This window comes from Protopterus annectens, chromosome 10.part0 (assembly GCF_019279795.1).
Source record: "Protopterus annectens isolate FY-2018-M chromosome 10.part0, PAN1.0, whole genome shotgun sequence".
Lineage (NCBI taxonomy): Eukaryota > Metazoa > Chordata > Ceratodontiformes > Protopteridae > Protopterus > Protopterus annectens.
Genome location: NC_056744.1, coordinates 1,246,584,771 through 1,246,656,859, shown reverse-complemented (window position 1 = coordinate 1,246,656,859; position 72,089 = coordinate 1,246,584,771).

Sequence of the window (72,089 nt, the reverse complement as noted above, 5' to 3'; positions counted from 1 at the left end):
CATACAGAAATGGCTCTAAGACCTTTAGTGGATATTAACAAAAGCATATTAAAGGACAGCAAGCAGTTTTTGCTTGATTTATACACTTATATTAGTGATTTGAATGACGAAACACATTACTTGTTAGTCAATTTAGATGTAGTTAGTCTATTTACAGTGATACCCAATGATATAGGGGTTCACTATATACAGACATACCTACGCACCCACTCAGATTTTTCGACAAAAAGAATAGATTTACTCACATTGTACTTGGAAACTATACTTCAAAACAACGTTTTTATTTTTGGGGAGGATGTTTACCTCCAAAGGGATGGCGTAGCTATGGGCACATCTTGTGCCAATAGCTACGCCAACCTTGTAATGGCAGCATGGGAAGATCAATTTCTATCTAATTATGCCCCATTCAAGGAATTTGTTGGGTTGTATCGTAGATTTGTGGATAACCTTTTCTTTATTTGGCTAGGGGATGCGGAAATGCTGAGAAGTTTTGTCGAATATATGAACACTTCCACTGATTTTTTGAAGTTTACTCTGAATTATTCGGATACCAGGATTTCATACTTAGACGTAGAAGTGTTTAAACTTGAAAATGGGCTGCTCAACACCACGATTCATAGGAAGTTATGTCATAGGAATACACTTCTACACAGAGGTAGCATGCACCCCAACCATATCTTTCACAACATCTTGAAAGGACAGTTCATGAGAGCCTCCCGGTACAACCCTTCAGATGATGGCTATGAAAGGGAAGTGGAAGAGTTGAGGCGTAGGTTTATTGATAGGGGCTATGATGCAAGATTAATTGAGACGGTTATTCTGGAGGTGAATGGTTTGCGTACTACTAGAGCTAAACCATACTTTGCAGAGCAAACTTTAATCCAAGAGATATGTACAACCCCCCATATAGGAGGTGTGAGACCGATTATGTCATATACAAGAGACACTAAGGCAGTTAGGGATATGCTCAATAAACATTGGGACATATTATTGTCTGATAGTGCGATAGGTGAAATAGCAGGACCAAGCCCGAGAATTACTTTTAAAAATAAACCTAATCTAAAGAGATTGTTGTGTAAACCAAAGAATTCAAGCCTCAAACAAAAGGAGTTTAAACCAGATAGAAACACCATGCCTTGTGGTAGGTGTAACCATTGTGACTTTATTAATAAAGATTTAACCTTTATACATCCAGTCACTGGATACAAGTTTCATTTTAATACTGATACTAACTGCAACAGTAAAAATGTGATTTATATTGCAAGATGTGGAGCATGTCCTTCCTTTTACATAGGGAAAACTAATAGGTCCCTTAAAGATCGTATCAGGGAGCATAACTATCAGATTAGAATAGGGTCTGAAGTAAATGCCCTAGCTAGACACTGTAGAGTAACAGGCCCAAACCATGCTTTTTATTTCAGTGTTATACAACATTTATCCGTCAGTCACAGAGGGGGTGATATTATTAACCAAACCCTAGAATGTGAGCTTAGATGGATAATAAGAATGAGAGCAGATGAGCCGCCAGGTTTGAACGAAAGGGTGCAAATCAAACCTGTATTAAAAAATAGAAGGATTTTTAGACCTAAATGACCTAGAGGACTATTTATTCTTAACTATCATGAGTATGATAGTATGTGTCTTAAGAAGCTTTCCCTGAACATATGCATGTATATTGTAGTTTTGTTTTAAATTTTATGTAATGAATGTTCAGAGTTTTATATGGCTTTAAGCATTTTTGCATTAGAGCAATTAATTACATCTTTTATTGATAATTGTTTAATTGATGTTTTAGATCAATTATTAGTGGTGTATTTAAGCTGCATTCATGGAGTATGAGCTGTATAGTCTGAAGAAGCCAGTTTGGCGAAAGCGCTCACTCTTGTTTTTATGGAATAAAGCTGTTTTTATTCGTACTTGGATTGGTGACTGCATTTCCTTACTAGAGGAGTAGTATCAGTGGCGTGTGGATTCTGAATACGCTTTACCAGTGTGGAGCTTGATTTGTGAGGCCATTAGGGGACAACGTTTCATGGTGACTGTTCTTAATGACTTCATTATGTTTGATTTCCTAGACTTTATAAATCTTTTTATACAACCTATAGGTCTATAACTATCATTAGCCAATTGGTTGATATGATTAGAAAAAACTCATAGCTGAATCTGCCCATATACCCAGGTCCTTAAATGAGTCTACAGTTTCAATCACTGTGTGTTGTATTAAATATTCACAGTTTATGTCTCCCAAATCTTATATAATTAGTTTTTGATGTATTTATCAACATATTATTCTCGTGTGCCCAAATGGTCAATTTAGTCAAATTATTTTGCAGACATACCTTATCTGTAACAAATTTACCCAATTTCAGGTTGTCAGCATATAGACTGTAGAACACCTCAAATGAAAAAGTAAGGTCTGAAAGATACATTCTAAACAAGTAAAAGCTTAGGACAGAGCCCTGTGCGACACTTTGACGTAACCAAGGATTTAACCTGTCCAGTTGGTGTGTGATACTTGCCATTTCTTATTTGTAAGCCATGCAGCTATCTATCTTATTAACAGTACATCAGTGCATAGTTGTACTAATTTATTTATTAGTTATATGTTTTGTGTATGACCCTGTCAAATGCTGAAGTTAAATCTATATAAATCACATCACAGCACAATTTCTCATACATAGCTGTTATTATATTGTTATAGAACATCATGTTACAGGTGGTAATAGATCTACTTTCAGCATATGCATGCTGATATATGGTTTAAAGTCCCAGCCTATCCAGTTCTGACAATAACTTATCCAGTATTACCTTCTCCATTATTTTTCCACAACATGAAAGTAGACTTAAGGGTCTATATGATTCTGGCTTTGTCCTACTCCCCTTTCTCTTAAAGACAGGTTTAATAAGTGCATGTCTCCATTGTTGATGAATCTCCCCATATTTATATGACCTAGAGAATAATAAATATAATGGTAGTGTAAGTTCTTGCTGAAGTGTTCTCAGGTCATTGTTACTTATTTCATCTCCTCCCTGCACTTTGTTTGGATCCAGTTTGCACAGTTCTTTTTCAATATAATCTAATTTGATTTCAGTAACTGGGGTTACCTGGATGTCACTAGGACAACTTACCATGCCTTTTGTGGAGCTAAACTGTTTTGCATAAGATTTTGTAACTATATCTATAAGTTTATCAATTTGTATATCTTTACTCCTTCCACATCTTATGTATCTATAAAAAGGTTTCCTATTATGTTCAATATCTTTATACAAATTTTCTTCAAATTTTTTTATCTTGTCTCACACTATGCTTAATCTGTTTGTCCAGCTCATTTATTTCAGTTTTCAAAGTTGTAGCTCACCCTCTCTTCTATTTCTTATATGTTTTTGTCTCTCACCTTAATCAGGTATCTTCTTCTTATGGAAATATACCCTGCTGATATTGTATGCCTAGATCCTAATGTTAAACTTTTTTTTTTTTACTTTTTGCACTCAAACGATTTCTCTTTTAAAACTTTCCACATTCCATCTGCAGTTTTTCCACTGAGCACCTCACTCCAGTTAGTTTAATATAGTAACTCTTTCGCTTCCCTATAATCTGTAATTAACCTTCTGTGCATTGGCTTAGATTTCGGTTTGGCAGAATTATCTAGCAAAAAATTAATCTTAATAACCCCATGATCACTGCACATCAATGGTAGTAAAACTTGACTTGAAGTTACAGTAATTTCTTTGGGAACAAAACAATATCTAGTATATTCCATCCCCTGGTAGTTTTTTTTACAATCTGAAACATTTGTTGTTCCTGAATATACTCTGTGAATAATTTCTTTACTAATGTTGTTGAATCAATATTATTCCAGTCTGTTTTTGGTAAATTTAAGTCCCCAGCTAATATTATTCTTCCCTCCTGTGTTTCATGTAAGAAATGTATACATTCCTTTAGGTCATCTGCACTTGACTTTGGTGGTCTATACACTCCAACAATTGTTATATGTTCCAAGGTTGTCTTTATTGTCACAGTTACACAGTCTATAGTATTGGTGCTATCATTGAACATAATAATCACAGATCTCATAGCTATCTTTAATCCCTATCATAACACCTCCATCTGATTTTTGGTTAGAATGTCTGTTACTGTAGAAACATTTATACCCTGTCAAAACTGGTTTCCAGTCATTGTTCTTTAACCATGTTTCATAAACAACAACAACATCAATCTTGTGGGAATGTAGCAAATTTTCTAATAAAAAAACTTTATTATTAATGCAACTAGCATTAACAACCATCAGAGATGCATCAAATGTTGCTATCTGTGAACTGTTACATTTTTGACCTGGCAAAAATCCTGGCTAGTGTTTGCAAGATATCTGCTGCAAAAATTCTCTTCCCTGATCTAGACAAATGCACACCATCCTGTCTAAACACGTGTGCCCAAAAGAAGGCTTGGATGCTCTACACATTTCCATTTTTTAAAGCAGGACATTTTTTCTATGTAGGTGTTTATCCAAAAAAATCTTTTCATTCACAGTGACCTGACTATCCTTTCTGTAGGTGATTTGTGAAAAATATGTCCTAACACCAGTACAAGCTATACTATCTAGGAGGGCTGTCAGTTCCCAACTAACAGTCAGAGAATCTTTGTTGGTGATATCATTTGTACCAACATGAATAAAAACAGATCCACACTTCCTTACATTAAGGTGTTCCAAGGCTTGTTTCACATCTTCTATTTTTGCTCCTGGCAAGCATAACACTACTCGATGTTCATTATCATCTCTGCAAATATAAGCATCAGTTTCTCTAATAACTGAATCTCCAATTACAAGAATATCTTTGCTGACCATCTCTGAAGAATCTTCAGCTTCCTATACAGTCATTTCTGTTCTATCAATTGTTATGAATGATAGATCTTCATCACTATTAGTCTTATTAATTCCACAGTTTTCATTGTGTATTAAATTCTCATCCAGCTGGCATTGTAAATCCACAGCTTGAGCCATGTAGTCAACATCTGTCTTTCTTTTCTTCAGTCCTTCCACGTTCAGTTTTGATTTCTTCCTTTTCACCTGCCCCTTGCTCTTTTTACTACCTTTTCCATTGGATTATTAGGATGAGAGCCACTAGGGGGAAAGGCCTGAATGATAAGATTTCCATCAAACTAGTATTACAGACTAGGCAGATCTCTAGATAGATTCCATGCCTTTACTTATGTAAATGTTTTATATTTTTATTTATTTTTATCTATTTTTGTATTTGTCAATGCTATTTGGTGTGTTAATCTAATGGTTTACACAGATTTGAGTGAATTGAATCCACCACTAGTTGTAGGATAGGATGCTTTAACAGGAAATTCAAATATTTAATTGTTTAATTGTATTCTTCATTTTATTGGCTATTTGATATTTAAATATGATGCATTTCCTTTTGACTTTGTCTGATGAAGCAGCTAACTTGGCTGAGAAAGCGCTCACAATAAATCAGTTTTTATATTGGTATTCCTTGCTGTGGTTTGGTTCTCCATCTATTTTTCTGGATTAACAAATATACTAGCACTAATGAGCCCATAATTCATGCTGTTGTAAATGGATTCAGAGGAGGTGAAAAGAACTGTCAGGATGCTCACACTGTTTAATACATAACAATTAAATTATACCAACAGTGTAGCAGATAGAGCTGTAGCAAAGTTGGATAGTACCCTGGACAGGGTCTGTATTAGAACATCGAAGTTTGAAAACATCAAATGTTCTAATATCAACCCCAAAACAGTGAACTCTGAAAATAGCAAAGCTGCAGAGCACCAAATTTTTTCCTAGGGAAAGAATTCGGTTGGCCGTTTCTGTGGCTTTGCTATTTTCAGCACTGTGGTGGAATGTTATGGGTCGTGTTCAGGTAAGTGTGCGATTGTGTGGACATTACAGTTAGGGCAGGGGTTAGGTAAGTTAGGGTTAGGGCGCGGGTGAGGTGAGTGTGCGATAGTGACAGACTTTAGGGTTAGGGTGGGGTAGGTGAGTTAGGGTTAGGACGCGGGTCAGGTGAGTGTGCGATAGTGACGGAACTTAGGGTTAGGGTTTGGGTTAAGGTAAGTGGATAGATAATAGTGTATGTACAGTTAATGTAGGGTTAGATGGAGGATTTTAAGTGTATGTGTGTGGATTGCTGTTTTTTTGGTGTGCTTGTGTTGTGTGTGTGTTTCTCGGAACAGCAAATTTTTTCCCAGGGAAAAAAATCGGTATTCTGAGCTTTCGATTATATCATATTTCAAGATTCTAAGTTCAAGCTTATGGTGTTCAATGTTTTGGAATTTCGATAATATGATATAGATGCCCCCCCCCCCCGGATGATATCCCCATTTGGTGCCTTCTGACTGAATTTGATGACCAAAAAAAAACTTAAGCAGGAAGAGCAATTACCCCCCCCCCCAAAAAAAAAATAAATAAAAAATGAAACAAAGGTCTTCAGATACCTCTCAACCTATTAGCACTAAAATTCTGGACAAGGCCAAAATAATGTGAGGACAAAGGATCAAAACAGGGGCAGTTTTTAAATATGCTTATATATAAACAAATGTTAAATAAATAAAATAAAATAAATATTGTGTTTATCAACTTAGAATGTTCATAGAATTTCAGGTTTTGTATTAGCATACATTTTTGAAGGATATAAAGTCTGGCACTCTGTCGTTATTTAGTGACTTCAATCTTTAATGATTTGACAGAAGACTAAAAATTTTATGAGGAACAGACTAAAATTATGAGGCAAAAATCAGGACATTCTATGTAATTCTAGACACGTGAGAGCTATGCTTTAGACTCTTCAGGCTAAACAAAGAGCTATGTTTCTACCTTTTCTAAATAACTCCTTGCTACAGATCAAACTGACTGTGTTTTAAACTAAAACAGAAGCAGCAAGGTCTTCAAGCCAAGCAGAGCTATTATGTTTCTGCATAATAGCTGTTTGTCAAACTACTTAAAACACATTTTCTAAACTGAAGCAAATAGACAAATTTGGTCATTGCTACAGTACCTAATACACAAACAGTGACTGTCATTTAAGCAGCTGCAAATTTATGACCTCAGCCATAGCTACTTAAATGGTTATCAGTTATGCTTGCAGGGACAATAAATTTATACAGTGCCAGCCATGGCTCCTAAAGACTTGCACATAGGGTAGCCATCCTCTTTGCTAGACCCTTCATATGGCCTTGAATCCAGCTAAGGATGTAGTTTAACCATTAGTAATTAAGTAATGAACAAACAATGCTTAATACTAGGCTTACTTCAACAGCATGTATATGGTGGAGAAAATGCTTAAAAGCTTGTAGAAGTCTGACAAGCCAGCAACATCAAGGTTGACTATTAGCATGGCTTTGTAGCCAGCAGGTCTTTCTATGCCAGTAGTACACATTCCCACAAAGGGGAACTCTGTAACTGGAAAAGTGGACATTCAGTGGATGTGGTGAACATCAGCTTTATCAAAGCCTTTAACTCTCACAAATGCCTAAATGATAGGCTAAGATGGACAAAGAAGAGCAGATATGTTAACTGGACTGAGAAATGGCTAAATAGATGAAAGCAGAAATCCATGGTGAGGGTGCCTCATCAGCAGTCTGACAGGAACTTCATGGAGTCCCACAGTGGTCTGTCCCAGGACCCAGGCCAAGTACTCCTTGGCATAATCATGTTTGACATTACCAGGCATATTTACACAGTGATCAGTCTCTTCACAGTTAACAGTAATGGGGTATGAAAATATAGCTGATAGCCTTCATACAGATTTTTGGATTGATAGAGAAATTGCAGAGTTTAAACTGATTACCATTGGGGTAGCAGGTGGCAAACTAACATCATCTAAAAAAAGACAGGTAAAGGAACCATCAGTTTAGATGGGCAAAACTGACTACAATGAACATGAAGCTAAGATTTATCTGAACAGAAAACAGTTCAAAAAGTAGGCAAGTTATTGTATCTCTCTACTGTTCCTTGGTTAGGCCACAAATGAAAATCAAGTTTGACTCTTAATTGAAATGAGATAAGTTAGTCAAAATGGTACAAAGGGAAGCTACACAAATGGTGAAAGATTTAGAAGAGATGAAGCACAAAAAAGATTAATCTAGGGCTATATTTGTTACCCTAGAGGAAAGGAGGAAGTCAGATTATATAAATCCATTAAACAGTAAAGTAGCAGTGTAACAAAGTCATCCTAAACAAGATAGACAGAGTACTATGTAAGGAGCAAACTACAAGACTGAGAGCACCACATTCAGCCTGCGCGTAAGAAAATGATTCTGCAAACCTTTCTTTACCAAAATGTAAGAATACTAAACATCTTTACAACAATCTTTTCCCTTCTATTGTACAAATCCATTTACTTCCTGCAATATTTTAGAGCTACCAGAATTGTGTAGACTTGTTTGTGTTGATGTATCTACTTTACAGTATATACCCTATCTTGTAATTTTGTTTGCATTTTCTGGGAAATGTAACTTTAATTTTTTCAGAGAACTGTCTTTAATTAACTCATTAATATAAGTGCACTGAAACTGAATGTTTCTCCCAGGGCCTCCGCTGAAAATGGGATATCCCCATTTGGACTCATCAACAAAGACAAATATTTATTTATTTATTTATTTATTTATTTATTTATTTATTTATTCATTCATTCATTCATTCATTTCATTTATTTATTTATTTATTTATTTATTTATTTATTTATTTATTTTTTTATTATTTGCTTACAGGGTAAGTAAGTTGGTCTATTGACCCTTTTCTGCCTGACCCAAACTCAAAGAACAGACAATACGTAATGGTCTTTCTAAACAACAATATTATATACAGAATTAGTACAAAGCAAAATTCAAAACATAATGGTAAGTAAGATTCAATGCAGATATATTAAGATTTGAAGATCCTGTCTGAGCCCATTAGGAGAAAAAGAGAAAATATATAGAATATACAAACTAAGCTATGCATAGAATAGAGGGCAATCATACATATAATACTTAAGCTCTTATATGTATGTGAAGTATATGCATATAAGATGCTATACACAAATCTTCTTAAATGTATTCTATTATTCATGATATGGGATGGCTTGTTACCTAACCACTGTCATGGTAGCAGTCACAGGTACTTTAGGTAAAGAGATGCTCTTTAAGTGCATATTTAAAGCTTTTAATTGTTTCTACATTTTTGATGTCAGTTGGCAGGTGGTTCCAGGTAGCAGGTCCTGATCAATAGAAGGCTGTCTCACATACAACAGTTTTAAAAGGAGAGGGTACTAGAGTGATATTGTCCTGTTTACTTTTGAGTACACAAGGGTCATCATGCAAAAGTAGTTTCACTCTTAAAGGAGGTTGTGACCATACACAACTTAAAAACTCACAAACCCAGTAAACAACAAAAAAGCGAGCTGGAACACGATAAGAGCAGGCTAAAAACTGAAAATGTTTAATAAAATCCAAGTAAAAGTAAGCGCTTTCGGCAGAAACAGTGTTCTGCCTTCATCAGACAAACATAAATCATTCAAGTGACACCTCTTTTAAGTAAATTTCAAATAATTTGACAAATCAAGAGCAAGTGCATTTTTCAATTAAGAAGAAACCATGGGAACCTTAAAACAGCGATGTACTTTACATTATTAAATACTAGTCATTGTTTTGTAGTAAACATAATAAAGCAAGACAAATGAAGTTCACTAAATGTAATGACCTTCAAACAGTATATGCAAGTAAATTGTACTTTGCTTAAAAATTGTTTGAAGGTCATTACATTTACATCGCTTTTTTGTTGTTTACTGAGGTTGTGACCATATTTTACAGCCTTGTAAATTAGAATACTTAGAAGAAAAGTGGCCCTATGCGGCACTAAAGGCCAAATGGATTTGTTTAGCATATTGCAGTGGTGAATCTGGGGATCTGATAATAGCATGAATCATTTTATTCTCAACTGTCTGTATTCTGTATGTATTGTAGGCTGAATGTATAATGAGAAAAGGAAGATCATATACCAATTTGGGTATTAGAACATTTTTAGCAATGGCCCTGGAATCATTGGGTGAAAGGAGGTGACTGATTCTGTAACACAGTTAATTGAGCAAGAAATGTATTAGTTACAAAATTTATGGCATGGGTATTTTTTTTTTTTGGAAACCTGTTTCAATAGATATCTGGGATACTGGAAGCTCTGCTAAAGAAATTGAAGGATCCAGGTGTTTATATGGGTCTGTTTCAGATTGCTGACTAGCCACATTGTGGAGTGGCTGAACATCACTCTTTAAATATTGACATGCACAACATCAAAGCAGGAAAATAAGAGTCAAATGTATTATGTGAGATCATGAAACAGCAAGAATTAGGGTACTGGGCATTTCCCACTGTAGTGGGATCCTGGAGTTGATATATATAACAAGCATGCAGTGTGAGGATGCAGCCCTCCATGTGGGTGTAGGTGATGACTTTAGATATGTTTTATTTATTTATTCTATTGCTTCAGTGTTTTGCACTTCAAAGTTTTCAGCTCAGTGTTTAGCTAGTCAATGTGCAGTGATTTTGAGCTTCTTAATTAGATTGATTAACCTCAAGGTATAATTTGCTCAACATATGCATTTTACAAGACACATGGCTGTGTGGCCAAGCAATGGAGGTATGCACAGTACACAGAGATGAGGCTACACATTGAAGGGTCAGACAAAAGAGGAAAAAAACAAAAAAAAAAAGAGAAAGGCATTTTACTGGGTTGTGCAGGTACAGCAATACAATCAGTCATGTGCAGAGGAGGCAGGACAGAATTTCCATCAGACTTATTTATCGTGTTACAATAATTGCTATGTGGAAGGGAAGGAGACAGGCATTCAGAACTCATGAGGAGGCAGATGCACTGGTGAGTGTGAACCAGGGGCTCTCGGGGAGCAGAAGCACTTGGAAAAAGTTGTGGGAAAGCAAAGGGACTATGGAAAGATGAAAGGAGAAATCAAAGCAAATTTATTTGGACTTGCAGGAGCCAGTGTAGCAGGTGAAATAAGTCATATCCATGTTCTTTTTCTGCTTAACATCTGTAACTATATATATTAAGCACGGGCATATTTGGGTATGTAGGATGATTGGAAGATAGGTAATAAGAAGATCAGGGGAAAAGATGGCCCCTCCATATGGAGATGGATGGAGGAAGAAACAGATGGATGCTTGTCTGAGGAGCCATAAAGGTACTGAGAGCCTGAGATTTACCAAATTTGACCCACAGGGAGAAATGGATGAGAAAAATCAACATCTTCTAAGCAGAAGCTAAACAATTATAGGTAATTTATTATGGAATTATAGCAGTGATGACACTAGAAAGCATACTTTTTTGAATTATGTTTAGTTATTTGTGAGACCTTGAGGGAAAGGTAGATGCAGTAGGCCTTAAGTGGTTTAAGAATAAGGAGTTATAACTGGTCATAAAGTGATACACGGATATGTATATTAAATCACTAATGAGGGTGGTTTGTTCAGATGAAAGAAGGAGTAAATTAATTAGTCTGACAATTAGTTGTAATACTCACTAGAGGGAACTAACACAGAAGACATCACAGCAAGATAGAGCAATGGATCCCCAAATTAAAGCAAAACCAGTGGAGCAAGAAACATCTGATCTTTTGCCAGATGAAGATACTTTGGAGCCTTCCATAACAAAGCAGTGCAAATGTCCAGTTGGATTTGCACAGCAAGGGGAGGCACAGGAAACTTTGACAACTCTGATGCAGCCAATGTTGTGGGGTGATAGGCCAGTGAGTTCCCATATGAAAGAGCAATGGATGGCACAGGATGAAACTGAAGAGAATGTGGCACAGGAAGATGTTGTGGAACTACCTATAGAATGTAAGAACAAACAAGATACGTGGAGAAGGCTGGATGAACCAGAAGAATCAGATTGCACAAAACAAGTATATCCAGCCGACACAGCAAAGATTACCACCAGATCTGAGAAGCACCTATGATAGGCATGAAAGCACTCATCTTCTCTGTGTTTTTTATTGTTTTTAACTTTTGTTTTTAATAAACAGAATTTTAAGGGGTAATGTCTGCTGTGTCAGCTGGATATACTTGTTTTCTACTATAGACTGCCCACAGGAAATGGAGAACAAAGAATATGCCCTCAGTTTAGAGAAAAATGACCTAAGAGAAGAGTTGCTTGATTTTATAGAGATGGACAGACATATTAAGATCAGTGAAAGAAACAGATTACAGAAAGTCAATAAAACCCCCAAATTAGAAGTTTGACAAAACAAATGAACACAGTAATTAGGACTGTTCACAGAAATTCATGCAATATAACAGAGGTGAATTGGATATATTACTGTGCAGCTAAATTAATATTAGATAAACACCCAGATTTAATAAAATCCATGTAGGCATAGGGCAGAGCCTACACAGAAGGTACCATGTCTGAGTATGTAGATCCCACTTGGAGAGCGCCTTAATCATCTTATGTGTTTCTGACAGTGTTAGGCACATCTGCAAAACAATTACCCTTGCCATGTATCAAACCTGGCCCACTGTTAATTACAACACAGTGCATTAGCTGACTAGGCCACTCAGCTCCAAATTAAAGCAGATGTTTCCACCAGCGTATCCTGATTGCCACTGACACACTGCAAATACATATAATGGGGAAATTGGCAGTGTACTTGGGATTGTTATGCAGACACTACACCAGTACACAGCCAAATAAATATTAATGGATGTATGTGAGGCCTGGGATAGCAGGTATAGATGTCAACTGTACAGACTGTTGCAGTATCTCCACAGTTGTTCCCCCTAGTTTGGGCATGATTTCACAAAAACATATTTGTCTGCTAAGGTACTGGCAAGTCATTAAAAATTGAGGGTAGAAAATCATGACAGACCTTTGAGTGTCATACCTCAAACCCATCAGAAAACACATGCTAATGCAATTCCTGTGTCACAGACTGTATGCATGCACATATATCTTGCAAATACACCTATTGCAGTAGTGACCCAGTAGCTCAGTCTGTTAAATGCTGTGTATGCAGTGCATTCTGCCACCCACAGTCCTGGGTTCGTGTCCAGTGTGTTGCACTTCAATTACACTCTTGTGAATACAGCAAATAATAACTGAGTCATGCAATTTTAACCAAAACAGGTCGCTGCTACTGAATTAACTGCTACCCGTGTTAGCAGGTCACAGACCTGTAAGTAGAGACACACTGTACATATTTGTATAGCATACCTATATGCACCTACTATGCTCAGATTGGCACTGTTACATAACAGATGTACCTTAAGAGCATGCCTCGACTGTTATATGTACCCTCACCCTGGCTCTGCTGTAACAACAGAGCTGACACTCTTCCCTCAGTGACACATACAGCTTGCTGTCCTCCAATGTGCACACACTCCCCACTATGAGTCCTAGGCAAAAAGCAGCAGCCTGAAGGCTGCAATATATGCAGCTGTATGTTATACTACCTACTATAGACCTACCATACATGACAACCACCTAGAACAAGGGATCCACACAACACCCATACATAAAGCGGTGGGGGCAAAGATCAAGCAACAGGGACAGGTGTCACAGTCTGCCCCTACAAACATACAGAGCTGATAGACCAGCAGCTACTGCAGCAGCATGCATATTCTGATGGGTATGATGTCTGACACTCACATGTATCTTCCCCCTTACTGACCTCATCCCACAATGTTTAACACTGAACTGCCAGATAATCATAAAGTCATTTGACAATGGCTAAACATAGCATGCAAAACTGTGGACATACCTCATAAATCTCAACAGTGGACAGTATTTGTACCTACTTTCTGTAATGTAATTTCCACACGTCACTAATGTCCAGCTCACAGACTAAAAAAGGGGCCAAGGCCTACATGCAGGCCTTAAATATTGCACTGTTGTGCCATGTCATTGGCTAATGAAACTGCAACCCAGCTTTTCTGGATGAAATTAGCAAGTCTGAGCCATGGATTGGTGCACAGGCAATTTTACCTGTCAATGAGCATTACCTACAAAAGGCAAGCAACTGCCTATGAGAAACAGGTCTGTAGCCTGCTTTACCAAGACACACTGTGATTTGCCAAGCATTGTTCTTGAAGATTTCTTCACAAAAGGATTACATCACTCTACCAGGTATGCAATACATGTCCCTATCTGCAGATGGGAGGATGCAGGTATGGGGAATAGAGATTACAACAGTAGGCCTGTAGTACATCTCTGGGAATGACATGTAGTTGATACTCTGCTATCCAGCAGCTACAGGCATGCCTCTCAATTGTGCCTGCTGTGAATTACGTCACAGCTGTGGCCCTCTTGCTCCCTCCCACAGTGGTCATTCCTGTACAATTTCTACTGGATTATGTGTTAGACATATTGACAGTAAGTAAGGGTGGACACAGCTGTCATATCACATGATGTACTGTCATTTAGCTCCTCTCAGTCTGTGAATGTCACACAAGAATAGTTCAGATATTGTAAAGGTGTCCCTGACTGTCCCTGATATACTCTGGCTAGGTCACAGTTTAGTCGGCATTCATATGTCATTGTTTGAGAACTATGGCTAACATACCTGGCAACCCCCTACAGCAGGAAGTCAGGTCATAGCTATTATTAATGGAGGGACACACGCCAAACCTCAGCAATAGAGTGTATATATTGGTCATACAAAGTGAGAGCATGAATAGAGTAACAGATATTACTGTAGCATAACAGTTTTCTGAGGGTTCTGGCTTGTGACAGCCAGATTCTCTATATTCTGAGAACAACCATCAATTACTGGCCAACCGCTTGCCACACAAGTTTGTGCCAAAAGGACCACATATATCAGGCACATGTGCAATTCAGCAAACATCTGTACACTGGAGAAGTAAGATGCCTACAGGGAGGATATACTACACTGGGCTGGCATTGCTGTCTGTCATTGTGGCACACTGATGGTGCTGGACTGTCCCTATATACTTGTAATAAGACACACCAATGTGTCTGACAGTGGCTGTAGGACATAGTAGTGGGACTTTGTCCACAGGGGATACACCACAGTAGATACCATTGATGGGTGTGGAGACATACAGCACACTCTGTCATGGCACACAGGGACATATCCATTATTGTTACTATGTTGGTGATAGCGACATACATAGTGTGTTGATAGACTGTGGGGTATGGTGTGGGAGGTAGCAGTGGATAGTGGAGGCCAATTTGGATGTGCAGGGTCTGTACATAGTGGATATCAATGTATCTGGTCCTGTGATGTGTTCCCCTACTGTATTTCAGAAAGGATGTATCAAAGGAGGCACCCACCATTTTCAGAGGCTGAAAATAATGCCATCCTGGATGGCCTCAGACTGCATCACAGCATTCTGCTGTCCAGGACTTGCCAGCATCATGACCAATGTGCAGCACTGTGGGCTGACCTCATCACAGCAATCAACCAAGCAGGCGTACAGGACAGAACCTACAAGCAGGTCTGACACCCGCCCACAGATATGGTCAATGGTGCACGTCAAAGGGCTGCCACTGTGGCAAGGGACCGTGCTGCCACCAATGAAGGGCCTGCAGCAGAACAACCACTCTCAGCTACAGAGGAATTCCTGTCAAACCTGGGAACAACCACCAGCTCCCAAGCATCCATCACCCCATACATTGTGGAGGTGGCTGCCATAGCATCCACAGCAGAGGATTGTCCAGGTAAGCTTCCTGTATTCATCAGTGTAATACTGTATCAGCCGCTGTGGCAGCCTCTGCATACCAGTACATGAGTGTCAGATCTATCTGCATTGGGGGTGGGGGGTTGGTTTTAATGCACAGTTGTGCACACATACACAGAATGTCAGCAATGTAGGCAGTATCACACTAGCTACTGTACATGTTGATGTATGCACATATTACCCTGTAACAATGTCACATTTGGTATTGCTGACAATACCTCTCCCTCACATTTCCATAGGTACTTCAGGTGTGGCCATAGTCCAAGGTTCTGTACATGGTAAGTGTGATACTGTTGTTGTACGGATCAGTATATACCCTAAGAATGTTAACGGCTGACATTTTGCCCTAGGCACAACTGTTATGCTTAGCCAGAGTACAATACTTGTATGTCAATTTCAGAGGGGTTAAATGACATGCATTGAATGGTTAATCACAGTTATGTGTTTGCAAGAGCAGTAACACATTTGCAATTATATTTGAGAAGGTCTATGCCGTCTGTTATACAGGAGGCAATCACTCACAGATGCCTGTTCATACACAATATGGAGATGACACATACCTGAGGCAGTGATACTAGAACTGGCGTAGTATGCCCAAGTTGTGTGCACTGTGTTTTAGGTGTAGGTCTATCACATACACTGACATATTGCTTAATGCACAGGTGTATAGTACTGTCAACATTAACCGGATGTAGCTGCAGAGCATGTTATAAAGGGTCTGTCTTGTATGTGTATGTTGTAGTCTGCTAGTGTGTTGTGCATGGATAAGAAATAAGATATGGTATGTGTAATGCAGTTGTGGCTCCTCACCTGTAGGTGTATGTATGTGGAGTACCATACAAAATAGTGCAGGTAGTAATGTACTTATTTTGTCTTCCTCTCACATGTGAACGTGGGGGTTGTAGTGTGTCCCCGTCACAGCCTAATGTCAGTGTCTCATCAGACTCTGATGATAAAGGTGGCCATAGTGAGGCACGGGTGGGGTTGTTGGGGGCTAAATCTGTCCCATGGGTTAACATCCCACTTCCTCCCCCAATGCCCCGCATATAGTCAGTATGCCCACACATACCCAGTCCCCTGTGGCCACAGATAAGGGACAGCCAGAGTGTGGTGACATTGCACAGGAGAGTATGGTAACTATGGAATCAGTGAGTGTAGATACTATCCATAGCCAGAGAGCTGGCAAGGTCCCACACAGGCAGATTGACAGGGTTGTTCGAAGGAGGACTGCTGCCCATCCACCACCTGTGACAGGTGTCACATCACGGGTCACTCGTCCATCATGGTGACACAGGTGTGTTCCAAATGCAACACCAGATGGATGCTCAGGATCATGTATGCAGCACAGTCTGACATCCATGATTCCCTCCACCACATTGGTGAAGCCATGGATCATTTCACTGATTTAGTGGACAGACAGTGGGGTGAAACATTGTCAGTCCTTGACCTCACATTGTCTGTTCTGGAACATCTGGTTGGAGTAGGGCACTGGACACATGGACGTAGGTCAGCAACACCATCTGCTGAGAGTCCACGTGGCCATGCACATGCATGCTCCCTTAGTGGCAGTACCTCCACCACTACAGAAGGGAGTGTGCTGTCCACACCACAATGTGACAGGCCATAGGCACATGGTCCTGGGCAGTCCTGTGTGGGACTCTGGCCCATCAGACACCAGTCACCATCAGTGACTAGCACTGTATCTGACCCCGGGCATTGTGGTGCCAGAGCCACTCCTGGCAGAGCCAGTTCCTATGTTCATGGCCAGAGATGGTGAGCTGTCCACTCTGCACAGTTGTCTAACATACACATGTGTAGGGCTAGCACTTGGATTGACTGTGTATACACATGCACTCAAACATCACTGTCACATGCAGGTCACCAACAGACACACACGGCACCTCTCCATGACCCAGCTAATCAGCACCCCTTCCTGACTCACACAAATGCTGTCAGCTGTTTGGCACAGCCTAGGCCTCTGGCACCCGTACACCACACCCTGCCATGTGAGGATACCTGTGTCACATCCCTGCCATCCATACCATTGATGCAGGGACATACAAATATGTGTCTGATGCACAGGGTGACTATATTACATTACATATAGTTTTTTAGTGTGGTAGTGTTATGCCATGACATGTGCTGTATGCTGGCATGTGTCATGAGTACACATCATAGTTTGTGTACCTTGGTTGCATGATGTTAGATTGGCAGTAGTGTTTCAGAATGACAGATGTCTCACAGAACTGTGTATGTTTTTGTTCCAGGGTCTGAGTGGCTAAACTATGGAGATTTGGCTGTAATACAGCAGCTCAGGACAGCATGGCAGAAATGGAAGAAATACGACATTCAGCAAGGTACGGCTGTATATGTGCATGGTTACCTAGGTGCATATGTGTAGAACAGTGTGTTGTGGACAATGGGGACAGTCAATGTAATCTTCCATGCATACCCTGTAACAAGGCCTACTACCCTTGATACTTGTCACCTGGGTGTTCTGTATTTACAAATGTATGTGGTGATGGATGGCATGTATGCCTTGGCAGATGTGGACTATTTAGGGCCAGCAGCTAGTAACAGGGCAGTAAAATTCTTGACAACCGCACACCCACATATGTACTGCAGCATGGGAATATATTTGTGCACTAACATAGAGTTACCTTTAGGGATATTAGAACCCCTACCTGTCTATTAGTATACATTATAGCACTACGTATTTATCATATGTGCCACAGAGTTTATCTATTTTGACATTTTCAGTCAGTACTGTTAAGGTGGATGACATCAGCAGGCCTTGTAAAGGAGGCCAATGAGGAGGCTGGCAGGTAGTCACTGGGCCTTAAAATGTATAACCATTGCACAGAGATAGACAAACTGCTGCAAGGGAATATATTTACACACACACACACACACACACACACACACACACACACAAAAACACAAGAACACACACGCACACACACACGCACACACCTGCACACACACACACACACACACACACACACACACACACACACACACACACACACACACACACACATACACACACACATACACACACACACACACACACTGTTTTGGAGATTAGAACCCTCCCTATATGGTAGTATAGACTATAACACTAAGAGCTTATCGCATGCGACACAGAGTTTATCTGTTTTGGCATTGTCATCCAGTGCTGTTAAGGTGGGTGACATTAGCAGATATTGACAGGGAGGCCAATGTTGAGTTGAATGCTAGTCAGAAAGCCATACAATGATTGGCCATTGCACAAAGATAGGCATGTCTGTACCACTGTAAGGGCAATTTCTATACACACACAAGGTGGCTGATGTGAAATTAGAACCCCTACCTACTATGACACATAAAAGCTTGCATTACTAATTGCATGCACCACCAGTTACATGGGATATAGATATGGCTGTAGCCACAGTACTTGTGGCCTATGCAAATTGGCCTTGTCTTACACAGGCAGTGTGGCCTGCAGAGTAAACTTGTTTTATGCTGTTATTGTATCTAGTGTTCTAGCAGTGGCATATCTGTTAATACCCCTGCTATGAGTGTATAGTTACCAGTATCACCATTTCTGGCAGGTTGCACTTTGCTAGGTGGATAATCGTCCAGTGGCAATATGGCCTACCCAAGTCCTACGTTGAAGCCGTTGCACATTACACCTGCTCACCATTGTCTGTCTACAGGCTGACATTCCACAAGCACAGGGTTCTGTGTTTGGGTGGATTATGTTGTTATGTGACCTTGGTCTTTTACCACCAGACAACTGTTAGGTGTTTAGATGCAGATAACTCCAACATTTTGCGTGTAGGTGTGGACATTGATTCATCCCCACAAACATATACATGTGTGTGTGTGTGTGTGTGTGTGTGTGTGTGTGTGTGTGTGTGTGTGTGTGTGTATATATATATATATATATATATATATATATATATATATATATATATATATATAAAACAGGGATGTCAGCTTAGGTGTAGCTGTGTGTTCATTATGTAACAGTGTTATATAGATATATGTGGAGGGTCTACATCACTCTACACATTTATGTAGCTCTATATATGTATGTGTGTGTGTGTGTGTGTGTGTGTGTGTATATATATATATATATATATATATATATATATATATATATACGCCACATAATGATAGATAAGGTGATCATGTGTGAGGGGTATAAGGAGAGACAAATTTGTATATATAGCTATCTATATGCACAGACATATTTTCACATATTAGTTCTTTAGGCAGATGAGGTATCAGACATGGGCTCAAGTTAGCTAAGTGTAGGAGCATTCCTAGTGTGACTGTCGGTTCTTAAAAGTTGACTCCAGGCCAGACCTACCTGTACTCCAGTCCAGGATTTTGTGTGCTGCTGCCAATTTGCTGCTGCACCTGATTCAACATTCCAGCACCTCCCTGATATTTTGTCCAAGGGAGTCCCTTGTCTGTGTGTTGAATGTAATATATGACTCATACCTAGTGACTGTACAGATTTTTATAGACTGTACATAGTTTTGCATCATACGTATGGTATGTTTTACATAGCATTTTGATTTTCTGGTACATCACTGGCAAATCATTATAGACTGATGTTAGGAAATGATGACAGACATTTGAGTTACTGACTCCATACACACCAGGAAACCCATGCTACTGCATGACCTGTTATTCTCTGACATTTCTACATTTCTCTGGCCACTAGTTAAGCCTTCTCCTTATATTTGTGCCTTTGTCCCACTACAGTTCATGGGTTTGTCCAGATTTCCTTCTCTAAGTGGTTGTAAGTATGGTGTGACTAGGGTACATGATGTAACACATCACACACAGAGTGACAGTCTTCACACCTCTGACTGTAAATGTTTTGCAGAATGACTGCTCTGCTCCTCATACAGTTCTGTTTTTTCTGGTACTGTACTACTAAATGGAGCCCACTGAATTGTTGTCCATACTGACACAGTTAAGTGATGGCCTTTACATCCTGCTACTACTCTGACTTGTTGCAACCTGCTGTTATACTAGCCACCTTCTCGGTTACTCAGAGCACGTGCAATGTCTGTAGGTTTGGCCATCTGTCCCTCCATTTTCTCTGGCTTTTACCCATTTTCTTACAGTAACAGATTGTGAAATATTGACAGTGTGTGGGACTCGTATCATAGGAGTACCTCCCATACAAAAGTTATAGGTGCAGCCAGCTTTGAACCATGAACACCATCAACCATGCTAATATACTTAACCGACTGAGCCACAACAGCCACCAGAAAGGGAGTTTTAATTGCTCACACTATCAATAGCAGACAGACATATACATTTTGATCCCTGCATATTGTGGAAAATAGGACATGTAGCCAGGTTGTTTGAGACAGCCCTGGGATTGTGTGGTCTGCTGATATATCCTTGCAAACATACTCTGTTACTGCAGTTGTATGTGAACACTGATGTGTTGGGAGTAGGGAACTGTAGCAATGAGAGTTGTGCATCTGTCCTATGACCCTGCTGTTTGGCAATTACCTTACTTACTGTCGTGGGTTTTGCTGCCTTGTGGCCTACTGCATATTATGGGGCAGTCATTATTGGACAGAGTACCTGTTGTCCTGCACAGTTGTTTGCTCTCTGCAAGTAGTCCAGTTGCCCACTTTATTCCCTTACATAAATGCAGCAGGTCCGTACATATGCTACCATAGTGTAGTACCCCGTACATTTGCTGTAAAGGAGAGTGACTTACCTTGTGCATGCAGCTGTTGGGATACCTTTTTTCAGAGCTGACTCTGTTTGATGCACACAGTACACAGCCAATGCAAGGTAAGGTGCAGGTTGTGTGGTGTGGCTAGCATCCTTTTTACTATGTATGCAAGTCGGAGTAAGGTGTCAGTCCCTAGGACCCTAGGTTTTCAGTGTATGTGCTATGCATTGTCTCTTTGCCAAAGTCAGGGCATACTGGGCATGACTATGTCTACCTACAGAGACAGCCTCAGGGGGTTCCTCCTCCTAGCCTCCCATGGGTGTGGCTGTGGGGGACCTTGGCACTGGTGGGGGGGCTGTGTGTACCGTCCTTGTGATGATTCAGCTGCAGCTGTTTCCACAGGATCATAATTTGTAGCATGGCATATACTGTGAACATCTGTGCACATGTGGCTGGACAGTACTATAGGGCTCCACCAGATATATTAAGGCACCAGAGCCATGACTTCAGCAGCCCAAACACACACTCTATGATGTTCCTAGTTTGTGAGTGTGCCTCATTTTGGCATTTTTCAGTTGGTGTGTGTGCATTTCTGATGGGTGTCATCATCCACGGCTCCAGTGCATAGCCAGCATCCCCTACTAGATGGCCATACAGGATGTCCCCCCTGGCAAAAATCTGGTACAGCTGTGATGCATGCCAAATATGGGAGTAGTTATAACTGCCAGGGCTGTCAGCGCACACATTCATTATGATGACCTGGGCATTGCACAAGACCTGGCAGTTGATGAAGTGATATCCCTTGTGGTTGATATAAACTCTACCCTCCTCACTGGGCAGTGCTTTAATGTGTACATGAGTGCAAGTCTATGGCACCCAGTTCCTCAGGGTAGTGTACTACATAGTAGAAGAGACACATACTGCTCACCTTTTCCTCAGGGGTGTGGGGTAAATAAATGTGCTCACTGGCATTTGTCTGCATGGCAGCCAAGAACTGGTGGAGTACCCTTGATGCAGATGCCTGTGAGACCCCCGTCATGTCCCCAGTTGGTCTTTGAAAAGTACCTGTAGGTAGTATTTTAAGGGCTACACATACCTATGGGTTCCCCTGTGTTGACTCTGGTCTGAGTTGAGGGTGGCAGAGCTCAGTGAGTTCTTGTAGTATGTCCCTGACCACCCTGTATCGCTCTACAATCTCCAGCTCATGTAGCTCCTGGAAGGTTACCCTGGGCCTGAACACTTTTCTCCGTCTCAGACTAGGCCTATTGTCAGTGGCAGCATCAACACTGACCTCAGCCTCTAACACATACAGATGTAGCAGAGCTGCATCAGCCCCTAGCAGTCTGTCAGTTAAAACTCCCAAGTCTGTACTCCAATGGTGTAGAGTATGGGGGAAAATCAGATTGTAGGATGTATGCATACTTTATAGTGCTCTGCTGCAGATGCAGCCTGTGTGAGTGGCTAACTATGATGCATTTGACCTGCCAGGTACATCACTGAGGGGTTTGAACATCCCACTGTAAGTGGAACAAGGATTATCAGCATTTTATACATGACTGGCTTTCCCAGGAAATTTCCTTTTTCTTCTTAACTGCCTTCCCTGCTAAGCACTAGGCACACAGGTATAAATAATGCTCAGCAGTCAATAGACACACCCCTATGCACTGGCATGCTCAGCAAACCAGCTAAGACATGCGCCCTGCAGCTAAACAAAGCTTAGCAGCACTGGACACACACCTCTGCTCAGGCGAGAGGCATGCTGCACAAACGGGTGTCGCTGAGCTCCAATCAGCTTAAAGATATAGTGACACACCCTCTTTTGATGTCAGGTAGCTCTTATGTGGACACCAACATGGTTCTAGTGTTACACACATTTTATCTGCGGACACAGTAGCCCATTTTTGCTATTCAGTAACCCCAGCTCATTTGTATACAGATTGGTGCACACAACCTGGATACTTCACTATTCCAGGGCCTACCTCCCTAGCAACCACTGATATCTACCATTGTACATACTCTATGCAGGTCCCTATAATGCATTATTCTCACATATTTCTTATTTTTAGTTTTTATACTTTTTAACGGCACATTTGAGCGCTGCTGCGCTCCGTGCAAATATAATATGGGTATTAAAAAAAATTAATTTATTACATTATTTTGCATTATTCTTTGGACTCACAGGACATAGATTTGCACATATCTGTGCCTACTATGCAATTTCTGACCTTGTAAATGAGCTTTTACATCCCTTGTTCCATTTTTACTTTCTTGTACACTGAAACTTAAACACCGACTTGGGGTCTGTAGAACTGCCTATCTGCTTGCTGGATCACTCCAGCACCCTAATTTGCATGCAGTTTACCTGCTTATGAGGTGATTTGCATGCCACAGACACCTCTATGCCTGCAAGCTCGTTCACACCCCTGCTCTGTTTTTTGGATCACACTGCTACTTACTTCTGTGTAAGCTTTGTGGCACTATGCCTACATGGAAAATCACTCTGAGTAGGCTTTATTGAATTCCCCCTAAAGTCTTACAACAAAAACACAAAGCAGTAAGGGAAAAGAAGGGGAGAAAATGAATGCCATCATGGAAGTATCAAATAGAAAAAACTATAAAGCATTTAAGACAAGAAGTGTCACTGTTAGAAAAAACATAGAAAAGGGAACAGATCAACAAAAATACTCAGAAAGATAGACATGATAAAAAATGCACAGTATCAGAACAGATCAGGATCTATCATGCACTATCGCAAATAAACCAAAAATATCAGCACAGGCAGAAAAACTTAGAAGATATACATATAAATATAAAATAAAAGTACAAAATATGCAATTTATTGATTACATCAAAAAGTATTACAGAGAACTGGGAAACAAGGCAAAATGAATAAAAACACCAAAAAAAAAAAAAAAAAAAAAAAAAAGAAATCGATACATTTTGGAGAAATATTTATGAAGATCCTGTGGAACATAACAAAGAAGCTAAATGGATAGAAGAAGCAAAAGAAAGAATAAGAAATTCAAATGTACAGGATATTTAATGGGATGAACTATGTACAGGATATTTAATGGGATGAACTAACAGCCAGAGCGACTGAAACAAAGTTAAGAAAAGCTCCTAATTAGAAAACCCCAGGCCCAGGTGTAGTACATAACTTCTGGTTAAATGTATTAACATCTTTATATGAAAATTTAGCCATGTGTAAGCCCTATTTATATGCACACCTTGAACAGACACCAGCCTGGCTAACAACAGGAAAAACAAACATCCTACTTAACAGTGAACCTGCAGGCTATCCTAAAAACTATAGACCAATAAGTTGCCTTCTGATGACCTATAAACTATACACTGGAATTGATGCCAACAGAATTTATAGTCATTTAGAAAAAAACTCAGATATGGCAATAGAACCAAAGGGTAATAAAAGAAACTCATATGGAACATGCGGAACAAAGGATCATTTGAAGTTAAATAAATTCATAATGGAGAACTGCAAAAAGGGGGACAATCTAAGTATGGTATGGCTAGACTATAAAAAAAAGCATTTGACAGTATCCCACATTCATGAATAAACTTGTGCTTAAAAATGTACAAGATAGACCCTACACTGATCAATTACATTACAGTGACCATGAAACAGTGTTAAACCACTCTGCAGGTAAGCCATGATAAAGGACAAATTATTATTCCATGGATAAAAATTCAAAGGGGGGTATTCCAGGGTGACTCTTTTATTATTGCTGCTCTTTTGTCTTGCCATTAACCCGTTAAACTCTCTACTTACCAGACTAGGTCATAGCTATAATTTGGCTCCCAGAAAACAACAAAGTGTAAAGACTTCGCAACTTCTTTTTGTAGATGATTTAAAACCAGATAGTTCATCAGATGAGGAAATGCAAGCACAATTGCAAGTGGTCAAACTTTTTCAGATGATATAAGAATGCCATTTGGTCTTGATAAATGTGCAAAAGCAACCTTTAAAGCAGGAAAGCTGCAGCACTAAGAAAACATCAGTTTGGGACAGGAATGTGATATAAAAGAACTTGAGCAAGAGGGAGCATATAAATATTTGAGAACTGATGAAGGATCAACAATAAAACTTCAACAAATGTGAATAAAACTCAATAATGAATATTTTAGAAGGTTTAAAGTAATACTAAAAACAACATAGAGGAACAAAGACTAAACTATAAACCAATGTGTTATTCCTGTCCTTATTGACAGTTTTGGAGTGACTGACTGGCCTCAAAAGATGTTGGATAGTTTGGACAAGAAAACAAGAAGGATGCTTCATGCTCATGAAATGATTTATAAAAATCAGTGCATACCAAGACTATATATTCCCCATTCCGAAGGAGGTATGGGCCTCCTTGAAATTGATTATATGTATAGATCTGCGACAGTAGGACTGCATATGTATCTACTGACTTTACAAGACCCAAACATAGTGAAAGTTTGAAACATGAGGACAGCAAGTCTAGGATGACTTCCCCGCTTAGTTTAGCAGAAGTATATCGGCATCAAGCAGGAATGGAAATCAAACCAGAAGTAGATAAAAATCAGGTAGCAACTGAATCTGCCAAAAAAAGAAAAGAAAGAATATAAGGTGAAGGATCAGATGAGAAGGCAAGAAATGTGGAAAATGCATAAATATAGATGCAAGTATAGGACACTCTTGGAACAACCTCATGTTGATCAGGATCAAATGCAGGAATGGTTAAGGAGAGGTGAATTTAAACCAAAAAATGAAAGGTTATTATTGGCAGCTAAAGACAGTAGACTACATACATGGTTTGCAAAGTCCATTGAACATGGGAGAAACAGACAACTGTAGGTTTTGTACAACAGAATTGGAAACAGTTGTACATCTTGTTGCTGGTTGTTATATGGTAATGGCAGAAGGACTGTATACTGAAAGGCATAGTAATGTAGCAAGACTGTTGGGTCTGTATCACGTTGCCTAACTCTTGAAAAAAGTGTGAACATCATATGGTTGACACCATATGTTCGAACTTTTAAAAGTTTGAACATTTTAACGGAGATGTCCATACAGTGCGAAATTGGAAGATTTCCCTTTTCTGCACTGTAGTACGATCAAGGAGTTGGTATATTTAAAGAGCAGGGAGTGTGGGGTGCAGGGGGGCTTGCCCCTCCCTGCTTAAACCTTTCAGGTAGATTTTTTCTTTGGTTTATTTTTTTATTACATTTTCAAACTTTTAGAAGTTCGATCATATGGTGTCAACCATATGACGTTCGAACTTTTAAAAGTTTGATTATGTAATATAGACGCATACTGTTACATTGGGGATTGTGCAAACATTATAATATTGAAGTAGCTGAAAAACACTGGAAACATGAGCCACAAAGTATCATAGAAACTGATGAAGTTTATAACACATGGGATAATCCATTACCAAGAGTTCAAAAAATAGATGTAAAAAATCATATATAGTAGTTAATAAAATGATTATTGAAATGGGTCTATATTAGCAAATTGAAGTGGTGGAAAGCCGAACACAGTTTCATTGACAAATATGTGTCGAACTCTCAGGTAATCGAATTACCAGATCACCGATTTTTTTTTCCTAGGGAAAAAAATGGTAGGCCAACTACATACGACACACCAGTACAAACATTATAAAGTGGGGGGCTTCACCCCCCAAAGTGGGGGGCTTTCTCCCCAACACCACCCCTAACTAAATATACTAACTCCCAGATTGCACTACAGTAGGGAAAAGGGAAAATTCACAGCGATCTGGACGTTCGGTTACCTGGGAGTTCAACACATATTTGTCGATGAAACTGTGTTTGGCTTTCTGCCACATCAATTTGATAATATAGCCCCACTGAAATTGCTACACTCAGTGACTACAGTTCCTTACGTAGAGAGAGACACAAAATCATAAAGTACCAGGATTTGCAGTTAAAAACAAGGGCAATGTGGAAGAAATATACCCAAACAGTTCCAGTAGTAGTAGGAGCAACGGGTCTTATAAAAAAAGAATTTACAATCATTCTTAGATATGTTACCGATACATGTAACTCCATGCAGATTGCAGAAAGAGTCATTACTGGGCACTTTGCAGGTACTACAAAGAGCACTTCTGGCTAACATCAAAGATTGAAACAATACTAATTTCATGAACTTTAATTGTGCCTTGACTTAAGAATGGGGTCCATTCCTGTCATGGTACTAGAAACCCAAAAGACATGGAGAAATTAAAAAAGGGGTAACATCTTGTATCTTGTCCTCACTAGTATGGAAACATCTTGCACCATCTCTTGTGTATCTTCATTACTTCTTCAGTCTGACCATAAAGTAGTTTCCTTCAAAATAAAATTGCAATTCCAGCCAAGGTACATTTAGAAATTTCTTTAAGACTAACTAATCCTAAGGGATGCACTGGCAAGCTTCAAATACCCTTTAACTCTACTGAATACATGGGAATGTGCATCACTACACTATACTAGCATGTAAATAGCTGCATAGCTGCAGCTGTACCCCATATGAACAAGTGCAGGGCAAACCTCAGAAACAAACCCAGATGATGGAACCATAATATAAAGAAAGGAAATGATATTTTGACCAAAAGTAAGAAGATTAATTCCCAGAATGTTAGAGCCCTTGTCACTGAAATATATAAACAACACAGGAACTTAATAAAGTCCACCAAACCCAAGTTTGAGGCTAAAATAGCTACTCAAGCCAAAGACAATCACAAGGCATTTTTTTAGTTATGTTTGTTATCTTAAAAGCTGAATGCAGCAACATGCTGAGTCGATTGTGAGTGATGTCATCTACACTTAAAATCTGAAGATATAGTGAATTTTCTGTCCGACAAATTTAGCTCTAACTTTCCAGCTCTTTCCCTTACATCTGTCCCTGAATATAAACCTGAAACTGGTTCACCTCCAGCTATCACACAAGACCAAGTCCAAGACATGTTATCAAAAGCTAACTTTTAGTGTATATTTAAAAAAAATCGTACTACCCCTTCTGTCCAATATTCCTTATTCCTTTTGCTCCTTTCACACTGTTACAGGACACTGAGTGCTCACTTCTATAATTGAGGTCAGATACTGCACGCATTAGTGTGTGTGTGTGTGTGTGTGTGTGTGTGTGTGTGTGTGTGTGTGTGTGTGTGTGTGTGTGTGTGTGTGTGTGTTTGTTTCGGCTTTTCCTGGTTAGGGGTCGCCACAGCGGAACTCCGGTCTGCTAATGATTGGCAGTTGATTTTTACGTGCTGAGTTTCCAGCCCTAATGCACAACCTTCAATGAAGGTATGCCCATTCACGCATGTCTCCACACAGAAGACGCTCTAGCTGAGAGTCGAACCGGGCAGCGTCTTACTGTGAGGCGACATACTGCATGCATTAGTGCTGGCATATAATACTTTGTTTCCCTTCAGAATGCTTTTTATTTTTTTTATTGCACAGTTTATACCATTGTTGTGTAATAGTCATGCACTGCACATTTTTATTGGGCAATGTGTGCTTACATAAGAATGTTTTTACTGTGATATATTTAAGGAATAATCCACTATTGGGTGTGGGTATATCAGAATTTACCCACAGTTGGTGTGGTTTGATCATGAGGGTGAATCCCACAGTTGGAGTGATATGATCATGAGGGTGAAGCCCAAATGATTAAACAATGCCAACTCTGGGTCAATCCTGATATACCCATACCCAGGAGTGTATTACTGCTATTGTACAATGACACTATTTAAAAAAGACATGTCTTACCTTTCTTTAATAATTTTTTTGCATTAGGGCACTGAGGTGTTCTTCCATGTTTTTCCTTCTTTACTGACAAACTGTGCTTGTGTATGGGAGTTACATCCCACACTTGTGCAGGACATCAATGCAATGCAGGAGAAGCAAAGGAGAAAAGAGCATCTCCTTTGATGATTTTTTTTTCTGTCAATATTTTATGAGGGAGAGCACAGAAATACAGGGAAAAGTAAGTACATATTTGTTTATTTATTTTTGAGAATGTTCCTGATTTTTCTTCTGTTTTGCTCTGTCCCTAAGCACATTCCAATAGAAATTCTGGCTGGTCAATGGTACTTCAGCATCTGGAGTTTATTCTATTGGTATGTGATCAGTTTACAATAGGCATGTTGATTTAGCTGTCTGTATAGCTTTGCTATTGTAATAGTGTATTACTGTACAAACTGATTGAGAAATAGTAGTATTAACACTCTGCATATGTTGTATATACTAGTCACTTGCTTGTGCTAAGAATGTTGTCATAAAGTGACTGCCAAGGAGCAGAATGCAAATGCTTATGTATAGATTACAGAAATGGTTGTTGTAAGATTCTGAGTGTCAAGGAATCATAGGCACAGCTATTTTGCTGAGTTGAAAACAGCATGCAGGAGAGGGTGGAGGAAGTGACAGGAGACAGGAAGGCAGGAAGTTAGGGGTGGGTGGTTGTTTGTGCATAGGTAAATGGGTAGGCAGAGGAAAGTTTTAAAAGGCCACAAGTAACCAGGCAATGTCACTTTTCAACAGCAGAGTAGGAAAGAGCAGAACAGAAGCAGTGGTATATAGGAATGAACAGCAGGGGCAATGGGGAAGTAAGCAACAAAGAAACAGTGATGAATAAGAATCACTGAATTCCTGTAAAGAGTTCAGCAGCATCTAAAAATAATGGGAATTATTAAGACTTTAAACTTGAGACTTACTTCAAGGTAAATGACGTTTGGTTAATTTCTTACACAAACACTTTTTGTAAGATAAATCATGTTTTCCAATTACCTGTATTAATAAAAAAGCATGTTTTTGATTATTAGAGAGAAAGAGAGAGAGAGAGAGAGAGAGAGAGAAAGAGAGAGAGGAGAATGAGACTGTGTGTGTGTATATATACCTGGGGAGGGGTACAGGCTCATACAGCTTGGCCCTTCTCTGGGTGAGCCACCCTATGGTGTAGCAGACAGCCTGGGCGCTTCAGCCTGGGATCCTGAAAGTGGCAGATCCCCTTCAACCACTGGTATCTGGCTGAATGTTGACAGGGGACTGTCAGTGTTTGGTTGTAGATCCCCTCAACCATTGGTGTTGGCTGAGCATTTACAGGGACTACAGTGGCATGTTATGGCCTGGTTGATTGAAATTGACTTTGTTCCAAGTGTTGCCCTTTGTGCACCTCTAAATATTCATAGTTGGCATTGACATGATCTGGCACTGATTTAATACCTAATATGATTGGCATAATAAATACATGGCTGCGACCATTTCTTCCAAACAACTGTGTGGTGTGATTTGTAAAATGATGTGCATACTTATTTTCATCCAAGGCAATGTTTTCCCTTCAATTCTGAGTTATGCTGAAGAAGGAAGTGTACTTTTTCCATGTTCTCGTTGTGTAACATTTCCATCGTTTCTGTCTCTTCAAGCTAAAATTCATGACTCTCTCTCTCTGTCTCTGAAACACCCTACTTTCTGCTAGCAAAAAACAAAATCAAAAGAAGCTGAACTACTACTCACACATCCTGAATTCTTAGCTCAGTCACACAGGTACATTTCAGCAGGGAACTCAGAGTATACCATTGTGATGTTGCTTACGGCCACGGTATTATTCACTTAAAGCATAAAGTGGATTGCTGGTCTACTTGTAATTGTCTTTTGTCTTATAATAATAGTGAGACTGCAATTTCATACTACAGAACCCATGCTTACAACATTAAACAATATTTCTTATATTCCTAGCTGGCCTTTCTATCCTTCAGATAATTGGTTATACTCTTGCTGTTCTCTCTCCAAATTTAGTTTGTTTCATGCCACTCTTCAAACTTTCCTGAACTTAGTTTCTTTGCTGTGAAACTATAACTGAGTAAAACTCACCTGTAGATTCACAGCATTTTGCAGTATGTTACTCATGTTCACAGCTCTACTGTAACTGCAGTCTGGAATAGGTTAGATTAGATGCAAGTTACCCTCGAGGCCTAAATGACAAAGAGAATTTTAAAGTTTTTTTTTTTTTAAAAGAAAGAGAATTAAGCATTAATTGAAGTCCAGTTAAATTAATTGTATAAATATGCCCCGGGATTCAAGAAGCTCGGCGCAAGGACGGTGTTAGCCTTGTGCCAACTGTGTGGCGTAGAGATGGCACAGCAGCACCACATGCATATTAATGAGGGCACGCTGCCATAACGGCCACGTGCATAGGAAACGTGTATGAGTGCAGGGTCGTGTCCAAGTGCTGCACGGAGGCATGATCATGTTGGCTGCATACTCGCAACCTAAAATGCTGATTAGTACAGCCTGCCTCTAATAGTAATCACTCCTGTCAGTGTCCGTGGATACTGAAATGTATGCAAAGCATACAAGACATCATTGCGAACACCACAATAAGAAGTAAACACAAAGGCACATAGCTGAATATTGAGTCCCCGTCCCTCGAACAAAGATATTTAAAACCTTGTGCCCGTATTCCATTGTAGTGTCGTTAGTTATACCAAGTGGAAGTGAAACGCATCGTGTTAGCATGCCGCCAATTGCCAAGCCTAGCCCAATGGTTTGGGTTACCACCTGTCCCACATTGTGAGGGACAGTCCCCCTCTAGGCAGGTGTGTCCATACCAAATTCATAATAAATGTGAAATGTTCTGCGATAGTAGGACATAATTATGTCCCATATGTTAAGAAATAGTCCCATACAGTACATATGTCTGTATATAAAATACTATGTTACAAGAAACAGAATAAGCAAGTAAATGAAACAGAATAAGCAACTACACTGCTACAACAATAAACGCTTATATGTAGGCATGAAACTAAAGTACTATCCTTTGTAATGACTGTGGGTATGTGTTGGCCTGTAAACTCAGATATGTGCCACAAAAATGTCCCATCCAGGTCATATGAAAAGATGGCAACCCTACCAATGGTCAGAGCATTCGTCCAATATCTGCCCATTCACGGTCTAAGACGTCCTTGCCAGGATGGCCCATAGATGAACGGGTATTACCCGGGTCTACCTACCATGTCATGAAAGATAAGTATTTGCGAGTACCTATGTGCATGAAGTACAGCATGTGGTTGATCTGAAATGTTAATGTAGACCTCACAACCATATTGGTCCCAGAGATATGTAGTGTACGCAATGTGTTCTGTTGACTGTGCCATGGGCCATTAACTAGAGAAGGGATGAATGTTGATTGTGGAATATGGGGTTGGGGGTGACGGGTAATGTAATAATTCACAAAGGGGGGACTGGGTTGGATACACAATAGGTGAACTGGAGGTCTACGAGGGAGTGGTGGGTGAATCAGGAAGATAACCAAAGAACAAATATACACATCCGCAATACAATCATGCAATACACATGTACAGAAACGTTACCAGCGCATACCCACATAATGGTCTGGCCTGAACTGAGCCATCCGACCCCAACACACCTGGATACATAATTGAATACCCATCATCCCCTTCACAGCACACCACCCCCCCATTCCTGAATGTCCACCAAAACCAGCCATACTCGGGCTGCTAGATAGGCGTGGCCATATCTGCACATAGTGACCCCTACCCATATCTAGTAGGCAGTCTCACCCTAGGCATTCTCAGGATTGCAAACTATGTATCCCTTGCATGTATAACCCTACCTTACAGCCATAAAGAAAAGATGGTCATCGGTCCCCACAATTTTTGGATATCCCTCATGGGATATGTATCTGTTCTAAACATTAGACTTGGTGTCACAACATGATGTCCAGTCCTGTATACATCTGGACACAAGTTGTATGAGCAGTAGTTGTCCACAAGACTGCTCAGCCTCCAGCCGGTCCTGCAGAACCTATGACCCTGGATTAAACACCTGACTGTGATGCACGTTTCCTCACGTGCATTATCGGGAATATATACCTTACGCATTCGCATAGTGGCAGTTGGATATAGGGTGCTTAAGGCGCTTTAAAGCAGACATAAGTACAGTTACCACCTGCCCCACCTTGCGAGGGATTAAACACCTGACCGTGATGCACGTCTCCCCAAGTGCATTATCAGGAATATATACCTTACACATTTGCATAGTGGCAGTCAGATATAGGGTGCTTAAGGCACTGTAAAGCAGACGTAAGTAGGGTTGCCACCTGCCCCACCTTGTGAGGGACAGTCCCTTTTTGGGTAGTTGTGTCCTGAACAAATATAATGCAATGGCAAATGTCCTGTGATTGTAGGAAATATGTCCCATATTTCATGTAACAGTTGCATAAAACAGTTATTTATGTAAAATATTCAAAGTTACAAGAAACAGATGAAGCAAATAAACTGCTACAAGAATAAGCATTCATTTAGGGAAATAAGTAAAGTTCTAACCTTTGTACTGACCGTGGGTATGTGTCGGCCTGTAAAGTCTGATGTGCGTCCCGAAAATGCTCTGCTTTGGCCATATGAAAAGGTGGCAACCCGAGACATAAGCGGGTATGCAAGCATGTATGTGCGACGGTAGGTGGCGGTGATTCAACGGTATGGGAAATGTAAATGAGCATGTAGGTGTATATGCATGTGTATGTACAGACCGATATATACATATATATATATATATATATATATATATATATATATATATATATATAGATATATGTAAATATATGTAGATATGAAGAATGAACATGGTCACAATATAGGAAATCTCTGTAATAGTTAGTGCTGTTATATATCAGGATGGCCATAGGTGAGCACACCTCTGCATCCCCAATCACAGGTAGGATGCTAAAGGTGGAATGAACAATCTCCCCTTGCTAAGTCAGACTTTCAACTACGAACAGGGCAGTCCCGGTCCCCAGTCAGACAAGCCTAAACCCGGAAGACCATATGAACACCCTGACAACTGAACACACGTATGTGCCAGGACTATAGGCTGTAGAGGTCTGAATATCCTCGGAGTGAGTCAACATGTGGCATGAGTTCAGAGCAGTAGGGAATAGGGAATGACACATGTTTAGTAGTGCGTTTTTCCCAACAGGTAAATGGATGCCAGCTGTGTAAGTGAAGTGATGAGGCATGTGTTCAGGTAACTATGCACCATGGGTATACATATAAATAAGGCAGAACACGAATAGTGTAGTGGTTAGAGCATCCACCTAACGAAAAGGCATTCACGGTTGAAGGTCGACAATAGTACATATCATTTTCCTTGTGGAATGAATGTTGCTCTGCTGTAAAGCCGACATTTAAACATGTAAAGGTGAATGTGTGTATCGCATGGGACTATTAACCAGTTCCTTTCAACCAAATGGTATTGTCATAATGTAAATATGTAACGCACTGTAAGCATAGGCGAGTGCGCCTGCGCGGGTGTAAGCAGCTCCCAGCATAGGAAATGTATGTTTGTATGTACAGATGTCATATATATATACACACACACACACACACACACACACACACACACACACACACACACACACACACACACATATATATATATATATATATATATGTATATACATACGCACACATATGTGTGTATAGATATATATCTACATACATGAGAAATATATATATATATATATATATATATATATATATATAGATATAGATATATATATAGATATATATATATATATATATATATATATATATATATATATATATATATATATATATATATATATATATATATATAAAGAATGGACGTTGTAACAGTAAAGCATACACAAGGGATGTGAAGGGAATCAAGAGCAATGTTGGTATTATAAAGTGCTTTCAGCGTATGTCATAAAAAGCTGCCCAGGAGTGAGCAGAGCACCGCTACTCACACCACAGGCAGGGTATTACCAGTGGGAGTAACATCGTTGATATGCTATGTCTATTTTACACACAGACGGAATGTAGTCCCATGCTGGGACCTCCAAATATTGGAAAGCGCAAATGGCCATATTCCATAACCCCAGTCAAGGCATGTATGTGAAAATATACATGGCGGGAAACCCTGTGAATACACGAGATGGGACAGAATGTGTGTAGGGCCCCAAAAACTCTGGAGAGGGAAATGTGTAAAGGTGTGTCATGGCTGCAATAACAAGTCGATAATGGATGTTACGCATGTAAATTTAACACGGGTAGGGTGGAAGAACTATGGGTATGCAATTATGGATTAAGGTGTGCCAGGGTTGGATGGGCTGGTTCTAATGGACTACCCTGTGGAGGTCAGCTAGGTCGTAATAGGTATATATGCATAGTCACATGCAGGCAACAATATATGTTGACGTACAAATTCTGTAACACATGCATTCCATTTGTTGACACAAATAATAGGAATGTGCCCATACAAACATCGACAGTACATGGAATAATAGGCTGTGCAGAAGAGGGATGGGTCGAATCACACTATCACATCCCATTTACCTTCGGTAATCTGTACATGAACATATAGCGACATCTGTCCGCTGTATAACGTGCTACATACCGATTACAAGATGACTGGAGTGTGTCGGTGTTATAATGAATAAGGCACTAGTATGCTGGTGAAGTTTATAAAAATCATTACGCATGTGTAAGTGTGTATGAGTGGGGAATGTATTGACACACTGATGTACATATATATAATTTTATATATATATATATATATATATATATATATATATATATATATATATATGTATATATTTACATACATACGTGCATATATATATATATGTGTATATATATATATATATATATATATATATATATATATATATATATATATATATATATATATATACATACACATATATGACAGCAAGATATGAATACACATGTATGAATAGATATGCAGATATGTCTGTATATATTAATGTAAATAGATATATATATGTTACAGTGAAATAGACATGTATATACCTAGGTTATATTACAGCAGTTATGGGTAACATGTTTAGACCGGGTATATGTTGGTGGGAGGTCCACTCAACGAATGTCTACTTACCCCCCCCCCCCCTCAGCTAGGCCGGTGAGAGATACAGACACACAATAAAGGTAAATACAACACTGGTTCCCAGACCACTGGCAGGAAACTACCAGTGGGAGAGATCTACAAGGTCTACACTTTAAACATGGACAGCGACGTCCCTTGCGGGACACCAAAAATTTGGTGCCTTCAGTCAATGGGAGTAACACAGTTAAGACCAGGATGTAGCTTTACACGGAACAGTAGGTTGTGCAAGCCTGATAACACATGGATTGACACAACGTACGACATGTGTCCCGACACGGGGAGAGTGGGCAGTGTGTAGGGGTGTGTTCATATCCCACCTGCATCCACCTGCGTCCACAGTAAGGATGAGTGCTGTAGAGTAGTGGCAGGTGGGGGAACTATGTGTATGCAATTATGGATCCAGGCGTGCCAGGGTTGGATGGACCAGTTCTAATGGACCGCCCTGTGGAGGTCAGCTAGGTCGTAATAGGTATATATGCATACTCACATGCAGACAACAATATATGTTGATGTACAAATTCTGTAACACATGCATTCCATTTGTTGACATAAATAATAGGAATGTGCCCATACAAACATCGACAGTACATGGAATAATAGTCTGTGCAGAAGAGGGATGGGTTGAATCACACTATCACATTCCAATTACCATCGGTAATCCATACATGAACATATAGCAAGATCTGTCTGCTGTATAACATGCTTCATACCGATTACACGATGACTGGAGTGTCGGTGTTATAATGAATAAGGCACTAGTATGCTGTCGAAGCTTATAAACATCATTATGCATGTGTAAGTGCATATGAGCGGTGAATGTATTGACACACTGATGTACATATATATATTTATATATATATATATATATATATATATATATATATATATATATATATATACATATATATATATATATATACATACATACATATATATATATATATATATATATATATATATATAAAACAGCAAGATATGAATATACATGTATGAATACATATGCAGATATGTTTGTATATATTAATGTAAATAGATATATATATGTTACAGTGACATACACATGTATATACCTAGGTTATGTTACAGCAGTTACGGGTAACATGTTTAGACTGGGCATATGTTGGTGGGAGGTCCACTCAACAAACGTCTACTTACCACCCCCCAGCTAGGCTGGTGAGACATACAGACATGCAATAAAAGTAAATACAACACTAGTTCCCAGACCACCGGCAGGAAACTACCAGAGGGAGAGATCTACAAGGTCTACACTTTAAACATGGACAGCGACGTCCCTTGCGAGACACCAGAAATTTGGTACTTCCAACCAATGGGGCAACACAATTACGACCAGGATGTAACTGTACATGGAACAATAGGTTGTGCAAGCCTGATAACACATGGATTGACACAATGTATGACATGTGTCCCAACACGGGGATAGTGGGCAATGTGTAGGGGTGTGTTCATATCCCACCTGCATCCACCTGTGTCTACATTAAGGATGAGTGCTGTAGAGTAGTGGCAGGAGGGGAAACTATGGGTATGCAATTATGGATCCAGGCGTGCCAGGGTTGGATGGGCCGGTTCTAATGGACCACCCCGTGGAGGTCAGCTACGTCGTAATAGGTATATATGCATACTCACATGCAGACAACAATATATGTTGAAGTACAAATTCTGTAACACATGCATTCCATTTGTTGACATAAATAATAGGAATGTGCCCATACAAACATCGACAGTACATGGAATAATAGGCTGTGCAGAAGAGGGAAGGGTCGAATCACACTATCACATTCCAATTATCATCGGTAATCTGTACATGAACATATAGTGACATCTGTCCGCTCTATAACATGTTACATACTGATTAAAAGATAACTGGAGTATGTCGGTGTTATAATGAATAAGGCACTAGTATGCTGGTGAAGCTTATAAACACCATTACGCATGTGTAAGTACGTATAAGCGGGGAATGTATTGACACACTGATGTACATATATATCATATATATATATATATATATATATATATATATATATATATATATATATATATATGTATATATATATATATATATATATATATACATATATACATACATACATACACACACCCATACATATATATACATATATATATATATATATATATATATATATATATATATATATAGGTTCATAGGTTCATAGGTTCATACTAGGCTATCTGCCCTAGGGCATTTATAAGCCTAGCCAGAGTGTGTGTGTGGCTTTCACCACCTTAGGATGAGAATACTATACCCATTAGTTTGCTGTGCCTCTGTCCAGCAGTGACACAGAGATGATTCCCGAGGTAAACCTACGATCTCCCATCCACTCGTCAAGATTTCTCTTGAACAGAGTCAGTGAGGGGCTCTGCCTCACATGGACTGGGATTCTGTTCCATAGTGTAGGGAGTCTCTGGGTGATGAATCTGTCCCTCCAGCATGTCCTATTTATATCCCTGTTGAGGTTTAAGTCTCTTGCTCTCGTGGCTCTGGTGGATTTGGATTTTTTGAGGTGGAGCATGTCCATTAATTCCGGGTTGGACATGGCCTTGTATGTCAGGCACAGATCACCTCTGAGCAGACGCTATGCGACTGAATAGAGCTGGAGTTTCTTCAGTCGGGCAGCGTATGACATATGTTTGAGCCCCTTTATTTTTTTGGTGAGGAACTTTTGGGGTCTTTACAACTACTGTAGGTGTCGGGTAAGGTACATTCCGAATGGGGCGTTGTACTCAATCATTGGTCTGATAAGTGAAGAGTACAGGGGTACAATGACCTCTCCTGATCTGGATGTGAATCCCTTCATGATATGGTGGGCAATGTAGAAGGTCTTCCTAACCACTTTGGCAATGTGAGTGTCAAAAGAGAGGTTACTGTCAACTTGGGTCCCCAGGTCCCTGATAACTTCTTCCGTGTTTAATGTATTACCACCTATGTGGTAATTAGGGGTTACCTTGTTTTTCCCAAAGGGTATGACTATACATTTTTTGGCATTTAGCTTAAGGCCATGGCTCTGGCACCAGTTATCCATTTCTATGAGACTTCTCTGGAGGATGTCTGTGTCTGATGGAGTGTCAATTATGGTGCCCAGTTTGCAGTCATCTGCAAATTTTGTCAGCCACAATCCCCCTATGTTTGCCTGCACTTCAGAAAAATAAATAAAACAGCAAGATATGAATATACATGTATGAATACATATGCAGATATGTCTGTATATATTAATGTAAATATATATATATATATATATATATATATATATATATATATATATATATATATATATATACACATATGTTACAGTAAATATATACATGTATATGCCTAGGTTATGTTACAGCAGTTACGGGTAACATGTTTAGACTGGGCATATGTTGGTGGGAGGTCCACTCAACAAACATCTGCTTATCACCCACCCCAGCTAGGCCGGTGAGACATACAGACATGCAATAAAGGTAAATACAACACTGCTTCCCAGACCACCGGCAGGAAACTACCAGTGGGAGAGATCTACAAGGTCTACACTTTAAACATGGACAGCGACGTCCCTTGCGGGACACCAAAAATTTGGTACCTTCAACCAATGGGGAAACACCATTATGACCAGGATGTAGCTGTACATGGAACAGTAGGTTGTGCAAGCTTGATAACACATGGGTTGACACAACGTACGACATGTGTCCCAACACAAGAAGAGTGGGCAGTGTGTAGAGGTGTGTTCATATCCCACCTGCATCCACCTGTGCTCACAGTAAGGATGAGTGCTGTAGAGTAGTGGCAGGTGGGGGAACTATGAGTATGCAATTATGGGGCTAGGCGTGCAGGTGTTGGCTTGCAGACATGTATTAGGACTGCCCCGTGGGTGTAAGTAATATTCCGATGTGGGTATAGCAGACGCCCATACCTCCCAAACTGTAAGAGCACATCTACTGGATAGTCCATAAACCATTGGGGAATACATAGGGACCATATCATTGAACTGTCCCTGATTACCAGGGATGTCCGTGATTGTGAATCAGAAACTTAACGCAGTCTCAATGAAACCATCCTAGAACTAGTGATATTAGGAGGAAAGATGGTGGAATACACGTAATGAATAATGACAACATGTAAGAGCTGCATGCACCTCAGACAGTGTGTATGAATACATATGTGCTCTGTGTCCATCAATGTGTCAGGTTAATAGCACTAACCTTCTAAATGTGTCTCTGAGGTTGTTATGCAGTGTCCCTGATTCAGTGTTTATTCTTCCCCATTCATATGAGAGGTCTGATAGTGAGAGAAAGCGCATGTTCCGCTGACTACCTTAGAAGATTGATAGAATAAAAGGTTTGGGGTTACCACCTGTCCACCTTTGTGAGGGACACTCCCCTGTAGGCAGTTGTGTCCTGCATAATAACCGTAATTAAGGCAAATTTCCTGTGATTTAGGCCAAAGACTACCTATATTGTCTGTAGTAGTAGCATAAAACAATTATGTTCCTCTGAAACACCTAAATGTTATAGGTAACAGTATAAGCAACTATAATGCTACAAGAGTAACCTTTTATTTAGGCGAAACGGTGAAGTACACCCCTTTCTACTGGCTGTGGGTGTGTTGCCCTGCAAAATCTGACATCTCTACATACAGGTCCTATAAGATAGCCACCTTTCCAAATGGCCAGAGTGGGACATATTCTGTAGAAATGTCAGACATCCCAGGACTAAACATACCTACAGCCGTACATAGTACAGGATTACACTTATGTGCGCAAATAAAAGCTTAAACTAGTCGCATTTGAACTGCTTATGCTACTTCACATAACATATAGAAGTGTCATATATAAAATAACTGTTGTATGCAATTATTAATGAAATGTAGAATATCATAATGTCCTGTAATCTGGACATGTGCTATGTGTTGATTATTTTCGAACTGTCCCTCGTAAAGTGGGACAGGTGGTAACCCTAAAGTCCTACCTTGGCCAATTGAGAAGGTGGCAAACCTATAATAGGTATGCGGTAGCATGACCCGTCCGACGGATGTGGCTATCACAACCCAACTACTCATTTGTAATGCAGGGTCTCGGTTCTCATGTATCAGCCGGATGGGAGCAGAGTGTATGTGGAACACACAAATATGATTAATTCACTGGACAGGCTGCTGATTCTGTACAGTCAAATGCCATGCCATCGCCTAATGGGCAGCCATTCCCGATACTGTAGTCATGTAGTCCAATGTTATAGGCATTACAAGGTAGGAGCAGATTGTAAGAGGAACACACAATTATGAATGATTCACCGGACAGGCCGATGATTCCATACATTCGAACGCCATGCGGTCGTCTAATGTGCAGCTATTCCTGATACTGTAGTCAGGAATGGCCTTAGGTCAACTGATGCCCTAGGCAGTGGGCACAACGGCACCCCCCACCACACTACCAGTGCCCCCATCCTGGTCTACCTACACCAAATAAATACTGGTAAAGTGCACCCACTAAAGCGGTGCCCTAGGTGGCCACTTAGTTGGGCTATGCCTAAGGCCAGCTATGACTGTAGTCATGTAGTCCGATGTGATAGGGATCACAAGGTATGCCTAAGAGGAACACACGTATATGAATGATTCTCCAGACAGGCCGCTGATTCCATACAGACGAACGTCATGTAGTCGCCTAATAGGCAGCCGTTTCCGATACTGTATTCATGTATTTCGATGTAATAGGCACCACAAGGTGGGAGCACATTGTATGAAGTCCACACATATATGATTGTGTCACTGGACAGGCCGCAGATTCCGTACAGTCGAACGTGATGCCATCGCCTAATGGGTGGCCAATCCCAATACTGGAGTCATGTAGTACGATGTAATAGGCATCACAAGGTAATATTGTGGTCCTTGCTCACACCAGGGTGTGGTGACAGATGCAACATCAATGCTGGTGCATTAGCAAGTCGAGGAGCAGGCGTGTGGCGTGTTTGGCTACCAGTATGTGAGTATTGCATTGGTTAAGCAATGTAGAGGCTAACTGAGCATAAGAGGCTGTAACCAGAGGATATCATACAGCACAGTCATTCAACAGTATAGGAAGGTATCCCATCATGTAGATGTACATGTGAGTGTTTATGTCCAGCATATAGTTACATGCCATATGTAGAGATGTATCAGGGGACATGCCAGTGGCAACAAAATAGTGAAAAACAAAATATCCAGTAAGGCGCCATGAAGTCCAACCTGTGAGCAGGACAATGAGGCAAAAAAAGTTATCAGCCGACAGCATTTTAAAATGTTACACTTATCCAGACAAATGCAGAGATGGTTTATATAAACATAATCATTAACAGCAACACATGAACATCAAAATATTTAATTGGCTATAGCATTTGTTGCAAAAGCATCATTTTGATTGGTTCCATAGAGACCTTTTTTGCAGGAATATGAAACACAATAATAAAGATGTCTTCTAATAAAGATGAAGAATTTAGTTATTTAGAACACAAAATGTTTCATCTTTGGCATACATGTTGGTCAGAGGTGTCTTAACATTTTGAAGGAGTGTAGTATGTTTATGAGACAAGCTTGCTATAACAATTACATGACTTGGTATATCACATGTGGGGAACTACACTTTTTATTCTGATGGAAAGGTTGACACTAGGTAGGAGCCCAGTTCTTCCCATACACAGCACAATACATGGGGTACATAAAAATATTATTCTTAATACTCAAAGTTCCAGATATAACGGGTGATCTTGCGCCTAGTTATGGAGCCAGATATGTGTTGTCTGTTGTTTTTTCTATTCAGAACATACAGAGTTCATCATGATTTGCAAAAGCAGACAGCGCAGAGTTGCAATTTTTTGCATTTATGCAAAGTGTATGGGACAGCAAAAATGTGACACCCATGAAAATTCAAAGTGCGGTGACTATGGTGTAATTTAGCTGTTTTTCCTTAAATCATTAAAGAAACAATGTGCCTGAAAACGCAGTACACAACACATCTCATTTAACAATGACAAGCTTTATTGACACTTGAACAAATCATAGATTTGTTCAAGACTCATTAGTGTGTCTTATCAGTTATTGCCCAAACATGCCATCTATAAGACATTGTATCTAGATAAACATGTTCATACTCTCTATTTTAAATAGATGGTTTCAGAAACATATTACATTTATAACAGAAAAGCAGAATATTCATGTTGAATAAAATGCTGTATTACATAACAGATAAGAGTACATGAAAAAACTTCTCAAGCATTTTAACAACACATACAGTGTAGCATTGTTACAGGCTTTCAGTTGACCATCATACAGACAAACTTCATCCAGATACTGACATGAGTTTTTTGAATAACTTCTCACAGCCACATACATTGGCTTCAGTGCACAGCATACATCAATATCTCAACATTTAGAATGTTATCCTGTCATTCACCAGAGTTTAAAACAAGATTATACCACACCATATCATTATCAGAAATTGTGTTTGGCCAGATGTGATTTTTGAAGGTAGCAGTTGTTTGCCAGTTTGAGATGCACTGCCATCTTGAAATACCACACAGAGGGGCAGTATGACAGGCATCACCACAGCATTTTGAGATGGGTAGGTCAGCCAATGTCTTTTTTCTTGATATGATTAGCTGACAGTTACAAGTCTGTCACATTCCTCATCAGGCTGAAACCATTGTCAGATGCCTGCTGTATAATGATATTGGCTGTAACAGCTCAGCACAAATCTACTATTTACTGTGACAGAGAGTACAGTGAAATCAGATCCTCTGTACTCTGTTTTTTTCTATGTAGTGCATCTCTGACAGTCTATATTTAAATAAGCTGTAGATTATTGTACAACAACCTGACAGATTCCTTCAGCAAACATCATTGTTTAATATGGTATGGTAAATACTCACCCACTGAAAGCTGCGCACCTCAAACAATGCCATTGTGCATTCACATGCCATTGTCTGCAGTATCACTTTGAAAGCACAATTCTTCAGCTTGAGGGTAAGGTACAGAAGCCCCAAACACTGCTCAAACACAAACACCATTTCACCATGCATCTCAGTTCTGAGCCGACACGCAAAATACCACTAACATGTCAAAATACCAAAACCCAAATTCCCTAGTTTAACGAAGAACAGCAAATGATGCCACACTAAACTTCTTTATTCTTTAAATGTTCCCCCTTTATTTGTTCACAGCATAAAATGAGATATTTTATATAACATAAAATATATTATATAAATACTTCAGCACTGGAAAAATAGGCTACCATATGTTTGTTTGTTAACTGCTTCCATTTCATTGTTTTATTGAGCATGCTCTGTTGGGTTTAACATGTAAGTACTGTAACAACACATGTTTACACATTTTCCTTTCTTGTTAAAAAGAGCACTACAAGATTATCTTTGTCACATACTAAGATACTCTGCAGCTATTGTTTCCAGTAAACTTTTGCATGATGACAAAGCATTGTTTATGTAAGGACAAGCTTTACATAATCCACAATTACTTGTTCCTATTGAGTATGGTAAAGCATAGGACACGTTCGGTAAGGAAGGTTCCTTACATAGTAGATCCTTTAAGTTTTAATCCTGTAAAAGATACTGCTTTTATACATCCCATTACCCGAAAAGTGTTCCACTTTAAAGGAAGAGCAACCTGCCGCTTTAAACTAAACCAACATATATATACTAGAATGCTGTCAATGCCAAGGTTTTATGTAGGTAAGACGAATAGCATGTTTAAAGTAGGATTCTTCAACATCTTTCCAGTATTAGGAACAAAGATGAAAGAAATGCTATGTAGGCATGTGATTTTGTATCCTACACATACATTTAAATTTAGGGCCATTGCAAATGTTAAACCCAGCACTAGGGGGGGTGATATCATGCTCCAAACAGAAACAATAGAAACAAAATGGATTGCTAGTTTAAAGGCAAACAGGAAGCCAGGTTTAAATGAGTATATACCAATTAAGCCTATTTTGAAAAATAGGCGTGTCTTTCACTGAATGTGTTTGCTATTTTTGAATGTGATTGGCTTTTATGTGTATATAAGTGAACCATCTCATTCATTTTATATATCTGAAGAAGGGTCATCCCGAAAGCGCTTATCTTGTGATTTTAAGAATAAAGAAGATTTTTAAGCTGTCAGCAGTGTCCAACTTTGCTTTGTTTCTCTTCATTTGTGCTACCTGCTCAGGTTGGACTTTAAGCGTCTTACTGGATATTTGTTTTTCACTATTTTCTTGGACTTGTGTATCCAGTATTTTGCATGCTATGGCAGCTGATCCTGTTATGCTAGAAACTACAACCATTTCTGTGAATGGGCATCAAGAACAATCCAATAAGAATGTTTTATGGCATCCCAAGAAAGCCCTGAACTGTGGAAACCTCCGTTACTCAATTTGGGCTTCTCTACATGTAAGGTAGGCATGAGTGGTTCCAAACCAGTAGCTGTGGACAGGAATTTTGAGGAACTAACTCGTGACTTAACTTTCAAAGTGAATAAACTGCAGAGACTTCAATGGCAGGAATACATTTAGAGGCCTGCATCCAGTATGGCATTGTTCCGAGGGTATGCGATACTTTGTATGCCAGCACAAGGTGACCGCTACCGAACTTTTGGCCAAATGGCAAACCATCAACATTGAGACTAGCTTCAAGTACATGTCCTTGCTGAATGAATTCTTTTCTCCAGAGTTGGACACTTTGAAAAGAGGTGACTGAACTGCAACATAAGCTTGAAGTTGAGTTTAGTGATGGGCCATATAGTGAACGCATGGAAGCACTATATGTCACCTTTACTGAGAATGACGATAAATTGAAAAAACAGAAAACGGGCAAATTACAGAGGGATTTCCTAGATTTCACTAATGGGAACATCTTTGTATGGCCTAGGGCTAATGAAAATAGATCGATGGTGAATACTGCTAGGCGATTGGCAGATTCAACCAGGAGGGGAGGGAGGAGTGATGCGATGACGACGATGACGAACACAGCATCTGAACGTAACACGTTTCCCACGCCGTTTCGGAATGAGAAGGAGAGTGGTATTGGAACGCGTTTTGTGACAGCTAATACAACACATGAATCAAGGGAGGAAGAACCAACGGCTGGTTTGGCTGATGAATCGACGCACACTGAATCTACTCGAGTGCAGGAGGGTCCTGCTAGTGTCACGAATGATGTGGTAAATTTAGGTACCAGTCTAATTCATGATGTAGGTACCTGCCCCTCGCCACAAACTGCCTTGGTGGATTTCAATTCAGATGGCAATTCCTTGGGGGCACGTCCTAAGATACAAGGAGCGAGCCACAATAGTAAAAATTTTTTGGGACTATTACCAGCACCGGTCAAAAAGAAAGGTCCTTGGAAGCGGTCCGTGAGCGAGGACAGGGGGACCGACAAGAGAAGAAAAATTTGGGACTGACTGCTGATAATGATATGGGTATTGTTACTAATTTATCATCTTATGTTTTAAACTCTAGTGAATTAGAGGTGTTGAATAAGGGATTAACCTTTATTCCGAGTAAAAATGGTTGTTATGATGAAATGTTGATAGATATTATGTTATACTGCAGGAATGTGTCACTGAAGTTAATGTATGGCAACAGCAATGAGAAGGGTTATTCCCTTAGAAAACCAAGTGGTTTCGTCCCGCAATTAACATCTAGTTTGAATTTGTTTGTCAGTGCATGTGAGAAAGATATGATAGATTACTATAAGGAAGCAGACTTTAAGAAATATCATAATTTATCTGCTGAACAAAGGACAGCACTGAATAGCCTCATTGCTAATAAGGATATTGTGATAAAAAATGCGGACAAGGGGGGTGCTATTGTCCTCATGGACACGACATGGTATAACAACAAATTGAATGAGCTATTACAAGATAGTAACACATATCTACTCATAAATCCCCTAACTGTAAGAAGTATTGTAGACAGGGTGAATATTCAATTAAATGCTCTATTATATGAAATGAAAATATCTGAGGAAACTTATCAGTTTCTCAAAATAGAGAAACCAGTCATTCCGATCTTTAAAGCACTACCGGTTACATAAACCATCCAGAACCCACCCCTTAGACCGATAGTATCTGGGAGGGGATGGGTTACGGAGAATGTGTCGATATGGGTGGAACATACTTTAAAACCCTATTTAGATCAAATGGGCAATGTATTGAAAGACACAGCACATTTCTTAAGGTTGTTAGGTCAGTTGAATAAATCCTATAGTAAGAATTTACTGATGGTTACTATGGATATTCAAAGTCTTTTTACTGTGATTGATAACAAGTTTGGCATTGATAGTGTACAACTGCTCTTGGGTGATCTAGGAGTCAATGATGACAAGTTATCACTCATTACATCATTATTAAGCATTGTTTTGGAGAATAATGTTTTTCTGGGAGGTAACGGCACATATAGACAAGCGCAGGGGGTCGCCATGGGGACCCCCTGCGCCAATACTTATGCCAATTTGGTTCTCTCTCAATGGGAGAGAACACATGTCATCAACAATGAGGAATGGAGATGTCATCTACAGTTATATCTACGTTTTGTAGATGACATTTTTCTTTTGTGGGATGGGACAGAGGAAGAACTAGATGAGTTCATTAACCATTTACACTCCACCACGAGCTTTTTCAGGTTTTCCATCAATATGTCACGTAGCTCAATAGATTTTTTAGATGTATGCATACAACAGGATAAAAAAGGCTTTAGATCTAAGCTACATAAGAAAGACTGCTGGAAGAATTCACTCTTGGCATTTGACAGCATGCACCCTAGATATACATATCGCAATATAGTACAGGGGCAGGTGAGTAGGGTCTCTAGGTTATGTCTTCTAGAATCAGATTTTGAAGAGGAGACAACTAGACTAAAGGAGAATTTTAATGATAGGGGCTATAAGCAGAATTTGGTAAATGAAACTGTGGAAAGAGGTAGGTCCAAGCGATCTACCGATTATAAGCCCTGGATTTTAAGAGCTTTTGAAAGGGATGAGGTTAAAAAGAATAATGAAGTTTTATGTAAAGACCCGCAGGTCATGTTAAATTATAGCAGTAATACTAGCGATATCTGCAATATAGTGAGGAAGAACTGGAACATCTTGACCAGTGACAGCACATTGGGGGGCATAGTGGGACCTCAACCCACATTTAGATATAGGAGAAATAAAAACTTAAAGGATCTACTATGTAAGGAACCTTCCTTACCGAATGTGTCCTATGCTTTACCATACTCAATAGGAACAAGTAATTGTGGATTATGTAAAGCTTGTCCTTACATAAACAAAGATACTGCTTTTATACATCCCATTACCCGAAAAGTGTTCCACTTTAAAGGAAGAGCAACCTGCCGCACAACCAACATAGTATACTTAGCAGAATGCTGTCAATGCCAAGGTTTTTATGTAGGTAAGACGAATAGCATGTTTAAAGTAAGGATTCTTCAACATCTTTCCAGTATTAGGAACAAAGATGAAAGAAATGCGTTATGTAGGCATGTGATTTTGTATCCTACACATACATTTAAATTTAGGGCCATTGCAAATGTTAAACCCAGCACTAGGGGGGGGTGATATCATGCTCCAAACAGAAACAATAGAAACAAAATGGATTGCTAGTTTAATGGCAAACAGGAAGCCAGGTTTAAATGAGTATATACCAATTAAGCCTATTTTGAAAAATAGGCGTGTCTTTCACTGAATGTGTTTGCTATTTTTGAATGTGATTGGCTTTTATGTGTATATAAGTGAACCATCTCATTCATTTTATATATCTGAAGAAGGGTCATCCCGAAAGCGCTTATCTTGTGATTTTAAGAATAAAGAAGATTTTTAAGCTGTCAGCAGTGTCCAACTTTGCTTTGTTTCTCTTCATGTGGCAACAAAGCATTACAAACGAATGAAACGGGAAATGCCAGCGATGCCTGTATTATGTAGTGGTGTTGCTCTATGTGATCACATGACTCCCTCAGACAGACAATAGTTGTACATTGGCCGTATACATCACTCTGTGCATGTAATGTACATTAACACAACAGTACCTGTCCAATCATTATATGTGAACAGTACTCCTGCAATGTGCTGTGTGCAACATCATCATCATGATAAAGGTAAATGGGGTAACAATAGAAGGACCGGTAGTGTTTTGTGTACAATGGGGTCATCCTCCTCACGAGTGTAGGTATGGCCGTGGAGGAGAGGTAGGAACACAGAAATGACAGCATACAGGGTTGGTATATGGCACATATGGGTGGGGGATACACCCTGGATGGGGATGGGTCTTCGGTATTCAAAAGCCCATGGGAACAGTGGGATGGAGGTCTCCAGCCATGGGCAACTGCACTGCACCTACACAGCTGCAAAGAAGGCAGTGCTGGGGGCTGTCCAGGAGGGGCAGCATCACCCTATAAATGTGACACTCCGCCCTTGAACTGGCATATCTGGCTTTGTAACCCCTTAGGGAGCCACCTACTCAACATGTCCGGGACCGCACAAGAGCAGATATGTACCAGTCTGGTCCCACTCCCAAGGGAGACATGCTTCATCCTCAGTGGTGGTACCACCAAAAGGTGGTGCAGAGCCAACAGAGGTTGATGTTAATGTCTGGGCCCTAGATGTGCTAGTGCCCGTTGCCATGGTCAGCTGAAGTGGGACAGGAGGATCTGCCAGGACCTACCAACCTATTCGGCCTATGATGTTGCATTTTAAACCCACATATGGCTTAGTGATAGACAACAGCATACAGGATTACCTATGACAGAATGCATAGATATCACCAGCAACCCAACATAACAGATGGTATACATTTGCAGAGGGAGCACAACACATGCATATATACCGCATGGCAACTGTGCATTGTGTAGTAGACGTGTGACCACAGCTATGAACAGTTGCCCATCATTGGCTTGTCACTGGGAATTCCACACAGTATCAGTCATACCACTGTCTCATGTGACACATGTCCAGTCAGGGATGCGATGACAGTAACACATCCCTATCATCATGTACTGTCTGCAATCCCCACACCATGCTTCTGCTGTGCACAAAAGTGTGTTCAGTGTGTAACACAGGAAACAAATGGTTGTACACACTGACCTGTTCACAGATGGCCCTACAGATGGGGTTCCCTCATGAACAGAGTACTGTCATGTCTGTATTTTAACATGCAGAATAGCCATTACCACACACATGTTAAACAGGCAGTAGTCTCAATGCAGCATAGCTACACTTACATGCTCTAGTTGTGTGGCACATCACTCTCCTGTCATTAGACTATTTCCCACTGTTGAAAATGATTGAGGTACATCCAGATATCATCTGCGATGCAGTGTCAGAACACCACATCCAGGTACCACTCACAGTGACTGTCATGGCCAGATAATAACATGTTTCCCTAGATAGTGTACTGTGTTTATCATGTGGATGGCTATAGAAACACCATCACAGCTGTACCACATGCAATCAGCTAGAGGAGGACTGCAATAGGTGCAGATGCCATCACCTGACCATTTCCATCTGTTACAATACACATGCTGCTGCTGTGCAGGTGTACACCTTCACATCCACCAGAGAATATGTGTGTGGGACAGGCAATGTACACCAGGGAAGGGCTTGGAGACTTAACCATAATCTGCTACATGCTGAACAGTACAGTGGCAAACTCCTGACTACTCATTACTATTACATGTGAATGACGTTACTACATGTGCCACAGAAGCGGCATATTGCAGTGCTGTAAGAACATGTGTGTAGGTGAGTGAGTGCCATCTGCAAAAGATATAGTAGACATACATTAGGTGTGGCACACGTCAGTCCACGTGAACGGATGCCATTGTCACCACAACCACACTCTAATGGACACACATTGACACCTTTGCCAGGGCGGCAAATACATAATATAACTACTTAGTTTGCCACACCACAGTAATGCACAGGACCACATGCACCACAGGGGATATCTGGAGGTTCTATGGGCTAGTCCATGTGAAAGTGCTTGACAACTGTTGGTATGCCAACGAGGTTTATACTGTGAGTGACTGTGGTTGGGAGCATCACAACCCACATGCAGACACAGGGTGCCAGTACTGTCATGCAGGTATGCATTGCTCCATGGGTGTGTAGTGTTTGGGTGTGCAAGATGGCTGTACAAGGCTGGGTGAGGGGTAATCCTTGCCATTGCGTCACCCAACAATGGTGTGCAGTGCAGGGGTGTAGTGTCTGCAATGTCCCACACATATGAGTACTGCAATATCTGGCCTGACATCCTGGTTACCAATGTGTAGGGCCATAGCTTTGCAATGCATGTCATGTCTGTGTTTGATAGTCCTTCACATGGACATTGCCTGGGATGTGCATGTCCCACAATACTGTACAGTGACATGTACAGGTGTACCTGGTTTGGCAGACACATGTAGTGTACACAGCCTGTTATACCCCGATATGCCAATACTGGCCTGGTGTGGTTAAACCTACTTACAGTGAGCAGATTGGCCCTGCACCTGCATGGATAGAATGGACAGGTATTCCATGGTGTCAGTGGCATGGGTCCATACAGGGCACATGTGTACAGCATTGTCTGGCCTTAGTGGATCACATATGATGGCACCACATATGTTGCAGCCATTCAGTATGGAACATAGTGAAGGCACAATGTCCACATATATGTGCCTATTGTACCGCTGTACAGGATGCCATGTCCTCTGCAGGCCACTATGGTCACACCATGCCTACTATCTGTCCTCAATGTGCATGCTACTAGCAACATAGTAAGATATCCTAGGCAAGGTTGTATGTGCATGGCACATGGGTGCGGGACATATACCGGGTACTAGTAGGGCTGCATACTTAGTTCACCAGCCCTTGTGCCAGATGTATGGGTATGGCTTACCAACACAGTGCCGTGGCTGACTGACAGCTGTACTCCTCGTGAGGTGGCCAATGTGTCAAGACAGATACTATATAGGAAAACTACAAAACCCTCTCCCAAACATGTCCAATGGTGAGACAATCACGGCCACCTCTACACAGGCTCTGACAGACAAACACACTTGTCATGTCTTGTATACAGACACCTACCATATCACACTGCAGCAACATGCGTTACAGCGAATACTACAAAGCACTGTACTTGTCTCATGCAGGCAGACACACACACACCCACACACACACACACACACACACACACACACACACACACACACACACACGCACACTTAGCATGTCTGGGATTAGAACACCAACCTAACTACTTTACTACACTACAGCATTATGCAGTTATAGAACATGCTACCGAGATTACTGGGACACAGCACTCCCAGAGGTGTATTTGTAGATGGGTGACATCATTGGCCTTGCTAACGGTGGGTATAAGAAATGTATGGAGTGTGAGCAGTATAAAAGCATTATTCAGTCCTCAGGCAAATGGGGACATACACACACATACATGGCAAGTCTGGGACTAGAACACCAACCTAACTACTTTATTACACTACAGCATTACGCAGTTACAGAATGCGCTACCGAGATTACTGGGACACAGCACTCCCAAAGGTGTACTTGTAGATGGGTGACATCATCGGCCTTGCTAACGGTGGGTATACGAAATGTATGGAGTGTGAGCAGTATAAAAGCATTACTCAGTCCTCAGGCAAACGGGGACATAGACACACATACACACACATGGCAAGTGTGGACTAGAACACTGACCTAACTACTTTATTACACTACAGTATTACGCAGTTACAGAATGCGCTACCAAGATTACTGGGAGACAGCACTCCCAGAGGTGTATTTGTAGATGGGTGACATAATCGGCCTTGATAATGGTGAGTATAAGAAATGTATGGAGTGTGAGCAGTATAAAGGTATTACTCAGTCTTCAGGCAAATGGGGAGACACACACACACACACACACACACACACACACACACACACACACACACACACACACACAAACAGCAAGTGTGGGACTAGAACACCGACCTGACTACTTTATTACACTACAGCATTACGCAGTGACAGAACGCGCTACTGAGATTACTGGAGCACAGCACTTTCAGAGGTGTATTTGTAGATGGGTGACATCATCGGCCTTGCTAATGGTGGGTATAAGAAATGTATGGAGTGTGAGCAGTATAAAGGTATTAGTCCTCAGGCAAATTGGGGACATAGACACATACACGGCAAGTGTGGGACTAGAACACCAACCTAACTACTTTATTACACTACAGCATTACTCAGTTACAGAACGTGCTACTGAGATTACTGGAACACAGCACTCCCAGAGGTGTATTTGTAGATGGGTGACATCATCGGCCTTGCTAACGATGGGTATAAGAAATGTATGGAGTATGAGAAGTATAAAGGTATTACTCAGTCCTCAGGCAAATGGGGAGACACACACACACGGCAAGTGTGGGACTAGAGCACCGACCTAACTACTTTATTACACTATAGCATTACGCAGTTACAGAATGCACTACTGAGATTACTGGGACACAGCACTCCCAGAGGTGTATTTGTAGATGGGTGACATCCTTGGCCTTGATAACGGTGGGTATAAAAAATGTATGGAGCATGAACAGTATAAAACCATTACTCAGTCCTCAGGCAAACGGGGAGACATGAGCAGTATAAAAGCATTACTCAGTCCTCAGGGAGACACACACGGCAAGTGTGGGACTAGAACACCGACCTAACTACTTTACTACACTACAGCATTACACAGTTACAGAACACGCTACTGAGATTACTGGGACACATCCCTCCCAGAGGTGTAATTGAAGATGGGTGACATCATCGGCCTTGCTAACAGTGGGCATAAGAAATGTGTGGAGTGTGGGCAGTCTAAAAGCAATTTAGAGTCCACCGGCAAATGGGGACAGACATATACACACACACACACACACACACACACACACACACACACACACACACACACACACACACACACACACACACACACCAGTGTCGGGTACGGAACACCTGCCTATTTACAGATTACTATTACAATACTACATATATACGAATCGCGCCACACAGACTACACGTCAAGGCTGTCATTATGACCGCCTGGGAATGCGGACATCAACAGGGATGCTGGCAGTTAAGATGTACATACCTGTGAACCTGTGTGTTTAAAGTATGAATCCATCCTGACCTGGAGTATGCCCATCTGTGGAATGGACGACTACTACCACTATACAGGGTTACAATGGCCATGCCCATACACAGAGGCACATAACCAACACAAGGTGTCACTGGGCATGCTCACACACTTAGTAGCACAGGGCTGTTCGGAATGCACTATGTGTCCATCTACACAAGGATATACTGGGCATGCTCATACACTTAGTAGCACAGGGGGCATGCTCACACACTTAGTAGCACAGGGCTGGTCGGAATGCACTATGTGTCCATCTACACAAGGATATACTGGGCATGCTCATACTCCCAGTAGCACAAGGCTGACTGGGATGCACTCTGATGCTAAACACTGAGGGCCACAGTGGCCATACTATTACAAGTAGATGTAAAGAACGCATTATAATGGGCTCTGGTGTTAGTAGATGTCATTGTTAGCGGGAACGCTGCTCTACATAAATTTGACACCGGTCTTTTACACATCAGCTGTCATTCTGGGATGACATGGCTGACAGTAGGCAGTGTGGTGGCAGGACAGGTAGCTTACATCTTTCTAAGTTGGGAACTGCTGATTGAGGGCTCAGTGTCTGTTATTCTAAAAGAGTATTAGTTCTGGTTTAAGCACTTGGGCTTCAGGCCAGTTATTTTACATTAAGAAGGTTCATGGTCTGCACTCTTGTGGGAGGAGAGGCTGGACCCTGCCCTTCTGAGCTGGGAATTTCTGGTTAAAGGCTTATAGTGCCTGCATATTTGAACTGTTTCTTACTGAAATTGGTACACCTTGTTTGCTGTAGCATAGACTAGATCAAGGCCTGCTGAATTTAGCTTTGTTTGTATGCTTGTTGTTTGTTTGCTTGTTATTTCCCTGAAATGCTAATTCCACCTAAAACGCAGCTTTTCAGCACTTCTGTGGATCCCTAGTGATATCTGCATTGCTTACTGTACTTATTTCCTTGTTTCACTTGAAAGAAAGTTACTGTTTGTCATTTTTGCATTTAAGTTACCTGTAACACATTGCATTTAAGTTACCTGGCACTTGCTCTCTAAGTCAGCACTAAAAAATTAAAAGCACTACACCCTCACAAACTCCCCTTGAGTACCTTGTTCCCCATTGGCCCTTTTTTTCAATTATAAAGGAATTCCCAATACTATTCTAGCATGTCCAAAGGTCAGTTATCAATCTCCTCTCCAGTCCAGCTGGTGAATCTGGGAATCTTGAGGCAATGTTATAACTACCTCATGTACACAGACAACCCTCTCCTCCTCCCAAGAAATTCCAACACATGTGAGAGATGCAACCATGTAGCCAAACTTGAGGCTAAGCTCTCTCAACTCAGTACTGGCGTAACCAGTCAGGAGGAGAAGGAAACCACACTCACTACAATTCCAGTCTCACATAGACCTACCACGACAGCAAACCAAACACATAAACACACAAAAACATACTCAGAGGCTCTAAATAAAAATCTGCCTAAGCAGCAGAGACCTCCAAAGCAGACACCCAAGCAACCGCTACCCCAAAACAAAACCCGTGCAACACATAGCTCACAAAGCCAGTGTGCCGAACAGTCACAGCCCTTAAGGCTAAACAACACACCTGATACACTTGTAATAGGTGACTCTATCGCCAGGCACACTGACATCCCGCTCACCAGGCTGAACAAGGAGAAGGTCACGGTGAGCTGCCTGTCGGGCGCTAGGATCTGCCACATAACACAAGCACTCAAGTCACTCCAAGGCAAGTGCAAATATGACTCAGTCATTGTCCATGCTGGTGTGAATGACCTGAGACATACCTCCCTGGGCTACATGAAAAGAGACATAGCGGAACTCTCTGAGCATGTAGCCCAGGCCGGTATGACCTTGAACTTGAGTAGCATCTTACTCTCACCAAGAATGATGCCATAATACGAAGACAAGATGATCAATTTCAACAATTGGCTTAAGTATTGGTGTCATTCAAAGGGGATCCAATGCCTGTCAGCCTGGGATGACATGCTCGACAAGCCACAATGCTTCGCTAGGGACGGCTTGCACCTGTCATCCCTGGGCTTTCGGATATTGGCAAAGGCTCTTGCTACCCCCATAGTGCCTTTTATAGGCAAGGCTCAAAAGACAAACTCACCTCCATAGGTATCACAAGGGATAAGAAACTAAGAGTAATGCTACTCAACGCCAGAAGTCTAAACCTCAAGATGCACACACTCAAAACTCTCCTTAGCACGGAGAACATCGATATCTGTGCAGTAACAGAAACCTGGTTCAAGGCTCCGGAGAGCACCCCAGCACTACCAGGTTATACCTCATACCATGTTTTTTGGCCTCAAAACTTGGACCGAACCACAAAAGGAGGGGGAGTATCAATATTCGTCAAAGATACCCACACCTCCAGGTTGGTGGCACAGCACAAAGCATCAGAGACTATCCATGTGCAACTAACAGTGGGTAAAACTGACTTCCAGTTTATAGCCTGCTACAGACCACCCTCCCAAACCCAGGAACCCCACTCGGCCTTCCTGAGAACACTGGAAAATATGAAGGTCTCTCCAAACACCATTATATTGGGCGACTTCAACTACCCAAACATAGACTGGGAGAATTACTCTAGCTCCAACACCCTAGCCCAAAGGTTCCCAGAATTTATAAACTCAAATGCTATGGAACAACTTGTTAACACTCCCACAAGAGGGAAAACATACTGGACCTGATCATCACCAACATGGGGACTCTATGCTCCAGACCAGAAGTGTATCCCTCACTGGTAAGATCAGACCATAAACTAATCTCACTGGATATTCACATCCCGACCCCACCCCTGCCCAGAAACCACAGTGAAAAACTTCTCTAAAGCAAATTTCACACTCCTCAAACCCGAGGTAGAATCCTTCAAAGCCGGCCTGTGGAAAATCTGCCCAGACCAGAATCCTTTATAAATGCATTCTTTGAACACCTTCAGGAATGCATGGATCATGCAATCCCAAATAAAACCAAGACCCAATCCTCCAAAGGCAGATGTCCTGTCTGGTGGACCCCAGCCATAAACAAACTATACAATAGAAGGAGGAAGCTACTACATGATAGAGCAAAATCCCAAAAAGGGAAGGCATCTCTGATCAGTATTAGCAAAAAACTACGGGCACTCATAAAATCGTCTAAGGCCAGCTTCGAGAGAAATATTGCACAGGACACTAAGGATAATCACAAGGCTTTCTTTAGTTATGTTAGGAACCTGGGTGGGAATTTCCAGATATGCTTAGAATTAGTCCAAAATGACAAAAAATACACCTAACCCACAGACATTGCCAACATCCTAGCTGACAGGTTCAGCAAAAACTTCTCCCCCCTCCCCACCAAAAGGGCAAATATCTATCACAGCAGAGTGCTGCCCCCTGACATCTCAGATGCTCAGGTAAGAGCTGCCCTCTCCAAAGCAAAAAACACAGCATCAATGGGACCAGACGGTGTCCCAGGCGGCGTCCTACATGAACTCCAAGAAGAGCTAAACCCAAACATAAAACTACTGTTCAATCTCAGCCTTACTACAGGATATGTACTCAAAGAGTGGCGTACAGCAACAGTGGTCCCTCTCCACAAAGGTGGTGCCTCAGCGGATCCTGGAAACTATCGCCCCATAAGCCTGACTAGCTTGGTCTGCAAAGCTATGGAAAGGATCATCATGGACCTCATAAATAAAGATATTGGGGACCTACAGACACTGGATCCTACCCAGTTCACCTTTGTTAAGGGCAGATCCTGCCTCTTAAACCTGGTTGATTTCTTTGAAACAGTCACCAAGGCCATTGACGAGGGGAAGGTGGTCCACACAGCCTACCTGGACCTCGCAAAAGCCTTCGATACAATACCCCACTCGGGCATTATAAATAAACTCACCGGCTTAAATATAAACCCCTATGTCACTAGATGGGTTGCAAACCGGCTCAAGGACAGAACCCACATGGTTAGAATTGCTGGAGCCATGTCATACTCCAAACCAGTTACAAGTGGTGTCCCACAAGGCTCAGTCCTGGGACCTCTCTTGTTCGGTATATATTTCTCGGAGGTACAGGCCAACATGGAAGGACTGTGGTTGACCAAGTTCGCAGATGACTGCAAACTGGGTGCCATAATTGACTTTCCAGCCAACAAAAGCATCCTCCAAAAGGGCCTCATAGAAACAGACAACTGGTGCCAGAGCCATGGCCTCAAGTTAAATGCCAAAAAGTGTATAGTCATTACCTTTGGCAAAAACAAAGTGCCCACAAATTACCACATAGGTGGTAATCCATTAAGTACAGAAGAAGTAATTAGGGACCTGGGGACCCAGGCTGATAGCAATCTCTGATTTGACAACCATGTGGCCACAGTGGTTAGAAAAACATTTTATATAGCCCACCTAATCATGAAGGGATTCACATCTAGATCAGGGGAGGTCATTGTGCCTCTTTACTCATCTCTTATCAGGCCCATAATTGAGTACAATGCCCCTTTTGGGATGTACCTTACCAGACACCTGCAGCAACTGGAAAGACCCCAAAAGTTCCTCACCAAGAGGATCAAAGGGCTCAAACAGATGCCATATGCTGCCCGGTTAAAGAAACTCCAGCTCTACTCAGTGGCATACCGCCTGCTCAGAGGCGATCTGTGCCTGACGTATAAAGCCATGTCCAACCCGGAATTAATGGACATGCTGCACCTCAGAAAATCCAAATCCCATCGAGCCACGTGCTCGAGAGACTTGAACTTCAGCACTGAAATAAATAGGACATGCTGGAGGGACAGATTCATAACCCAGAGGCTCCCTTCACTCTGGAATAAAATCCCAGTCCAGGTTAGGCAGAGTCCCTCATTGACTCTCTTCAAGAGGAATCTTGATGAGTGGATGGGAGATCATAGGTTTACCCCGGGTATCACTTCTGTGTCACTGTTAGACAGAGGCACAGTATACTAACTCTAAAAGGGCATAGCAAAATTAATTTAAAATGGATGGCGAAAGCCAAACACACTCTGGCTAGGCTTATAAATGCCCTAGGGCAGATAGCCTAGTATGAACCTATGAACCTATATCACATGCATCCATGATACAAGGGAGTGTGGATATTACACAAGTTGCATCCACCCACACAGTGCCATTCCAAGGCAAATGTCCTAAACACAGGTTAACTCCCATACACCTACAGGACAACTGCATTGTTTTCTTATGCTAACCAGTGCTAGATATGTAGCATCCATATTCACAGCTGGCCACTGTAGATCCAACAATGCAGAGTACTGACATCTGTGCAGTGAGGAACACCTGGCTGATGTCTCTGTAGTGCACAATAGCACTACCACCATATACCTCAGAACCTAACACTACCACCATATACCTCAGAACCAGACATGTGGGCCATAACACAGGTACAGACCACTCCAGGTGGTGTACCCACATACATAAAGGCCACTCACATGTACTGACCGGTTCCCCCATGAAAGGCATCACAGATGAGCCATGTGCAGGACACAGTGTCACATGCTGCATTCTAGGATGTAAACTGCAGGCACCACCATGCCCTTGGACCACCAACACACAACCATACATGTTGTATGACAGACAAGTACACCACCATGTGACCCTTGACCTGTGTACTGTACTAAGCTCTACATCAACTGTAGACAGTACACATGTACTGACACAGTTGCATCATGTGTTATGCAATGCAATGATACCACTGTCTGTGACCAGGTCAGCTGTACACATACCAAGGGCCCTCAGTACTTTCCACCATTAACAGATGTCTGTTGCTGTACACCAGTACACACCCTCATGTATGAATGTGACATACATGTACCTGCTCTGGGTATGTACATGCCACACACACAACATAACTCTAAATAGCATAACTGTTGTAGTCCTTTGTGCAAACAGGTGGCTACAGCCATTACACACATGCACATGGAATGTAGGTCCATGGCTGCTGAATGCTAACAGTACATAAAGTGTGATATCATTTTTGACAGAGGTAACATCCCCTCTGTACTTGTCACCCATCATATCATACAACAGTCCATGTGTCATGTATGTCATTACACATATCCACCAATTGTAATGCCTACAAACATGACCAAATGTCAGGATTGTAGGACCTACACACCTGTACATGTAGTGTTGTGCATTCAGATAACATGAGTGTGCAGTTGCTGATGTATGCATATGTATGGTGTATGTATCCTAGTACATCATGCAGCTGCAATGCAGCCTCAACATTGCCAACTGTATATGGTGATATGCTGAATGCACAGAAAGATGTACCACAGGTATGGACAGATGTGTTGAAATAACTAAGAGGCAGGAAATCTTTGCAGATGGATGTTTGCTGTGGACAGCTCACAGATGTGTCACAAGTGGTCCTACAATACCCTGTGTAACCGGTAAGCAATGGTTTCATTAATTGAAGGACATAACACACAACTTAGACAGCGGTCAGGGTGACAGCGAAGGTAAATCACTTGACACCTGTTAATATATATGATGTCCCTAGTGCATATATCAGCACTGTTGGCACAAGAAGCGTCAGTACAGTTTGTAAGGCGTGCAATACTGCTGTACGTCTGAAATACATAACATGAGCTAGGCAGGTCTGAGATTCACAGTACTGGCATGTGTGGTTGTGTGTTTGTCCATATATGTCACGTATTGTGAGGAATACATCTCAATTGCTACTCACTCTCCTGTACACTAGTGTACACATCTGTACAGACTGCAATGTAGAGAGCAGGACATAGGCAGGGGTGTGTATCTCACACATGTGAGGTATCTGTATGTGCATGACATAGGTGTATTAATTACTGAATGCCACAGCGTGTGTATGTAGGGCTGACTGGTCCCTGGGGTGAGGATGTATGTTACCATACTGAACTGATAAGACCCCTCTCACCATCCAGGTGATGCATTCAACTATCCGTGTTGATGTCCCCGATCTTAGGCCATACTGACTACCTGTACATGTGTATTCTCTGTGGTGTGTCATGTAGGTGCACAGTACTGTAATGATGATTTGCACATAGGCAGCGGTCCTCATCCCACCAGTAGCAACTGTGTGCGAGTGTGTGTTACTGTGTCAGTGAAGCCGTGAGTGTGTGTGTGTGTGTGTGTGTGTGTGTGTGTGTGTGTGTGTGTGTGTGTGTGTGTGTGTGTGTGTGTGTGTTACAGTGCCACTGAAAGCATGTGTGTCAATACCTGAGTGTGTGGGTGCAGTTGTGTGTTGGCATCCTGTCATGGGAATGTGTATTACTGATTCCCATTGAGGCATCACACTTCCCACTGACCTCTACCCTTATAATCAGCTACACCACTCTCTTACCTCACCACTCCATGTAACTGTACCTTTGATGTCACCCTTTATGGATTTCACGTCTTGGCCACAGTAGCTTAATACACAGCTATCATACTCTTGGAATGGTAGACGTGTTTGTAACGTGGGGCATTCTCACTGGCATGTGGCAGCTACACGGTGCATGCTGGTATATTCATACATACCTGTGAGTAGTCCACATTGACATATGGGACACATAACTGCAAACACTGACATCCACTAGCATGTGCAATTAGACCTGCAGAAGGACAGCAGAACATCATGACCAACATGCATTTACTGTTGTTACACAAGACACATACTGTGCATCAGACCATATGAGCACTGATGGAGTGGATGTCAGGGATGCGGCACAGGCATCATCATATGCACATGGTGTTAATGCTTGCCGGAGGCCTAGGCTGCACTGTTGCTACACAAGACACATACTGTTAACAGTATTGTACACCTGTACTACATGGTATATCTGCTGCCTGTCAACAGTCCTCAACATTTGTAAACTACACGTATCATCCTAGTCTGTTCACTCTGTGCATCAGACCATATGAGCATGTCCCTGCACCGATGGTGTGGATGTCAGGGATGCGGCACAAGCATCATCATATGCACAGGGTGTTAATGTTTGCCAGAGGCCTAGGCTGCACCATTGGATGACATCATGTGTGTGGGTTTAGGCCTTTGATCTAATTAGGCATGTGTGGATGTTATGCATGTGTGTGTTGCGGTGCCCTACATATGTGTCCAATGTGTGTGTGTATATCTGCACACAGTTCTCCCATGTGTCTGGCCTACACAGAGGTATTATTGACAGCTGAAGACTGTACAGGTGAGGTTTTACAGTTCACGGTGTCTGGCCATGGACATGTGACCTGTGCCTGCCAGGGGTTGCACGGGCACTACCAGACAGAGGTGCAGATTGGGTACTGTCTGAAGTCACTAGTTCACTGGAACCGTGTCCCTGTTGGGACTGTCCCGGGCCAAGTGCATGTGACCTGCTGTGTCGTGGTGTGGACAGCACAGCACCAGATGCACTGCTGCTGCTACCGCCACTATGGGAGTGGGCATGTGAGGTAGCTTGTACACGTAGACCTGACACAGGTGATGTAGCAGGCCTACATCCACGTGCCCAATGCCTCACTCCTACCAGATGTTCCAACACAGACAGCTCATGCTCGCGGATTGTCATGCCACGGTCAAGGACTCCAACCATGTCACCCAACTGTCTATCCAAAGCATCAGCAATCTGCTGTTGAGCATTTACCATTGCCTGGATGCTGTTGTTGAAAGAACGGACAGCAGCCCTCTTTAGCCTCTGATCTTCTTTGTTGCACCATTCAGCACATGCCTGTGCCTCCATTACATCCTGAAACATGCATCTGGTGACACCAGCTGCTGTGCTCTGTCATGCAGGAGCATGTTGGCCAGAGGTCCTCCTATGAGCAGCACTAGCCATGTGCCTGTGTGGGGCACCACCAGTAGTTTGGCTGACACCATGGTGTGCAGGCACACATTCCATAGCCCTCACACTTTCCTGTTCTAAGCTACCACGTGCCAACTGTCCTTCCTCTATGGCCACTGGTGATGGGGTATGTGCAGGTATGGGATCTGTGTCTGGGGATGAGGTGGATATAGATGGAATAGCACAAACCAAATCACAGCTCCAGGGATTAAAGCCAATAAATATCCGGTAACCAAGTGGTTATATGTTATAATGTTCAGCAAACAGCACTTTCAGGGTTTGGTCCAAAATGTTATAATGTTCAGCAAACAGCACTTTCAGGGTTTGGTCCTTTAATCAATTAATGGGTATCACATGAGGTTAATTATTTATGTATTTAAACTTTGTATTCAGTTGTTTGCCTTATCTGATGAAGTTGCATTCAGCAACGAAAACGTGTCTACTTGTTGGAATTGAATACGTTAATAAAAGAAGGATTTTACATCTAAGCGTATTTTTACCACTTGATTACCGGATATTTATTGGCTTTAATCCCTGGAGCTGTGATTTGGTTTGTTTTATTTGTGCTTTATCAGCTTTTCCTCTTTACGTTTTCGTTTGTGTACAGATGGAATAGCAACCAATGGCACAGTTTCAGCCTCTGTCAACTCTGCCTGTGTCCCAATCATACGTTCATCATCACTGCTAGAGTCTGTGGGGACACTAACATCTGATGTACCGCAGGAGGGCAATGCATCTACATCACCGGGAAGGGCAGACATGAACTGTACAGTACAATCTATACAATAGACACACACACACACACACACACACGCATGTGATATGACAGAAGGCATGCAACATGCATGTGATACGACAGACGGCATGCAGCACAGACAATAATTGTGGTAGTTATCATACATCCCTAGGTTGCACACAACAGCATGCATATGTCATAGCAAATGGCATGCAAATTACACAATAATAGTAGTGGTTAGCATACATCCCCGTGTTACACCATGTGGACCAGCACAGGTTAACAGTACACCTGCCTGATGTGTGGCATATGACCTTGATAATCACATGTAGTATGACATGCTATCTGCTGATGTGTGCAATGACATGCATACATGTTTAACACAATGGTGTCCTGTAAAATATACACGGGAGCAATGGTGTACCAGTTCAGTGTTGTCTGTCCACCCTACAGATATACTGCAAATTTAGCTGATGTGCATAGCCATTGCAGGGAATCATGAGGCATCTCTAGTGCTATACAGTGTGAGTTATAGACAGGGTTTATAGCCATGACTGTGTTCAGATACAATACATATATACTGTGGAATGTGACCCATGTCACTGAGGTGGTATACACACTAAACCATGATGTGGAAGTTGTGACAGAGGACACTGATGGGTATACAGATGACACCCCTGCACATCTGCAACCATATTGCCTCCGTCTGGCAACTATGGGCAGACATGGCGAACACGTTGGTACACCATGTCCCACATGGCATCTGTGTACCACACACACACACACACACACACACACACACACACACACACACACACACACACACACACACGAGGAGCTAGTATGGCATTTATGTCCATCACCAGCAACGGGAATGTACTGCATCTGTGGCCTGATGTGGATACTGTACAGATGACTGCTGTCATGTTGCAACACCCTCAAAATGTTCAACACATCTTATGTGGTGGATTGATGTTACACCTACACAAGATGTGCACAGGCCTTTACGATGTCTAGTGTTCCACATCTACATTATGACATTATACAAAGGCTATGGCTAAACCATGTGTAGCCATTGTATGACAGGGTGTACACACAAGCACAACACGTCTATTGTGTGTGTTGCTCCATGTCTCTGGCCATCCTCCATGGCCATGTGTGTACATGTGTTGTCCAAATTATTGTAATGGGCATCTATTTCACATGTCTGTGTTGTCCCATATGACATATATGCTCCACTGACAACAGGGTTATGCAGATAAAGGGTGGCATGTGGGATATGTTTTCAGGTTAGGTAGGCAGTGTAGCAGCCAGGCCAGTAGATGTCATGGACATGTCAAGATAGCACATCACATTGTGTGACATTCATAGCAGGGCTATGATCCACACCGGTGAAACCTGTGTGCTGGCCATACTCCAGCCCACTGTCTAGTACTGTTTGTATTCACCACATGTGTAGATCAGATCTGTTGTACGTTCCTAAAGTGAACAGCACCTCCACCATTGTATGCACAGCTGTCAACACATCTGGCAATAAAGTTTGTGAGGATTCATGTCGGTGAGATGATTCACATAGTTTGTAAGTGTTGCACATGGATAGTCATTGTGATGCATTGCAGGTCCGACCTGTATATTGTGACAGGACCATACATTATGTGTACATGTTGTGAATGGCCACATGACAGATAGATTTGTGCATTACGGTTCCTGATTATAATAACACTCTCACCTGCAATGGGCTGTTGTTGCAGCGGAACACCAGAGGTACCTAAATAGGAGCAACACAGCAGTATGAGCATAACCCATCCCTGTATAAAGGCTACAGGGAACAATGTGCATAACACATACACCAGTACATTAGACTATACTATGGTGTATGCACATTTGTGCATATACAGAGTAGCATACTATAGTATGCGGCATGTGTGGATACATGCCTTGCATGTGATGTTACATTACATATTGTACTAGGACACATGCAGATATATGGAATATAGTTGTTATAGGTGCAGTACTGACTTACCAGGCAACTCCAGGCTCAGAGGTTGAGAGACACCCACCTCCACAATATCGGCTAAGGCTTGTGGATGTGGTTCTGCAGGTGTCCCCAGGTTGGCCAGTAGCTCCTCAGTACGTGTGAGTGGGGGCTGGGTTGGTGGTCCACCACCTGTTGCACCTTGTTCCCTGGCGATTGCATCCACACGCTATTTCGCCCATCTAATGAGGTCTGTACAGTGTCTGCGCACCTGCTGGTATGTGCGGTTGTGGCCACCCACATCATTAACCCTCCTGCGAAGTTCCATCCACAGGGCATCCCACTGCTGTGCATCCTGTGGCACATGGCTGAACAGGATGTTGTGATTGTTGAGTAGGTATGGGATGAGGGCCTCATCCTCCAAGTGTGTAAAAGGGGGAAGCCTTGCACTTGGCATACCTGGAAGACATAATGATGGAGACAGGTCACAGTACCTCAGAGACATACAGAGCTACAGCTGAACATACATGTGTATCGCATTAATTCAGTTTAAATAGTTGTATTTGCAAACCTACGTGACACTGATGTGTTTGTGTCACACACATGTGACACTCAATGTTGAATGGATATTATCACCATATATGTGTTTGTGTGTGTGTATCACCTGATTACATTGCTCATATTCCATGTGGTTGCTGTCTTGATGTGGGCATCTCTGTTTGCCTGTACTGGTGTTCCTTCCTATCAGCACATGGCTGGATGTGTCTACATTAATGCAGTTGACCTTGATGCAGTGTATATGTCACATATAAGGACTTATACTGCCTTAACAGACATGACCTGTGATCCTGCAGACATGCTCACATAAGGTTTTACATGTGTGTGTTCTGCCATATATATCTACATGGCACTGTACATGATTCAACATCCTGCCATGTATCACCTGTGTTGCACATGTGATACACATGGGACACTGGCTAGCCAGATGGTATTTGCAGGGATGGATATCAACTATAGCATGTACAGTCAAAGTCAACTAGTGGGCTATATGTCATGGGCCATGTATGCATCTAGGATGAAAGGTTACCTGGCAGTAGCCGACAGGCAGGTCTGTGAGGCCAGGTGGAGCAGTGCCAGATTACTGATCCACAGGGTTAATGATACATATACCATGTGTTACCATGCGGTCATCACACCATGTCTGAGAGGGGAGCGATATGCAGCTTTGATGGACAGGAATGCATAGTATTGCAGGACTATGTCAAGTGTATGGGACAAGGATCTGTCCAGCATGTGGTAGGTGGATGTCCATGAAGTATGTGTTCGAGATCAGGATGAGTACGTGTAGCATGTCCGACATCACTGGGTTGGACATGGATTTATTCAGGGTCTGCATCATGCTACATAGTGGAGATGGGGAATGTGAAGGCTGGTGTAGGCCATCTGCACATGGCCAATACCCCTTAAAGGAAATATGTGATCTGATATGGGTCACTTGAGTGTTCTGTATGGCTGGACAATGATCTCTATATTCATAAATGGCACCCTATCATTATTAGGGTTGCCACATATGACTCCCTGACAGGTGTGGTGATGTAGCTATCACAGGAAAGACAACTACCCAGCTACATCCCTCACACACAAGTATCCAAGTATGTTGACCGCTGCCTAGGTGACAGTTCATGGGTACAGGGTATTAACATAGAGGTGACAATGCAAGTCAGCTATTGCTCCTAGGTCATTGTCATTCACATACTTCAATAGGCAGATGCCTTCTGTTTGTCTGTGAGGTATGGACTACAATGAGGGGGAATAGAATTCATTAACCCTGACATACTGTAGCTGCCACTGGTGTGATGATCACGTATTATTGAGACACCTTCTGTAGTGTTGGTTCTGCCAGCAGTCCTATTGCAAAACACTCCTGTGACATAGGAATGTACATCTAAAATACCGAGTGTAGGTGGTACACAGTATGGGTGATGATGTCCTATGACCTGGCAAGGTTATGATATGTAGTGTGGCATCAACCATACTGTCATCTACATCTGTACTGCTGACATCACGTAAGTGATCAAGGTTCATGGCCTTCCAGACTAGACTCAGTAGGGTAGTAGTGCAGTAATTCCCATTATCAGTGGTGTCTCCCCCTTTGTGGGTTGTGATACCTGTTGGTGTGCACCATTCAGTGTGTGCACAACCTGACATGGAGCTATATTTTATGTGATGTGTACATGGAGAGCATCTTGTTTTGCCATATGTGTATGAAACAACCTGTGATGTGGGCAGGTCCCATGCAGATTGAGTGCAGCTTGTACCTGCATAGTTGTGGGTACAGGGGCCCTGTGGTGTACATGGATATATGCTTGTGTACCTGTTGGGGGGAGGGGGCCATGTGTTTATATTATCTAAGACCCTATCTGAATTGCTTATTCATGCTAAGCACTTGTTCAGGACTTGTAAACACTACGAAAGCTAATAATTACTATAGCACTCAATCTTCCACATCACCTACAGGTAAGGGTGAACAGGTTTTGTACATACTTTTCTCACTTGTGTAGAGTAATGTAGCTGTTGTACTCACTTTCCTCACTTATCTAGGTGAATGTAGTTCTATATTCAGGCATGTCCAAGAGTCAACTGCCAGTGTTCTCACCTGTCTATCTGATGAATCTGGACATCTTGAGGCAATGTACACATTGCCTCATGTACACAGACAAGCCTCTCCACCCACCACCCCACACTACAGCCTGTGAGAGATGCACTCATCTTGCCAAACTGGAGGTAAAGGTCTCTTCAACCAAGCCTGACCCTGACTGTCATGTGGAGAAGGTACACAGTCGCACAACACCACACTCATCATATAAGTCTCACTGAATCTACCCCACCATTAACTGGGAAAACTACTCATGTACCAGCACATTAGCTCAACGATTTCTGGAATTAATAAACACCAATGCCCTGACTCAACATATCCACACACCCACCAGGGGCAACAATATCCTAGACATAGTCATTACCAACATGATTGACTGGTGCTCCACACGTGAAGCCAACTCCTCGTTGGTCCGATCAGACCATGTGCTGAACACTGTTGATATCCACATCCCGCACCTACCCCCCATTAAGGGAACCACAGTATAATATGTCTACAAGGCCAACTACATGCTTCTTAAGACAGACGTGGTGGACGTCATGACACCCATGCAGATGGACAGTATTGTTACAACTGCTGAATCCTTCCCAAATGCACTCTATAAGCACTTACAGGAGTGCATGTCTTGTGCTATCCCAAACAGAACCAGGATGCTATACTCATAATTAACTAAACCAATCTGGTGGTCCCCTGCCATAAATATATTGTACTACAAGAGGAGGACACTGTTGCAAACAAGAGTACAATACCATGCATGGAGGAGATCCTGGCCAGCCTCAGTAAGAAGGTGAGATCCCTTATAAGACCCTCCAAAGCTAGCTATGAAAACTATAACGCGACTAATACCAACAACAACCACAAAGCATTCTATAGCTATGTCACATATCTTGATGTCAACAACCAGATCTTCTCTGAGTTACAGCACAAAGGCACGAACATTACATAAACAATTGATATTGGCAACATCCTGGCAGATCCCTCTCAAAGCTGCACACTCTAAAGGCAATATCACAGCATCCATGGGACTGGACAACATCCCAGGCTGCATTTTACATGAACTTCGGATCATACTGTCTCCTCACCTATGCACCATGTTCAATAATAGCCTCACATTGGGCATAGTGCCCCCTGAATGGTGCACAGCAACAGTTATCGCACTCCACAAAGGTGGCACCACAACAGACCAAGGGACTTATTTTCCTATAGGCCTGACTAGCCTGGGCTGCAAGGCTATGGTGCACATCATGGATCACTGTCACAGAGACATTGGGTACCTCCCAACCTTTGACCCCTCCCTGTTTGGCATTGTTAAGGCCGGACCATGCCTCCGACAGTTACCAAGGCATTAGATGAGGGTAAGGAGGTCCACACAGCCTACCTAGATCTCTCATAGGCTTTCAACACAATTCCTTCTTCTGGTATTATCAACATACCCATCCGCCTGAACATTAACCCCTGTGTCATGTGATGGTTTGCAAAGTGGCTCACGGACAGAACGCACACAGTGGGAGTTGCATACCCTAGGTCTGATTGTATACCAGTTTCAACTGCCGTCCCCCAGGGCTCAGTCCTAGGACATCTCGTGTTCGGTATATACTTCTCTGATATACAGACAAGCACAGGATGGCTTTGGCTGAAAAGGTTTGCAGATGACTGCAAACTAGGGGACATAATTGTTTCCCCAGTTGTTACAGACACCCTCTGGAAGGGTCGCATTGAGACGGATACCTGGTGTTAATATCATGGCATCAAGCTGAATGCCTAAAAGTGCATAGTCACCCCCTTTGGATATAACAAATTACCCACAGACTACCACATAGGTGCTAGTCCCCTACATACAGAAAATGTAATACGGGGTCCAGAAACACCAGTAGATAGCAATCTCTCCGATACCCATAATGACAAGGTGGTTAGAATATCCTTCTACATGGACCCCCTAATCTCTAATGGGTTTGCATCCAGATCAGAGGGAGCATTGTGACTCTACACATGTCATATCAAACCCATTAAAGGATACAACACCCCATTTGGGATATACCTTACAAGACAACTGCAACAGCTTGGAAGACCATACCAGTACCACACCAAGAGGATTACTGACCTCAAACAGATGACCTATGCAGCCCAACCTACGAAACTCCAGTTGTACTCATTTGCATACCACATACTCACAGGTGATCTCTGCTTGACATACAAGGCCCATGTCCAACCCTGTATTGCTGGATATGCTCTACCTAAACAGAAGCCCCTGAGAGCCACATGCTCTAGGGATATACACCTAACCTCAATGATTAGTAGGACATGCTGGACAGATAGATTCCTAACCCGGACACTCCCTATGCTTTGGAACGTGATTCCAATGTACATCAGGCAGGGCCCCTCATGAGCACTCTTCAAGGGAAACCTTGACGTGTGGATGGGAGACAGACATGTACCCCGGGGATCACTGCAGTGGCTCTGCTGGACAGAGGCACAGGGAACTATTGGCTATGCCTTTCAGAGGAACAGGGAACCAACCTATGGTGGTGGCGAAAGACAACGCACGCTAGCTAGTCTTACAGATACCCTTGGTAAGACAGCCTTGTACCTACCTTTGCACATATTACATGTCTTATGTGCATGGATAGTTAAATATCTCTTTCATTTTACTTTGCTATCATGCTGATAAACTGTTGGCTCACTAAAAGACATACGTATCCTGTTATTGTGTATTATAAATGCCAATTGACATAACTAATGTTTGCCTACAATTACAGTAATGCTATGTAGCTTGTAATACATATCTACCTACAATACTGTACATTACACAGTTATTGGCACAATATCCCACAATGCAAAACATACTTGCACAGTGGCCCAACCTTCCACATGTTTTTCTCTGTATTACACCCATACATATGGCTACAGTTACAATATATCAACATATACTATCCCCTGTTATACCACATACTTGTTGGACCAGCCCTGCCACTGACGTCGGCTGGTGAGGAGTATTTCTGTTCAAAGACCTTATATAGCATCCCTTGTGGTGTATGCAGTGTTTGCCTTGTGACCTACAGTAATACACACAAATACTGCAGGCATTACTATGCTCAACAATATATCACTACAAGATAACTGTTTCCACTATATGTATTAAGTGCACTTTAAATACTACAGAATAGTACTACATACACAGTCATAATGACTGTTCTACATACCTTATTAGTAACCCGAGGTGTCATTAACTGTTGATTCAGTCCTTTTCGGTTTGTGTTTCAATGTTCTTTGTAACGTTCCACTGGTATATACGGATGGTTTGAATGTGAGATAACACATCCTTTTCTAGTTACATATTGGTAACATGTGGTATCCTGTCCACCAATTGCTGTTCCAAAGTAGTTAATTGGATGCACATTAGATGTGCAGCTACTCCAT